The sequence below is a fragment of the Triplophysa dalaica genome, chromosome 11, assembly GCF_015846415.1.
Source record: "Triplophysa dalaica isolate WHDGS20190420 chromosome 11, ASM1584641v1, whole genome shotgun sequence".
NCBI classification, from domain to species: Eukaryota; Metazoa; Chordata; class Actinopteri; order Cypriniformes; family Nemacheilidae; genus Triplophysa; species Triplophysa dalaica.
The window spans coordinates 3,061,818-3,133,906 of NC_079552.1; the positions used below are offsets into that span (position 1 = coordinate 3,061,818).

The 72,089-nt window shown below is 36.5% G+C and overlaps 3 protein-coding genes across 5 annotated transcripts; 2 read left to right on the forward strand and 1 right to left on the reverse strand.

Annotated features, from left to right (window-relative positions):
• Nucleotides 1-1,491: 1,491 nt before the first annotated feature.
• zfyve21 (zinc finger, FYVE domain containing 21) lies at nucleotides 1,492-8,084 on the reverse strand. 3 transcript variants are annotated; one of them, XM_056761429.1, is made up of 8 exons: nucleotides 7,764-8,078; nucleotides 6,668-6,718; nucleotides 6,262-6,430; nucleotides 4,964-5,039; nucleotides 4,802-4,893; nucleotides 3,010-3,060; nucleotides 2,375-2,505; nucleotides 1,492-2,171 (listed from the first exon to the last, which is right to left on the reverse strand). In XM_056761429.1, the coding sequence occupies exons 1-8, from the start codon at nucleotides 7,974-7,976 to the stop codon at nucleotides 2,136-2,138; spliced, it is 819 nt and encodes a 272-aa protein (XP_056617407.1). In that variant the 5' UTR covers nucleotides 7,977-8,078; the 3' UTR covers nucleotides 1,492-2,135. The 3 variants fall into 3 exon arrangements, with proteins under 3 accessions (XP_056617407.1, XP_056617408.1, XP_056617409.1); XM_056761430.1 differs by lacking the exon at nucleotides 3,010-3,060 and having other exon boundaries at nucleotides 7,764-8,069; XM_056761431.1 differs by lacking the exons at nucleotides 1,492-2,171; nucleotides 2,375-2,505; nucleotides 3,010-3,060 and adding an exon at nucleotides 3,067-4,332 and having other exon boundaries at nucleotides 7,764-8,084.
• Nucleotides 8,085-10,952: 2,868 nt separating this feature from the next.
• Nucleotides 10,953-20,397, forward strand: fhip2a (FHF complex subunit HOOK interacting protein 2). Its single transcript, XM_056760042.1, has 17 exons — nucleotides 10,953-11,270; nucleotides 12,356-12,434; nucleotides 12,661-12,830; nucleotides 13,253-13,357; nucleotides 13,491-13,613; nucleotides 13,767-14,006; nucleotides 14,118-14,314; nucleotides 14,527-14,641; nucleotides 14,726-14,802; nucleotides 14,981-15,173; nucleotides 15,309-15,481; nucleotides 16,276-16,419; nucleotides 16,506-16,596; nucleotides 16,868-17,011; nucleotides 17,163-17,303; nucleotides 17,540-17,643; nucleotides 17,953-20,397. The coding sequence occupies exons 1-17, from the start codon at nucleotides 11,226-11,228 to the stop codon at nucleotides 18,068-18,070; spliced, it is 2,259 nt and encodes a 752-aa protein (XP_056616020.1). The 5' UTR covers nucleotides 10,953-11,225; the 3' UTR covers nucleotides 18,071-20,397.
• A 671-nt stretch (nucleotides 20,398-21,068) lies between these two features.
• On the forward strand, nucleotides 21,069-54,876 carry ablim1a (actin binding LIM protein 1a). Its single transcript, XM_056760043.1, is given in 26 exon segments — nucleotides 21,069-21,197; nucleotides 34,947-35,081; nucleotides 39,272-39,455; nucleotides 39,538-39,650; nucleotides 39,837-39,963; nucleotides 40,401-40,494; nucleotides 42,020-42,107; nucleotides 42,972-43,030; nucleotides 43,236-43,280; nucleotides 44,761-44,838; nucleotides 44,983-45,138; nucleotides 45,266-45,310; nucleotides 45,527-45,553; nucleotides 47,716-47,845; nucleotides 48,032-48,115; nucleotides 48,682-48,729; nucleotides 50,409-50,537; nucleotides 51,041-51,126; nucleotides 51,374-51,497; nucleotides 52,044-52,105; nucleotides 52,187-52,247; nucleotides 52,387-52,394; nucleotides 52,963-53,037; nucleotides 53,466-53,484; nucleotides 53,487-53,542; nucleotides 53,641-54,876. Coding segments are annotated over 26 exon segments (2,262 nt in total). The 5' UTR covers nucleotides 21,069-21,082; the 3' UTR covers nucleotides 53,755-54,876.
• The last annotated feature ends 17,213 nt before the right edge of the window (nucleotides 54,877-72,089 follow it).

Consider the following 72,089-nt stretch of genomic DNA (forward strand, 5'->3'; position numbering starts at 1 on the left):
TGGTAGAACGAGGGTAGCTTAAAGTACTGATACTTTGACTAATTATAAAAGCATTAAATGCTGTACATGTAAGCATACACATCAAAATGAAAAAAAGAGAGACAGATGATGTTTACAATCATTAATAAACACTGATCTTGGATTTGGTGTTCCACAACCTAACCAAACCTTGACATTTGATAAAAATGTCAAACTTTCCTCGATTTAAACAACAAAGTTGACTGTCCTTAGTTGTGCTCTAATTCACACATTCATTTTGAAAACGTTACGACTCTGCTTTGAATGTGGGTCGTTGTTTTGTTGTAGTATCTGTATACTTGTTTACTCAAATGTTAATGTAGAAATTAAATTTACAGAGTTTGTTCCAGTTGCTGGAAATGTGACGTTAGGAAAACTGGTAGATATTTGAAGATAAGTGTTTAAATCCATTTTATAGGATAGTTTGTGTGTTTTTTACCATTGAGGTTTGTCTATGTAATCCCTCAATAATCCTCAAGAGGGCGGCAGAGAGACCTAAAACTCTTACTGCGCACTGCTGGATTTTTCATGGAGCTAGACTCTCCTCTACTGTCCATTTTAAAACTGGCAACTGGATTTGAGATAAAAGTTTTAGATAAAAAATAATCTGATGGTACACCATGTTTTATGTCAAGAATACGGTGCAGTACATAGAATGCATAATAAGATTTTAGTTTGCCCTTTATACCTCTGTTAAAGCATTTAATTTTGCAGTTGGTGTGATACATTGGCTGTGTCCTTAATGGAATTCAACTAAACAATGAATGAAGGCAGGACATAATAACAACATATTGAAAGCTCATTTGAAAAACTTCCTTCTCACAGTCTAAAACTTTATATGTTTAAATCAATCCCTCCAAATGGATGACTCTCTTCCCCAATTCTGGTCCTTCGAAGAAATTTCCACACCTACATCTAAATAAAATCCTATTTTACACCCCCAAAACCTCACTGGTGTTAAAATTATCATGGCAAGACTATCTCATAATCAGTGATTTAGTGTTTATATCATGTAGACAAACTCAATAAGCGCGGAGGGGGACCGTAGAGAGTCATAGAATTGACATCCATAAACCGCTCAAATCATCCCAAACTCGAGCATCAAAGCTCCAAAGTATTGTCTGCAATAACAAGCACACCATAATGTTCATCTGTTGGTTCATTTAAAAACTAATACAAAAAACTAAACTGAAATTAAAACATGTTCTTATTTATCAGTATTTTTGTGCATGTATTTGCAGAAAATGTATTACTTTTAATATATTTGGTCTATTTTTTATTAAAGTCTGTTCTGATCGATTTTCTATCTAACTGTCAAACAATTATCAACAAATTAAAGCATTTGAATTCGAAATCTTTAATCAATAGATTTTTGCACTTTAAAAAGTCAATAGGTTTATCAAATACAAATCTAGTATAAGAAATATGCTGGTGTTTCTGAGAACAAATGACTTCAGGCATAAACAGGCAAGATGTGGATTCAATATGTTTATTTGGTGTACATTGAAAAATGAAAAATTAGCAAACATGACCAGATTACCCAGAACGAGATTAAATGCATCCAGGCAATTTGGCTGCCCCTAATTTCAGTTTTCTAAAAAAGGGAAATCTTGCCCTGCAGACTCAGACACGGTACTAACAAATGATAACCTGAAACATCTTTCTGTAGTGTAGGAAACAATTTCAAAAGTGTTTTTAACATGTTAAGAAAACAAAAGCACGACATATTGTAAATACTTGGGCAGTAAAAAGTCGATACACAGCATTTTGTGTTAAAATAAGAATATCTGACAAAATATATTTTGTTTACAAAACTTTGTTACGTGAGACTACACTTAAAGCATCTGTTAAATGGCGCGTTTATATATATTATCATACATGTCCATATTGCACGTGAATCATCGGAAAACTTGGTCCTCCCTTTGGCGCAGACAGTTGTAGTAAATCAGGTCTGTCTTGACCGGGAGCAGAAGCAAAGGATTGAATAGAAATCTAACAAGCATCTTAAGAGTACATGTAAGACTGAATAACACAATACTTGGTTTTGCCATGTTCTCTCCTTCCTTTTGTTCGGTCCGTGCCTCTCTGTGTCCAGCGTTGTGCTTTATCGTGTCATTTCATTGGTCCCTCGACTCATACAACAATTTGGCAGCCTGTGGATGAAAAACGCACAACAAATGAGTAAACGACACATGTGTCATGAAATTCAATACATCGCATCGGAAAGCACAGTGAAGATTAAAACTGGCCAATATTTCAAATTATCTTGAAAATGTATTATTTGTCTTGAAATGAAGCAAATACATTGAAATAATTGGATAAAAATGGCACAATGCACACATTCAATGCAACCTACTTTGTGCATGGCTGCGAGCCAGGCGGACGCGACACGCTTGTCATCAGCCGTCTCCATGTGGAGCTCCTGAGGGTCCTGAGATCCTGGGGGCTTGTACTGTAGTACCATACCGCTGGCACGGAGGGAACCCCCTATAACAGGTCAAAGGTCAGTGGTAGAGTCGCAACATCATAGGATATATTTGGATGGATGGATGGACGGATGGATGAATATCTATTGCGACTATTGAAGTGAACAGACACGATGCTTGATTTTGCAAATGCCAACGTGGATGAGGGGAAATCCACCATGGCTATCCATTCACTCAACCTATCACTCACATTTAAAATTATAAATTTGTCCAATTTACACAAAATAGAGAATCAGGTTTATAGCAAGCACAAACTGCATCGAAGAAAAATATGCAGTTAATGAACAACACAATGTTCTGAACATCAACTGAGGAACCAACTCAACGGCACAACAGGGCACATGCAGCCTTTAATGAGATCGTAAAGTTCACACGGGTAATGAGTGCATGCCGGGTAGCTAACTTCCTATATATGCATGATACTGATAAACAAGGAAAAATACTGAAATGACAAGCACACCGGAAATCGAATGGGAGATACACAGAGAGGAAAAGTGACGCTGACCTTCAGATAAATGACTGTCCAGCAAACTGGTGTAAGAGCATATATCTTTCTCTTAATGCACAAGAAAAGAGTAAGAATAGAGAAGATAAAAATAAGACAGACAGATAAGTGTTCATTTAAAGTTAAGGTGTATGTATTCATAAATGGATGAACAGAGTGGCTTCAAAAACATTTAGGAACAGTTCACCACCGACAATGAAGATTCTGTCATGATTTACTCACCTTCAGTTGTTCCAAATCTGTATAAATATCTTTGTTCTGATGAACACAGAAGAAAATATTGGGAAGAATGCCAAACAGTTCTTGGCCACCATTGAATAGTAGGAAAAATGACTTAATGATTTATTTTTGTTGAACACAAACAGTTCTGGGGCACTTTTGACTACCCTTGTTGTTTTTCCTACAATGCTTGTCAATAGTGACTAGACTAAAAAAATCTGTAAAAATAGGGCACAATATACAATATTAATATGAAGGAATTTTCCATATTTATTTTCCCTGTATTTAAAATTTTGCCCTGCATTAAATTACATTTTAGCATTAACGGAAATGTCTGTAAAATAAAGGGAAATATACTGGTCATTGTATGCCAGTACTTTATCCTTTTTTTACTGGATTTCTTTTGCAGTGCAAGAACTGTTTGCTTACAAGCCTTCGTCCAAATACATATCTATGTGTTCATCTAAACAAAGACATTTATACAGATCTTGAACAACTCGAGGGTGAGTAAATGACAGAATTGTTATTTTGGGGTGAAGCCTTTAATGTCATTGCATTTCATAACAAAATATTCAAGCATGTGCTCAAATACATCTTGAGGCCAGTATTCCAGCTGTATAGAGTCATGTTTGCTCAGTATTAAACTAGAACGTTAACAGCCATCAGAATTGAGTTAAAACAGAAACAAGAAAGAAGAACATCAGAAATATAAACCATCAAACCTCCTCAAGCTTTCAAATAATACACATATTACATCTATCAGATTCATGCTGAATCCTCATATTCTTGTGCAACAAAATGGCAGTAGAAGTCTATTGATCAGTACCACAGGAAGTTACAGCATGGCTTCTTGGATCCATCAGGAGTCCATTATAAGTCATCACATTGTGATAAATGCAGCTTGCCTTATTCACGCAAACGGCCCTCTAATAAGACTTCTCTCAGACGGTTGACTAGTCTGACAGAGCAGTCCATTTGTGTTTGTCTAGATTTTTTTACCAACAGTACTTTATCAGCGATGATTTAAGGGGCATTTGATTACAAATTCCCAAATACTACTTGGTTTTGGACATATGTAGTTTTGCACATTCCCAATACTGCCGTCTGAAAAAAACACAAAACTGTGGTCAGTTTTAAGTGCAAACGTGCCAAGATCACTGCTGGACTTTAAAAGGTTTCAGCTCCTCTAAACATCATAACATTTTGTTAGGCTCTGCCGCACAGTCACAGAAATCAATAGCAATGAAACGTAGCAATGCACGTAGCAATCCGTAGCAAGGAAACATCTAATAAGATCTCTTTACTTAAAGGTCCAGTGTGTCATTTTTGGGATGATCTATTATATAATCTACATAGCTTTCAGAGGTGTATAAAGAGCTTACACAGTATGTTTTTATTACCTTAGAATGAGCTATTTCTATCTACATACACCGCAGGTCCCCTTGCATGTAATTCGCAATGTTGTATCAGCCGTCGTAGTGTTTCGAAAGGGGGGGGGGCTGTGGAGTGAGCGGTTGGTTGCAATTTGCAACCTTGCCGCTTGATTTAACTGACTGGACCTTTAAAGGCTCACCTCCTGAGGTCGGACTGTCGGTCAACACCTGCATGCTGGAAATGCGAGACAGCTCCACCTCGAAATGACTGTCGCCATCTAAGAAGAGATATCTGAGAAAACAAGGGAATGGTGCATTTACGGTACATCACATTCAGCGTCACATCGTGTTTCTTTGCGTACCTTTGATTATTGGACAAGCGACAGACCGTGGTCTCTGATTTCTCAGAGGAATCCACTTTGACCAGGAACGTTCCACCTGCAATGCACCAAAAAAAGCGACAGGAGAGGATTTGAGTTTGGTAACGCTGCTTCGCCCGTGACCCAGATAAGCATTGCCTGGTGTGTCATAGATCATCCCTACAAAGCTTTATTAGTTACTTAATGAAGAACAGAAACTTATGCCGAACAAAATAGTGGAGCATGTGACTCGCAGCGAATCATTTTAGCTGATCCTGCAATACACAAGTGGTTTTAAATCTGATGATAATTGCTTCTTGCTTAAACGCAGAATTTTGCAGAACATAAAATAACACCGTACAATAAGGTTCCATTTGCTCACATTAGACATCAACTAACAACAAACTTCATGTCTAGAACATTTATTTATCTAAATACATGTTATTTATTTAGTTACAAATACATTTTAGTAGTCAATAGTTATGAACTAATGAAGTTACATAAAAAGATGACCAAGTGTATTGCTTTTGAATGGACACTTCACGCCAAAACTGAAAATTCTGTCATCATTCACTCACCTTCGAGTTGTTCCAAAATCTGTATAAATGTCTTTGTTCTGACGAACAAAGAGAAAGATATTTGGAAGAATGCTTGTAACCAGACAGATATTGACTCCCATAGTAGGAAAAAATATAATGGTAGTCAAAAGTGCCCCAGAACTGTTTGCTACATTCTTTAAAATGTCTTCTATTGTGTTTAACAGAACAAAAAATATATACTGTCTTTTTTCCTACTATGGGATTCCATGTGGGGCAAGATCTGTTTGGTTATAAGCATTCTTCCAAATATCTTTCTCTGGGTTTGTCAGAACAAAGAGATGTATACAGATTTGGAACAACTCGATGGTTTTCATTTTTGGATGAAGCATCCCTTTAACCATAATAAATACATAAATGTTTGAAAAATATAAATCCGTCATTGTCAGTTTGTCTAATGTGAATGAGACCTTATTGTAAAGCTTCACTGAACATAGTTACATACAACCTTCCCAAGCACACACACACACACACTCACACAAAGCCGGTCACCACATAATTCTTCAGTAGTAAAGCAGAACCTCAGGTAAAGGTTTATTCATTAAGACAGTGCACGCTGGAGAGGCCTTATATAACACACACAGTCTTCATGGCCTTTATTATCTCAAAGGTTGTATAAGCAACTAACAGTGAGTTAGTGAATGAAATAGAAGGTGTACGTGTGTCAATACACTCAAGTTTCATCACGTGCTTGTCGAACCCTACCGGCAGTGAGCACTTTAAGCTGTTTGTCGTAAAACTCCACCTCTTTCTGCGAGATGAGGCTGCATTCGCTACACTGTCTCACCGGATCCACGAAACACATCCTGGGAAGAGCCACTTTCTGACTGCAGCACTTATCACAGAAACACCGGCCGCAGCGCCGACAGTGATGCTGATGGACAGAGGTAACACTCATGAGTCTCAACTTACATCCACCACATGAGCACAACCACATAAGCGCTTCACACACAGTTCACAGAGAAAGAAGGAGAAGAGGATTAAAAGGAAGCTAAAAGGGAAGTCAAGGGAAATTGCAAAACTTCAACATACTGTTGAAACAGCACAAGACGCAAGCTTCATTTTTTTACACTAATACTACCCGACACATTGGGTAAAGATCTCTGCTTACCTTTCTGGTGATGAAGTCAAACTTGGCATCACACTGCATGCATCTCGGGCACTAGAAAATAAAGGATAAGGAATTGACTTTGAATACCCTTTAAAACACACACATAAGGGCACATAACTGAACAAGTCAATAAAGTTTCATTTAGAAAGTGTGGCAGAACGCCTTAGAGACAAGCCCAGTTTAGATCTCATATCTGGGCTATGCAGCTAAATAATCAAGGCCAAAATGTTTTAAGGACCGACAGTGCCAATAATAGCAAGAGTAACAAAGTTTGAGTTTCAGTTGGGGTCTGAGAACCTGATACATGTTCTCATTAATATTGCCCTGTATGTCATCAGTTTTATAACCTAATACGGTACAGCATCATAAAGATCTTTTCCTCCATATTTACATACGCTATCATTTTGACTCATCTCGCTGTTTGCAAAAAAATTAATAAAAAAAACAAAAATTTAATTTCTGCAATACACTTGGGGCAAGGCACTGCACCAACATAAACATTACAATACACGCTGTTTTAAAATATATTTTCTAGAGGATATGAACGGATAATTGAAGAAAAGTTACATCTAATCGTTCAACTACCTTCATGATCATGTAAAGCATCATTGACACTAACATGCATAGGACCAGAAAAATAACTTTTCTTCTGAATTATTTGTCACAATGCAATGGAAGGAAATACTAAGACACGTACTTTCGTCTTTAGTTTATTACTACTTTAAATGCAAAGTGGTTGAGTTGCATATTTTTGCCTATTTTCTTCATTATGCATGAGAGGGCGTGGCATGGTCATTTGACAGTCACCCAAAAGGATTGGCTGCAAATTATCATTCCCTGGTGAGAAGTTCGTGAAGATCAAGATTTAAACGCAATGTGAACAGCTTTAACTCACATTAAGTGACGTCAACTTAAACATTCACTCTATAAACATGAGCAAAATGCTTTAATTTTTGTATAAGCTTGTTCGCCTTAACAGAAGTTTGATTTAACAACAACTTGAGAAACTCGAAAAGAATTGCTGATGGCTCGAGCAAACAACGCCCAAACATAGAGACCAACCACAGGACCATCATATGCGATACGATTTTATTACCTCTTTATCCGGAACCCACTGCGGCTCGTCCAGGGCAAACGGGCTGTTGAAGGCTCCGTTCTCGGGAACCATGCGGAGTCCGCTCGGGCTCCGAACCAGCTTCTTACCGTCAGGCACCTCGGACATGTTTGTGTTTATGAGTGCGCATCTGCTGCCTGCCAGACCGGAGAGAATCACAGACAGCACAACCAGACACACGGAGAACTTCAACATAAGAGTCCCTCGTTTCGCTATAAGAGTCCATTTAAAGGGGTTCTATGAAACGGCGTAAACGAATATTATCGTTTGTTTTAGATGTAATGCAATGTGTATACATGATTTAAGGTTCAAAAACGCTTTATTTTACACATACCGTGCATGTTTGTATCTTATCTTAGCCCCGCCTCTCTTACAAAGCTCATCGCTGTGCAAAGCGAGGCGTGCTATGATTGGCTAGTTTACCAGTGCGTAGTGATTGATCAAATAATGCAAGCATATGAATAGAATGTAACGCCTCTTTCCATATTTGGAAGATCGTGTTCCAAAGCAATTGTGCTGACAGCTGTAATACACTACAAGACTTTAAATATCTGAACATGTTTTGAAAAAACTAGACATCATACATTTGCAGACTTTTTGAACGTTTGCATAGAAAACGATACATGATAAAATCTGCAGACTGGGGCAAACTTTCTGCAACATCTCCAGACTGAAAATCTGGGCAAAAATCTGAGCAAAAGTCTTGTAGTGTGTTCCAGCCATTACTTGCGTATACATTTGGGCGGTCTTAGTCAAATCATACTACGAACTGACGTAGATTTGTGGGGGTGTGGTTACACGAGGCATTTCAGGCAGGTCTTTGTGAGCATTCGCTTTTGGATAGAATGCATCTTTTGTTCCTACACTTAAATTTTAGCAATTTTATCGTGTCTAATACATGCATGGGCAACTTATAACACACCAAAGACACAGAAGAACACGTATTCGCACCGTATGACCCCTTTAAAATTATTATCGTAATGATATAGTACTATTTTGATTGAGTAAGTGTTATAATCATTTTGATTTTATTTCTCTTTATTTTGTACGCTACCGGTTAAAAGTTTGGAATCACTTGACAAAATTGTTTCTCATGCTCTTAAAAATATTTTAAACTGAAGATGTGTTTCAATGTTTGAAATTACAACTGTGAACAAAAATATAATTCTGTCAACATATAAATTTCTTTCTAGAAAACCATGTTTTTTTTTAAATGGATAACTTGGATCAAAAAGCTGGCTTATAAAATGCCAAGAGATCTATTTTGCAAATTCTAGTCAAAGGGTTACTTTAACTGTGCTAATAGAATGTAGAGTTAATTTCTTATTAATGCTTTAAGTAGAAACATAATTACCACAGGGACAACTGTATCCCATGGTCCTGATGAGTTCACTATTATTCTATAATGTGAAAAAAGTATAAATAAAGAATAAACGAATGAAAAGAATGACCCCCAAACTTTAAAGTCCGCGGAAGTCCCGCATTTGGAATTTCTACAGAGAAACATAGTGGGCGTGGCTTTCGTTTTTCACTGCAATTTAATTTCATGTATAAAAACAGCCATTGCATTTTGAAATGGAACAAGCAGCAGACTGACAGTTAAAGGGGAGCGGTTAACGGATGCTCCGCCCAAGCCGTCTCACATACATCATTTAAGATGGAAAGTCGTCACAGGAAGGAAGTGGAAAATGTATAAAATATGTAAAGGAAAGAATAGAATTTATGAAGGAAGTAAGTAAATCTACTGCACTGTAACTTCAATAACTGCACCAACTTCTCTACTGCACTGTAACTCATCTATTGCATAACTGCATCTATTGCATAACTAACTGCATCTACTCATCTATTGCACTATAACTGCATTAACTCATCTACTGCACTGTGACCTTATTAACCGCATTAACGCATCTACTGCACTGTAACTTCAATAACTGCACTAACTCATCTACTGCACTGTAAATGTATAACTGCATCTACTCATGTATTGCACTATAACTTCAATAACTCATGTACTGCACTGTACCTTTAATAACCGCACCAACTAATCTACTGCACTGTAACTTTAATAGCTAATGTCTGTAACTAATGCACACTCAAGTCACTTGCACTATTGTATAGTCTATATTGTTATCTGTTCATAACCACCTGTACATTAATGTTCACAGTATATAGCCTTCTGTCTATATTGTTCATAGTACATACCGACTGTCACATTTTCATAGTACATGGCCATTGTATAGTATTTTCCTAATATTGTATTCTGTATTTATTCACACTGTATATCCTGCACTTGCTAATTGCACTTCTGGTTAGACCTAAACTACATTTCGTTACACTGTACTTGTATATGTGTAATGACAATAAAGTTGAATCTAATCTAATCTAATCTAAATTGGGTGTTGTATCATTTAATATGGAAACTCTATTGAAAATACATGCAGAACAAGATAAAATATATAGTGTTATTATGAAATATTTTAAAGCTATAGGAGTAGACAGGAGAATTTAAAGTAATAGGTTTAAATAAAATGTTTTGTTTTTTTTCCTCGCATTTAGTGTTTAAGTTGTTAATTTCTAGACGCTTATCAGTACTTCACACTACAGTCCAGTTGGTGGCGGTAATGCACCGAAAGTTGGTTTTCCAACCGCCATTAATCACCATTAGAAGAAGAAGAAGGAAGGAAGTGCAATTTCAGTTTTTTGTTAAAGATTATGAGGGCACACGAATTTTAAAAATAGAATGGCCCACATTGATAAAACTATTTACAACAAAAACTGCAATATTTCATGAAAAAATAGGCATTGTCATTTTTAACTTCACTGAAACTTTAATATACAAGTGTAGGCCATATTAATGCCATTTTTACCGGTTTTTCTTGATGTCAGAGATAAAACAATGTGAAAGCACTATAGCAAATAAATACATTTGAATTGAAAAACACTATTTGCAGTAACTTATGGTAACAATTGCGAAAGAAGAGATTTATTGTCAGCTATTCAAATGCGTCAATGATTTTTTCCTTTTTTAAGCTTTCCCTAAAATCAAGTATTACTACAAGAAATACTTGAAAATTGTCTGCTGGCTTTCAAAACCTTTCTGGAATCTAATGAATGTTGCCGGTAGTGATCATCAGTGATCTCACTGTGAATCACTGCATGTCTAAAGCTCAATGGAAGTGCCACCGTGGCCTTAAAAAGACAAACCTACATCCATCCCACAGTGAAACACTACTTGTTTTATGCGTGGAAACATTACACTGTGTTCTGCACCTTAAATCCACACGATCGCTGTGTGTGTGGGGTATATATGTATTCGAGAGTTTTTTTATCTGGATCAGTATCATATAAGTGTTCAATCTGGATCACCGCAGCAGTAACAGCAGGCGCACCAGAGGGAAGCGCGAGGAGACCTCCAGAAGAAAACTCCTTCTGCCCAAAACCAGCATGTTCTCAAAATTCACATCCATCCTACAGCATGCAGTCGAAGCGGTGAGACTTTAAAATCTATATATCACAATGTGTATACGACTGTGTGCCTTAAAACGGACTTTCAGTCAGTCAGTTTGTGTTGATGGCCCGCTAGCCTAGCACACGAGCTAACAGCTAATGTGTCAGAACATATTAAAAATAAAAACTTTTAAAGTGGTTTACATATATATTAACGTGTTTGTGGTTGTGTGTGTCATTTTGAGTATATTTTATTGTGTTTTTATTAACAGTAGCATCAAAGTGAACCTTTGTTTGCGCTGTTACGTTATTTAGCCAGAAGTGCTAACTGTTGCGCAATTTGATTTATATCACTAACATGTCTTAATGGACGCACACGATTTGGGCTTTTAATGAACATACATATGTATTTGTAGCCTTGTGACGTTTTGTGAGATGTAGTGCCAGGATCGTGTGAAATAAACAGTATGTGGTTTTGTATTAGCCAGTTAGCATGCTAGCAGCTCATTGTAGGATGTAAACAAACCAGCTGTTTCTATGGTACATGCATGCAAATCAGAAATATCAAATCTAACGTCATCTTAACCATAATTGTACATTTAAATAAATAAGTCCCCTTACCACGTCGAAACAGCATATACTTTAAGACATGCATACGATATAAATATAGAATATTGGTATTTCATTACATGTTATGACAGTTGTATATTCGTTTGTTATAGAAGTTCTGCTTGTTTTAAACGTGTGTCTTGTTTTGCCTCATTTGTTGTATATTTATACAGTTGGGTATAATAAAGTATAAAAATACAGTGGGTTTCGAAAGTCTGACATTTTAAATATAGAAAAACACACAAATTATGTCATCGAATCAATTTATGTAATAGATGTGTCAGATTGAGCAGTCATTTCTGGTCACTCATCACATGCTCAGAAATTATTATATTAGATTGTTAATATTAACTTCAGGTCCTTACTGCTTGTTTTCAATTAAAATGCATAGCATCTCTAGTTCATGCTATCATTATTGCGTAATGACATATCAACCAAATATGGATAAATTCTGTACATGTTCATTTTTCAGTTTAACTTTGTCAGAATAAAAAAATATGTATTTGCATTTTTTTAAGCTTGCACCATCACTGCCCTTGCAAGAGGACTTTGTCTATCATTGGAAGGCCATCACACATTACTACATAGAGACATCAGGTAAGAAATCACCTGTATATGGTTGAAGCCTCTTGTTTCCTGGTGCAGTTCTCAATATGTGATGATTTAAAAAGGACTACATAGGAAAGTCTAATGTTTATTGATGCCTTTTAACTTTTTTTCGCAATCCCTATACAGAAACACTGCATAAACCATTTCCAGTGATAAGTGGGCGATCACTGCCTCAAAACGTCACCAATACAATCATTTGTTTGTATCTATGTAGATGACAAAGCCCCAGTGACGGATACCAACATTCCCTCCCACCTGGAGCAGATGCTGGATATTCTGATTCAGGAGGAGAAGGAGAGAGAGTCAGGCGAAACGGGACCATGTATGGAGTATCTTCTTCACCACAAGATCCTTGAGACACTCTTCACCCTGGGCAAAGCGGATGTGAGTTTTTGGTGTTGTTCACTGATTTCCTGTCATTTACAGTATGTACAAATAAAATCTCAGTTAACAACATAGGCAAATGCTTTGTTTCTAAAGAAGCTCAAGCATATTAATCAAATGTTAAGAGTTATCAAAGCCAAATCACTCCTCCATCAAATCTTAAAGCAAAAAAAAATACTGCTAAACTTTTAATGTGAGAGTATAGGGGTCTTAAAACTCTGACCTTTTTCTTTTGGAAGTTAGAGCCATTTTTGTTGTCATCATAAATCTTGTCCCAGTGTACTTTTTGCGATCCATATGAAAGGGTTACTCACAAGTAAGATATATGGCTAAAAGCACTCTAACTAAAGAAAGTATATTCACTAATCATATGCTTCAACATGAGTTTTAATACTGTCTTTATAACTTTTGTGTACTGTTAGTGCCCACCTGGAATGAAACAGCAGGTTCTGACTTTCTACACCAAGTTGCTGGGTCGAATTCGCCAACCTCTCCTGCCTCACATAAATGTGTACAGACCTGTACAGGTGAGCCTAATGACCGTCCTCGACTATGTCTAAAACACTTGCATTGTTTGGTATACACAAAACGTGTATTGTGTGAAAATAAATGTTTTAAAGCTGTATGTTTTATGTAGTCTTGTCTGGTCATTCTCCTCAGAAAATGGTTCGCCTGTGTGGGGAAGTTCTGGCTGCTCCTACAGAGAATGAAGAGATCCAGTTTCTGTGTACAGTCTGTGCCAAACTTAAACAGGACCCCTACCTTGTCAACTTCTTCCTGGAAGTGAGTATTGAGGATGTGTGTGACATGTAGTTTAAACTGCGGCCAAAATAGGGTGTGGTTCTTTAAAATGCTGATTGGTTAGACATCTTGCTAGGTTTTGGAACAGAGCTAATATTTACCTTTGGCACTTTTCCATCTATGTTTGTTTTGCAGAATAAGAATAAAAAGTTGGAGTCTGCTAAAGACGGTGGAGGTGAGGTGGTGAGAAAGGATCCATCTTCTCCAGACACTGGACAGAATCAGAACCAAAATCTCACATCGGTGCAGGAAAACGCAGCGTGTAAAGCCACCAGCCCGTCAGCCGAATCTAGTCCGTCCTCCGGTCACTCTACACTGGCAAACAGTGATAACTATAATCTAGTCGGCTCTCTACTCAACCTCACCAAGAGTCCGGTGAGTGCAACACCGTGACACCACAGTCGCCCCCTGCTGGCTAAATGACATAAGACGAATCTGTGTTTTTGTTGTTCAAGTGTGTGACAACTAAACCTGTCTTTCTTTCAGGATGGTCGTATCGTGGTGAAGGCGTGTGAGGGCCTGATGCTCATAGTCAGTTTACCTGAACCAGCTGCAGCCAAATGCCTGACAGAAAACACAGAGCTCATTCAACTCCTCACAGACCGACTAGGACAGTTCTACCGGGCCCTTCCTCAGTCCATGGACCCCCTTGACATTGAAACTGTGGAGTCTGTAAACTGGGGGTAAAAGAATGACACATCCTAAGACTTGCATTACAAAACCTAAAGTTTAAGTGGCATATCTTTTTTGATAAAACACATCTGAAAGAATACAAAAATTGTCGGGGTGAAGACATGAAATGCTCGATATATTCGAACTGATTGAAATGACATGAATATTGAATTCTTCATGGATCTGTTTTGTTTGTTTATTTTGACTGTATGTGTATGTGCAGGTTGGATGTGTACAATCTAAAGGAAGATGGTGCTGCTTTTGCTGGCAAACGCGCGCTCATCTCCTTCCTGTCGTGGCTGGACTACTGCGATCAGCTTATCAAAGAGGCTCAAAAGGTAAAATTCTGCAGGCGATTCATCTGAAAATGTTCATATAGATGGCGGGACGTGTTTAATCTCTGTGTTTTTGCTTCTTTGTAGACTGCTGCGACAGTTCTGGCCCGGGCCGTGAGGGAACGCTTCTTTGTTGCTGTAATGGAGCCTCAGCTAATGCAAACGTAAGTGGCCTTTCATTCTCTAAATGTGTGTGTTGGCAGGAGAATAAGGGGGGAACCAAGGTCAACATTAAACGTATTTAAGCTCTCTTGGGTTTGTGTACCCTTTTCACTCCCTCTACGCTAGGGCTCCAGTACTCTCCAATACTCTCACTCACTCTGTGTTTCTTTGATACTCCAGGTCAGAGGTTGGTATTCTGACCTCCACGGCTCTGTTAAACCGGATCATCAGACAGGTGACATCAGAGATGTTGTTGCAGGAGATGGTGTATTTTCTGTTGGGCGAGGAGACCGGCCCAGAGACGCTTGGAAGCATGACCAAACATCCCCTGAGATACAGACTTATAGAACACTGTGACCACCTGTCAGATGAGGTCATTCTGCCGTCTGTGACCTCATTGGTTGCCTTATTACTTCAAATCTAAATGAATACGGATCATCTTTGGATATGACAGATTATCAATATACTGTTGCAGTCTTTACATTTTGTGTACTGTGTCCGGTTCTAGATCAGCATCATGACAATAAGGCTGTTCGAGCATCTGCTGCAGAAACCGTGCCAGCACATTCTGCACAACCTGGTGCTGCGCTGCTTAGAGGAGCGTAACTACATGGAGAACAAACAGCCGGAGGAACGAGAAGAGCGAGAGCACATGGAGAACGGCCAGCCGCACGACGCCGTGTAAGAGCTCCCGTCCGCACTGCTGCTAAAGCGCTCAATCTTTCTGATCGACCAACTGCATGATACTAAAACCTGCATCTTCAAGATTTTTTCAATGAATAAACCTAAAATGGAAGTCGATCTAAAGTGATATTTTTGAAATGTGTATTTGTGTTCATACTGGTAGTGAGAGTTGTTTGAAGCCCAAATTAAATCGATATAATTTTTGTGTTAAAGTTTATTTTCATGCCAGAATGCTTGACGTGGCAAGTTTAGTGTTTTGGGTGGAACCATGTTACCATTGTGACAGATTTTTGGAGAACACTTTCTGCCCAGTATCTGTGTAATTTGGTGTCACTAATGGTGCCGCCAATTCACATGGTCTGTATCTGCTTAATAAAGTCTCTGCACATTGTGGTATAATGTTAAGAGACAACTGATAATACTGTATATTCAAATATTAATTACAATTGTGTGTTTCTACACATTCTACTGATGCTCCCACAAATCAAGGTTGAAAGTCATGCATGATGTCAAATAGCATTTTGCTTCGTTCAAACAGCTGTGTACTCCTTTCAAATTTAAAGTTAAAATACAAGCTGTGTGCATTACCTAGCACCTTTTTGCATTGCCATCAAATGTGTGGTTGTATTTGTGCGTTTATCAGGCAGACTTTTTTTCATAAGGATGCATATACAAACATAAGTATTGCACCGCAACAGTTACAGTCATCTTTAACAATTGTGATAGGACTTTGCTATTAATCATGTTATTACGTTGTAGCCTAATTATATTGTCTTGCAATATTTCCACAGAGACCTGGAAGAAGACCCGCTGTTCTCAGACCTATCCCCTGATAACCGACTCTCCAGCTCTGATTGGTTGAGCTGCTCACCGCCACAGAGCACAGAACACACAAAGTCTGATGGGAAGACGGAGGTTCATAAAATAGTTAACAGGTAGCGCAGAATGGTCATGTACATATGACAAAACACCTGCTAGATTCAACATTTGTGCAGATTTCAGTATTTTGTGTTCTCTGTAGTTTCCTATGTTTGGTGCCAGATGAGGCAAAATCATCCTATCAAGTTGAGGGCACAGGCTATGACACCTATCTGAGAGATGCACACAGACAGGTGAGGAATTCATTTCTGCGTGTCGGTGTCAAGCTCATCTTGACAGTAGGGATGTGTGAAATTTGTTTAAAAAATCATCAATTTGATGGTATTAAATCCATCCAAATTGATGCATTTCAACTACATTTTTTTAATCTGAAAAAGATATTTTGAAATTAACAGCCATTGCAGCTACGTAGATTTATTGTTTTATAATTGTATAAGATAAAACACAGCATAAATGCACATAAACAAAGGAAAGGTATGTCCTTAATTCATTGTATGTTGACAGTTTCGGGACTACTGTGGAGTTTGTCAGAAATGGGACTGGAGCAGCACTCCTAAACCCTTCGATAAGTGTAATCTGGATGACAGTTTTTTTGAGGGACACTTTCTCAAAGTTCTGTTTGACCGAATGGGACGAATCCTTGATCAGGTACGTGGACCTTTTGTTAATTTTTTGCTGCTGGATTTAATTTGCAGCTGGATTTAATTCGCAGCTGGATTTAATTCGCAGCATGCACGTTTTTTTTGGTGACATTATTCTCCCAAAAATGATCTTTTTATCTTCCCCTGTCTCCATGTAGCCATATGAAGTGAACCTGCAGGTGACGTCTGTGCTGTCTAAGCTGTCTCTGTTGCCTCACGCTCATCTTCACGAGTATCTTCTGGACCCATACATTAACCTGGCGCCAGGCTGCAGATCTCTCTTCTCAGTCATCGTCAGGGTACGATTGCTTTCTTACTGACTCAATCGATGCTTTAAACACAATAACATGCTTTTAAAATGACCCCAACTCTGCAGTTTCTGAGGAATGACCCCTGTCCATTTCAATTCAGTATGCTTTACTGAAAACTGGCCCGGTTTTACCGTACTTAAATCTTTTAGTGCAACATTGTGCGATGAATCAATATCACAAATGTATTCTTGATTTAAACCTGTTGTTCTGATTGTTTTGATCAGGTGGTTGGAGATCTGATGTTAAGAACACACGGCATCCCTGAGTTCACCCCTAAACTTCTGTTGGTCAGGAAGAGACTTTTGGGTCTTGAACCAGAAGGCATGAGGTAAGAGCTCTCAGATTTTCCTGTTTTTTTTGTACAAAACTCTGTCTATAATGCACTCTGATACCATGTAAATTCATTTAGCAGAAGTTTCCTAAAGAATTTTCTGGTGCCTTGGTGACAGAAGTTCAAAAAAACTTATCTGATTTTAATGCTTGTATTCAACCAATCTTTAAAATAAATTGTTAAAGGGGATACTTGACCCAAAAATGAACATTATGTCATAATTATCATTTTTGGGTGAAGTATGGCATTGATAAATATATATTTTGAAATAATATGTTTGATGAATAGGTCCTGTTTGTTTTCCAGCATTGATCACACCACGTTGCTTGAGGGCGTCATTGTTCTGGAGGAGTTCTGCAAAGAACTAGCAGCGATCGCGTTTGTAAAGTTCCATGCGTCCGCATCCACCTCCACTTCTCCTTGATCCTCTCACCGCTGTACAGGCAACATAGACTGATACTCAACCAGACGATGGTCGTAACGACAAAACTAAACCTCACTCATCCCTCAGCACAGACTCCTGCCCGTCGCAGGACTGCCATTCAAGAACGTTTCACATGTCTTATCTCTGGGAGGTTTCAGTTTGGTGACCGAGCTCGCTGTTCTGAGAGAGATGCAGCAGCGGAGAACTGCTTTTCAAAAAAAGAATGTAATATAATCCTCACAGTACAGTATAGCTAGAGATGGGTGAGAGATTTCTTGAGCATAACGAGAAATTATTTATCTAAAGTAATGTTAAGCCAAAAAATGAAGTCTAGAAGTAAGAAAAAACAAATCTACTTAATTCGATTCTAGTAATGAAAAAAATATGATGTGTTAAATTAAATATTAAATTAATATTATTTGTCGTTAACAGTATCTAAGATACTGTCGTCTCTGTTCTTCTGAGATGAAGTCATTAGTACTGAAACGAGTGTAAAATGCAACCAATTTATTTGTGATGTAAAATGACAATAACTCAGGATTCAAAACTGTTTTTAAACGATTGGAGAATCAGAAAGCGTTTTAAGCTCGTCCTGTCGGTTTCCTTATAGTGTTGATTTCAGCTGTTACTCTTTTAATCCGAATCGAATGCAGTGTTCCCCTCGGAATTCAATTTCGCAGAGAGCTGTTCATCCCTTATGTTTTTGACAGTATTCCTAAACCATTTTTTTTTGTGTGTTTGCCTTGGTCTCAGCTAGACTGTAACTGTGCCCTTCATCCTGTATCATCATGTATTTATTACTACTTTAAAATTATGATTACTTTAAAATGACAAGGACTAGTTCACCAATCTTCACCCTTACGTTTTTTCAAACCTGCATTTCCTTTCTTCTATGAAAGGTGAAAGGTGTTATTCAGAATATACTGGCGATGTTTTACATTCAAGGTCAAGCTTGAAAATAATTGTAATGGTATTTTAAGAGTAGGTCCTAATATGAATCTTCTGAAACTAAACGATTTGAGAACCGGGCTGAAATTTATCATCTTTCCCTACTGTTTTTGAGCTTGACAGTATAAATAATGATTTAGTTATCGCACGGACATTCAGCCTAACTTATTTAAATAAAAAAACACTGGTTTGGAACAGCGTAAGGGGCATTGAAGAAAGACAACATTTTTATTTGTGTGCACTGTTGCTTTAAAAATGTATCTTGCTCCGAGATGGTCAACTGGAGTTTAGCTGCTTTAGCATTACGCATTTACATTATCCGACTGTGTGGAATTATACCAGCAATAGTGTTATTCATCAAGCTGCTCTCTGCACTTTGGAAAGGGACAGACTGTTCTAAATGCACACTGTGTACATTTGGCAAAGACGGGGCACAGCTTGAAATATGTGTTCTTGTGCTCTATTTTTTTAAGAGAGCTGGCTTCCTGGGCCTTCTTAAAATAACTTGACATTGTGGCTTTTACTTAACGCTCTTTACAGGGTTTAAAATGTTTGGTAACATTTTTCTTAAACTTTCAAACATTAGCTTGCATTTTCCATCCACAACTTAAGTGTTTAAAACATGTTATGGTTTGCATTTACAGACGCGGAAGTTGCACAATATTGTATATTAAATTTGTTCATTTTGTTCATGTGCAAAACTTAATGTCTGTCTTTCAGTTTTCTTTATAAACCAAAGGAGGAGAAGCGTGTTTGTTTCAGACAGAGGAAAAAATTCATCTTTTTTATTCTTGATCATGCACATTTTATACCGTGTCCTGAACTGTGTATATACAGATGTACAGTTATAACCGTAGTCATGTCTGGTGTGAAATGCATGCATGAGTTTATTTGTTAATATTCCAAAAGAATATGACAAGTCTTCTTTTGTTGCCTATTTATGGGGATATTTCTAATGCCTTATTTTTAAAGCAGTGAATGGTTGTATGAGCGCTGCGTTTCTTATTTGGAGCTATGTTGTAAGGAAATGTGTTGGGTAAAAAAGATACTGGGCTTTCTCATGTGAAAGTGTCTGTAGTTTAGGTTTCTATGAATTTCATCTGCTTTCATTGTTCTGCTAAACTGATTTCTTCTCTTCACTTGTACAGCTGATGCTCGCTCATTTGTCAGACGTATTGAATTTATGTTCTCTATCACTGCCAGGGTGTCACAACATGACACATTTTAGATGAACAAGGTGACAAACAGGCATCATTTGAGGGATGAGATTTGCCATGTGATATCATTTGCTTGGTTTTTTTGAGACTGTAAACCTCCTCCAAGAGATTTGCTCTGTCCTGTGGCTTTCTCTCCGGTCCTATTAAAACATTTGCATTCTTCAGATTTGTTATGGTGTGGTTTGATTCGGCAGCTGTCTGTTTTGCAAAATTTCAGTGTGTTTAAAATCCCCAAGATATGTTTCCCTTCATATGGAGTCAAACTTTGAAAGCACTTTGGGGGTGATGTTGGGAGATCTGTATTTCAAATGGCTGGAAGCAAGAACAGGAGATGCTCAGGAACGTAAAAATGTGTTTTATAGCACAGGAATATAATCACAATTACAGCATCCAAAGATTTTAACATTTAGGGCCGGATTAGGTATTATGTTATTTTTAACATTTTTATTTTGTCTCATAACATTATTTGTTTTATATACAACTGCACAAAATGCATAATTTATATTTGATTGTCAATGGAATTTAAATCTTTGAAATCAATGTATCGCTTTTAATTTGATAAAATCAAAATACACAGATGTTTAAAAATATCATATATAATGCTATATCTTTGTCGGTATAACTTAGATTTACAACTAAACTAGTATTGCAATACAGTAATAATTACCAGGTTTCTATTTCGTTTTTCAATTAATCCATTCAATAATGTAAAATATATATATATACGTATATACTGAACCCTATAAACTACTATTGTTGATGTTGCTATTAAATATATCCTATTATAGAGCAGTAAGCAGGAACACCCTTCTTCAGGACACGCCCATGTCGAGCATCCTTCAGCTCAATGGATGTTGAATGCGCACTGCTGGACGACACCGGTGAGCGTCATCCTCCCACATCATCACTCAGACACGCAGCATCAGGACCGGACACGCTGTTCTTAGAAATGTCTGTGCGCGGTGAGTGTGACATCATCACATGAACACATGTCATTTCCCGTAACTCATGTCATCGCAATCTTACCTCGTGTTGAATAATTTATCTTCTGCTTTGCAGACACGAATTTTGTTTGTAAGTGCTGTGAAAAGCTATTTCGATTCTCTCATCCATAATACAACATATCGATTAACTTAATAACCTTTACTTCACTTAGTCTCAATTAATCACCATGATTTTTTTATTGATCGGATTCTAAGGGTTTCTTCGGCACAAACGTGAATGAGTTATTGGAGCTTGCTTTGGGTAACCAGCAGATGGCAGCAGAGTAAAGTGCACACCTGAATGAGCAATTAAACATGGAAACAAACATTTTGTTCTGACCTGACTCAAGTCAAATAGCACTACTTTTTATTTGTTGAAATCCCAATTTGTACTTATTTAAAGTTTAATTTGTTTAATAATCTCCTTACTGCCTTTAATATTCTAAAAAAAACTTTATACTGGATGTTGAAACATGGATGTAGGCATTTCTTTCTGGGTTTTTGAGAATCAAGGTTTGTTTTGTCACATTAGAGACAGCATGGTTTGTATAGCGAGACTATTCTCTTGTGATTCTTTAGCAAACTCAAGAGTCGAATTCCAGAGACGTGTAGGAGAGACAGTAGTTTCATATTGAGATTGTCAGTTACTAAAACAAAAAACATTAAATACAGATAAAAAAACATTCATTGTGCGATGTTAAGTGCAGCGCGGGTTTGCAGAATGTCCAGGCGGGTTTCCCACAACTCAGCATTTTCACATGTTTTAATGCTGTTGCTTTTAAGTGAATCAATATATCAGCGGGTTATTGACCAGCGGCCATGTTCTCATGTGCATCATGTGAACTGCTTGAAGGACTAAAACATCAACACAACATCAATAACTTTAACCCCTTAGTATGTTCTATCATGTCTGCATATTATCCAATTTTTGGTTTAATATAAAAAAATGGAGCGGTAAACGATCAATATTGATAAATTGCATCCAGAATAAATGTTTGTGTTCACAATTTTATATTCTTTATGTAAATTTGATGTACCGTGCATATTAATTTTGTTTTTATAGACACAAAACCATACACATACATTTATATATATAGGAAATATTAAGACATATGTATTTATATTTATATACTAATAATTTATAGTTTATTCATTTTTATATATTATATATATATATATATATATATATATATATATATATATATATATATATTCATGCATGCATGTATGTTTGTGTTTATAAACACTAAAGTAATATGCACAATACACAGACCTATGTTATGGCAACACAAACGTTTATTTTGGATGTGATAAATCCAGATCAATTGTTTGACTAGCTAAAAATATCTAATTTTTTATAAGGTTGTTTGTATTGCTTGTTTCCAAGTTAAATGATTTAATCATCTTCATGTTGCATAAATAGCATATATAAATAAAATAAAAATTAAAAATTTTACGCATATTCTTTTCAGTTCCATTAAAATACATTTTATAGAGAACTTTTTGTGGTTTTGCATTGTTGCAAAGCAGCTTTTCATACATTTTAGGGAGTTGTTACTATAGTAAAGAAAAATTAAATATATAAATAAATGACAAAATATGCTATAAAAAAGGTGATATTGCCATACTTTTTTATGCTAATTGCAAAGCTTTATTGCCACAAACTATAAAAAACTGCAAATATTAACCTAAAAGCAACATTCTGTCACCTAACAACTAAGTGTGTTGTAAACCAAGTCAGAAAACAGAATGTCTGATCTTGATATCTTTAAATCTGCATCATTCATTTGCATCATATCAGCCCTTCTTTTATCTAAACATCACATTTGGCCAATAAGACCACGTCATTGTCTGCCAGATTGACAATAAACCAGATAGAATGTCAGGATAAAATAATAGTTATTATCTTTGTGTTTGTTTTTGTCTTTGTGTTCTTGCATCTCTCGGTCCATTAGAGAGACAGTAGCCCTGCTCATCCCGTAACTGCCCCACCCTGCCTCTGCACCAGGGCTGCTCCCCATCTACCTGTTAAGCTGCGGCATCAATGGCCTATCCTTGACAACCGGCACCGCGGTAACCCGAGTCTCCTCCTCCACTTCCGCCCAGCCCGGACACCAGAACGCACACAGCGAGGGCACACTGGCTCAGCAATTTTGCGTAACTGTGCTCAAGGCTGGTGCGTGTGCACGTGGCCACGTGTGAAATATTGATGAGGACACAGCCTCAGTCCGTCCTGCCGGGCCGTCCTGAGAGTGTGTAAGAGTGTGTCGGGTGTGTTTGTCAGCAGTGATGGGAGACAGGAGCGTTGTGCAGCCGCAGAAACAGCCTCCTTACGATGGACTGTGCAACTACGCCCAAAAAATTACTTCCTGCTTCGGGCTGGATGGTAAGCGAGGGCTCAGGCTGCGAGAGATGTGTCTTGTTGTCTTCTTGCGTTTGATTTATGTGTGTATCTCTGGAAGGAGCGTATTTTCTTTGTGCCCGTCTTTAATCTGCATGCGTGTGTCATTGTTTTCCTTTGTGAGGGAGTTGGCTCTTGTTTCGGCACTGGAACCGATCCTGCATCAGTGGTGTGGGGTGAATCGGGGTAATTTGCTTTGCAGCAGAGAGCTTTCTTAGTGTGGCGTGAGTGTTTGTGCTAAGCCAACATAATGTATGCTTCACTTCACAGAGGAATATACTGTATGCATCACTCCATCAGTGGAAAAAACAGGGAATTCAAATGAATATGTGTTAGACAAAAAAGATGAACGTACAGTAGCTGGTGTGGAATGGATATTTTGTCCGAATTATAATTTCCTTGATCATCATGTTTGTCTTGTTGGCCAGTGGAGATCACCTTAAAATGGAGAAATAAAACTTCTGACATTTTCTCGCCCTCATGTTGTTCGAAACCTCCATATGACTGTTCTGTGGAAAACAAAAGAAGATATTTTAAGAAATTCGTCAATGAAAGTTAGTGGGGTCCAGTTTGTCTATAAATGTTTATAAAATGTTTATACATTTTTAGAGACTATGTTAAAGGATATCTCGTTGGCAAACTTTTTTCAATTTGTCTTTTTTAAGCATTTATCTTCAATTTACAACGGAATTTTTTTCTGAAACTTTGAAAAAAAGTAAAAAATAACTCTTACATTTGACATCCATCACTGAAATGCCGTGAACAAACAAACACACCTCAACTTCTCTCACTATCGCAAGAGTAACAAGCTGCAGCTGCAGCTCCACAGCGCAGCCAATCTTGACGCAGCGCAGCCAATTCTGATGGTAAGCAGGGCTCGCTCGTCGGTTGACGTGTGGGCAAGCTATTTTTTTCACCTAGTGGTGGTTTTCTGGCGAAATTGCCCAATAAGGAACTAAGAAAAGTTGTTACAAAACGGATATTCCTGTTCGGAAAAAAACTTGTATATGTACGCTGGGGGGAGTATCGAGCACAAAAATACTACGTCATACTTCCAACTCATTTTTTGTGAAGCATGAGAAGACATCACATTTAACATTAAGAAGTCAGAATTCATGCCACCTTTAAGAAATAGGTTTGTGTTCAATTTCTTAATTTATTTTACTAAAGCAGAAATTTTTTGTTAAAAACTATTTGGAGTAAAACATTTTTTTAAGGTATTCAATATTGTATTTTAGTTGTGGTTAGATGGTTTCAATAAACAGTGCAAAAATACTGGATATGGAATGAATGTTGGATTTTAGTATTTTACTTTAAAACATGAAATGAGAACATTAGTTGATTATTCTGTTGAGATCTTAACTAAGATGTTCTGCTGCGCCTAAGTCAGCGCTAAGATGAAGTCACATTTTCTTGCATTTGCTTTTGTTGCCGTTTTGCAGATAAAATAGAAGTTAGGACAACATGTGTCCCGGTTCGGTGTCCTTAACCCGTTACTCTCTCCTTCCAATCACTTCCTGTCTCTCTCCACTATCCTCTAATCAATAAAACAAAAGGCAAAGAGTCTCAAAAATATATTTAAAAAAATCTGTGTCAACCTGACTATTAAATAACTCCACTGTCCATTGAAAAAGCCACTTAGTATAACCCTCACTTGTACAAAAACCTGAGAGAGGGAGAGAGCATATTATCTATTATTAATCAAACTAAATCAAAGATCACGAACCACGGTGGTCGCTTTAGAAATGCACGTTCATTAGCAGCCTGAAAAATTGCCTTTTCTCTTCACTTGTCAAGGAATAATAACGCAGGGTGTGTCTCAGACCTTCCCTTTCCCTGCCTCCCCCACCTTCAAAATCTAATCTTCAGTCTGCATGTACTCGATTTTGCCAGTTTGAAGATTACACGCATAAACACGAAGACTCATGATATAGTTCATATTTCCTATAATCCTCCTCAGGCTGTTATAAAATCTGTCTGATGTCAGCATCTGCTGTTTGTCTGATAGGAAGAAACTGCTGAGCCAGGGGCTCTCTGATGGAAAATAGACCCTTCAAGGGTTTATAACAGCTAATGTCTGTATAATGTGGTTCTGCGCAATCTGTTATCATTCGGTGAATGGTTTCAGTCAGTGGATGACACTTGCTCGAGACTGTGAAGTGTTTTTTAGGGTGGTTTGTAATGGTTAATGGAAGAAAGGGAAAATATTCAATAAACGTTCAAGCTTTGGATGAAATGTTTTACATGAAACGTTTTTGTGTTACTATTGCATTGCATGAAATACCGTATGCCTGTAGACATGTAGATATTGTGTTACATAATTCTATTTTAGAGGCGATTCTTAATACCCTGAACTACCACCCAGGAGCAAACTGGACAAATGGACACATTTAGACTCGGGTCATTGAGAAGTAATGATGATTTTAGGGGGGTAGATGTAATAGTGTTGCTGATGTTGTGATGGTTTGGTCCCTGTTTTCATTTTATCCTCACAGGAACTTTCTAGCATCAATGTGATGCATGGAGCTTTGAAACTTTATATATTGATTTAATTGTCATGATTTGATACATCTTGTCCTTTAAATTGTAATTTATTATTAATTATACAAGAGCTCATTCAGATTTTAATTCATTAGGGCTGCACAACGATGAGTCACGACTAATCAAATTCAAAATAAATGTTTTGTTTACATAATATATGTGTACTGTTTATAATAGTTATGTATGAATACACAACATGCATGTTTATATTTTAGAAATATTTATGTGCATATATAATATACGTGCATACATTATATATTTATATGTATATACATTTTTATATAATGCATGTGTGTGTATTTATATATACACAATTAATAATGCACAGTACAAACAAATATATTATGTAAACAAAAACTTTTATTTTGCTTTCGATTAGTCGCAAACAATTGTTGTGCCACCCTAAAATGTATATTAAAAGGTGGTGATCATTGCATCTCTCTCTTTAATTTCTATTAGACTCACAATTTTACCGTATTTTGCTACTAAAATATGAATCTTTGTTACATTAGATCTCTCTGAGCTTTCTCTTGTCTGAATAAGAAAATCTCGAGATTAAAAAGAAATTTGTTAGATTTTTACTGATCTAATTCTGCGTATATTTTGTAGGCAAAATATTGCTCTCTGCTAATCTTAGCAAGGAAACCTGTTCCAAGTGCCTTACAGTTGAACTGTATTTAAAGCATCAGACAGATTTAAGGAGTACAAACAAGGCCATGATAATTGTGTAAAGAGACGCCCATTCTTGTTTCGGGTTAAGATCGGAGTATTTTTAGTCTTGTTTAAACATTTCTCACCAAGCTTGAATCATCATCTATCTCCGTCCAGGAGATAAATAGACGTCAGGGTTAATCCTCTTACCAGGAGGAAAGGAGCTCATCGAGTCTTCTTTTTGATTTCCACTATCGCACGGGTTCATCTGTGGTCTTCACCTGAAGCATTCCGGGCCTTGAATGAATGTCTTTGAAAAGTTATCTCTCCTAAAAGAGGAGGAGGTGCTTTCAACCTGGCAACCTCACCATTGCTTCTAAGGACAAGTGAGCATTTGGTTGCAGATTAAAGATTTGTTAATCAGAAGATCGGAGGTTCTCACACCCGCCGGAACTTGTGTGATCTTGGATTTAAAGTTAGTGGCAAGTTGGTGCCATTCATTAGGTGCGGACCCCAGCAATGCCCTCTCTTAACAGCCTGGGGAAACTCTGCGGTTCGGGGCGTAGTCATCAGGTGGACCGCAGTCGCATCAAACGCAGGAGCTCAGGTCAAGCGTATGTCTATTATAGAGGACGGCCATGTGGCAGAAGTTCTGTACCTCATCCCCAAACAGTCGGTGAAGAAACATCTGCCGTTCATCAATCCTGATGACTTCTACCTGACCGAGAGCCTGACAGCGGGTATGGAGGACGGTGGAGGGTTATAATTTAAATCTGTGGATAAATTCAGTCTAAAGGAGGTCTCTAAAATTATCCTGAAATTGATATTTGTTAATTGTTCTCAAACGTATAATATCATATGTGTCATAATGTGATATGCACATCCTTATAGACATCTTCTTAAATTGAAATGTCTTTGCATGTGTCAAACACATCTTCTAAATCTAATCTCTATAGAACATGAGGTTGGTTTTGTTTGATTTTACAATATTAATGTTGATTAATGTTGTGTACCTGCACCGAGTTGTGCATTACCTTGTCATGATGTTAGCTTAGGTATTTATATACATGGATACAGATTTGATGGTAGTGAAATCCAGCTATATAGGGAGTACAAATTATTTTACTTGCGAATAAGAAAACAAGTCTTTAATCGATAATTAACACTTTATATTCGGTATGAATAAAATAATAAAGGATGTGAATGAAGAATTCATCTGCAATAACAGAGAACTGTGTTTTTTATTGTGATCTGTATTTTTGAGTTATTATTACTTATTCAAATCAACCCAAATGCAGTTTGGTTGATATACTTCTAATGCACAATAAATAAATAAAAACATGTTATCTGTTTTTGCAAATGAACTCTTCATATTAATGAAGAGGTGCTGAACGTGTGTTGAACGCGTGTGAGTGTGTGTATGAGAGAGCAAATAGAGTTATGGAATTTGTATTCTCTACACACATTAACTTTTAAAATTGAGAAAATGAGTTTAGGCTGATTTATCATTTTATATAAGTGCAAACTTTTAAAAGAGGTGCTTAAAGCTTTACTGTAGTATTACATAGATCCGTGAGACAAATCAAGCATGTTTGATTGCCTCCATCTACAGTCTATAAACTTGGACATGTTCTTCAGATTATCTGGGATTTGCTTGTGAACTCTTGATAATCCCAGACCGAAATTTGTGGAAATGAAACGTTATTTGGTTTAAGTGCTGAAGGACATTTTTGACATGTGTTCCTATTATTCATAAAGATATCTCTATAGACCACAGATATCTATTGACAGGTGCATAGTTGTCTCAGTGGTTTTGTGTCCATACAATGGAAGTCAATGGTGTTGTGTTGTTCGGCTACCGACATTCTTCAAAATATCTTATTCTGTATTCTGCAGTCTTGCAAAGTCATGCATGTTTGGAATTACATGAGGGTGAACAAATTAATTTTCCTTTTTGGATGAAGTAACAGATTGTGGGTTTTTTTGAAAGGGGGGCTTCTTTTATTTCAAATAGAGCTCCACAGGGATTTTTTTTCTCCTTTATAAGCAAATTAGAATTAGATTACATCAGTTGATTCAACTCAACATCCATAGCGTTCATTTTTGTTTAGCTGTTTTTGAATGCAACAACATGTGTCGTGTGAATGGCCGGTAAACGGCAGGTTGAAGGATTTATTTACAAATTTCATTTACCAGACCTTGCATTGATTCCAGTATAGATCCGCCTGTCCAATCAGAGGAGTTGATTTGCCAACCAATGCAACTTTTACAGGGTTATCTGAGAAGGGCAGAGATACAGTGAACGTGGAGTCATGCAGCGGTTGTAATGGAGAAATTAACCGGAGGACAAATCAATGGAGGAGCATTTATGTAAATAATCTCTCATTATAGTCATAATTATTTGAATCTAGAGTATTCTGTACTCTTTCACAGTGACTCAAATGAGTTTTTAATGGAGCAGTGTGATACAGGTCAAGTTACAGCACAAGGACCTCCAGGACCCTGACCACTGACCCCTGGGTTTTAGATTCATACCCTGTAGTGTTGATCCCTAAATTTGCCATTTTTGTGGGTCTTATAGATAGTAATATGATTTCCAATAATTGTTTTCTTGTATATTATTTGTATTAAATTCATTTAAAAGTACTCAACAGTAATTGATTCTTTGCGGAAGGTCTACCGGAAATGAAGTTTGGGCCACATAACGTTTGGTTATGTAGTTGATGCTAAAACAGTCTATAGGGGCAGTTTAAGATACAATTTTAATATAATGCATGTGACAGATGCTTGTATCTTAAAGAACTTCGAGTGCATTAATTAAAGTGAATTAAACCCATCATTTTGATATTGTGAGCATCATGTTCTCCCAGATGAGCCATAGAAACACAATATAACTTTAATATACAGTACTTTATTACTTGCGGATAAGGTTGTCTGTTCTTGACCCATCTGGATGTGATGCATCCCAGGGTCAAGCTATCATCTTAGTTTCACTCTCATGTTACCTCAGGTCTAGTCTTCACCTCAGACCGCTGTCTCTTGGCACAAGCTGGCTGTTAATGCTAGTTGTAATCTGATTGGATGGAACTACTTTACTTCCGGGAGTTTAGTTTGTTACCGTGATGTCTGTCTGGAAACAGTTGTGTTTATAAGGTACAGGGTTGGTAGATTGAGGAAGAATGACTGGAATTGACAAGATCTAAGGAGAATTACATTTTTCAAGGATGTTTGGAGGTTTGTTTGAGCTTCACTAAGTAAACCGGAAATTGACAAGCAGAACTGTATTTTCCTTTTATGTCTGAGGAATTTGATCACAAAGTCAGGATGCGTTTCTGCAATTTCTTCTTTGTTTTTTTACAGAGTTTTTTTCAAATATTTTTGAAATCCAGTTGAAAACCGTCAGATTACAAAAAGACTACAATTTAACAATAAAAAAATGAAAGCATTTAATTTACGACGAAAAGTAGGCCTATTCAGGGGAATCTGGGCCTATCTGGGAATTGCAGTTTAAAATGTGCTCTGTTGTTGTCTTTATACGGTGAGAATTTTTAAAATTTAAATACAAATTAAAAAAATCGTGCATAGTATAAAAATTGGAAAATAACACTAATATTTAATATTATTATTAATTTTTCATTTTTTAAACTTGCTTTTCATATACATCATCAGACATTTTTATTTAATATTTAATAATAATAAGTACAATCATAATTATAATCAGGCGATATCTCCATACACCTTGACTTTATCTCAGAGAGGCTTTCTCATCCAAGTGCACAATGGCTTTGTTACAAAACCTTGTTAGCTGCCCACCTAGGGAGTACTTTAGGCTCCTGTGGGTTCAGCAAACCCCTAGAAACTCAGCAATTATCCACGGGCCATTAGTTTTGCATGAGAAGACACCTCTGATGTTTGTTTTAAAAACTGTAGCATCCATGTTTGAGTTTTTTTTTTTTGAGTCACAGGCATTAGTGGGCTTCAGAGTGCAGGGGAAGATGGGAGAAACCACAGAGAGCTTGGAGAGAAAAGGGGGATGGGACCAGAGGGGTGGGGGTGAGTCTGGGGTGGTACAGGAGGAGGAGACAGTGATTCAGGGGAGCAGGCACACTCCGGACTGTTTCTGTCGTCACAGGAGACGAGCTCTGGTTTCTTCGGACTTATTCACTGGATTTGACGTCTGGCTTTTTGAATGCAGCAGTTCTCGCCTCACTGGATACGACATCAGTGGTGATTGTTTGGTGATTCATCCTCATTTATCACTAATGGTCATGGTCAAGAAGAAAGGTAATTGATTGTGTGTTGTAGTCAGAGTTGTTGACTCGTGTTTATTGAATCATCCTCAGATCTATGTGTGGTCACATTTAACACCTTTAAGAGTAAATTGTATATCACTATTTTATATAAATGAATAAGTGCATCACAACATTGTGTTGTTTTTAATTTAAACACTTAAACAGAAGACTTGCTTACCACAATGTAAAGAGAGAGCAAATTAAACGAAAGGTTTGTTCATGACATGCTGCACTGACTTTACTCCCAGAAAGCATTCTGTGTTTTATCTGCAGAGATGCTGGTTTGATCTCATATTTTCTCTATGCTGTTAGACACGAGTGTCTAGTGTTTGGATTCAGTCACTGTGTGTGATGTATGTGATTCGTTATGTAAGAAAGATAAACCTAAAGATCCGTTTATTTTACCTCTCAGGTCCACCAGTTACACAGCTATCAGTTTGTTTTTGATCGATTAAGTCGGGTTAAAGTTAAGTCTCCTGGCAATGTTGTTGTGTGACCGTCTGGCAGTTTTAAATGGGGCGCAAACCCATGAGGTAAACACGGGAAGCCCGCAGCCGTGACCATAGCAACACTGGAAGGAAGGTAGAGTCCATTGTTGGGGCTCATCTGCAGTGGCAGATGAGTGCAGTGTTTTGTTAAGCATCACGTTCCCGCCGCAGAAGCTTTTCAAAGATACAGAGTTCATTCTTGCACTGTAGTGAATGTAAAGGGGGGATTTATTAGGGTCTTTGTCTACTATGAACAAAAGAATACTGGATGAATGTTTAGGCACATTACTTTTTATATGCTTTACTTTTAACAAACATTTGGGTGGAGTTGGAATGGAAAGGTGGGTGTGTCACAATATCCTTCTAAAATATTTAACATTGTGGATTTGAGCATATGGTTCGCTTTGTCTGCTTTACTTGATTTGTACATTAAAGTAGCCTTTTAACTTTTTTAAATGAAATTCCAAATTAAAGGCCAAAGAGTGAATGAGTGATAAGTTCAGTGGGAGAAATGTCAACCATTAAAATATTTTTGTTTTGCTTTAATTTGTTTTGTTTGTTTTGGTTATTTTATATATATATATATATTTATTGTATTATTTATTCTATTCTAGAATAAATCTATTCTATTCTATTTTATTGTTTTTTATTGTATTTTATTTTATTATTTCATTTGTTCATTTCTTTATCATTTGTTATGCCTTTTATGTTTATTCTTATTAGTGTATTTTGTTTTTGTTAAGTTTAGGAGGCAGTGTATACAGTAGTAAAGGAGCTCAGCATGCTGTCGCCCAGAGTCACCCTGGTCTCAGTGATGTAATACTTGGCTCTGAAAGCTAGAGGTCAACTGTTCTTACCGACTCACTTAATCTTGTTGCGACACTTCAGGACTTAATCAGCATAAATGAGTGTTTGTGTAGAGAAAGTGTCTGCAAAAGAGATTTGAAAGGCTCCAGCAACAATCCTAAAGTTCTACTTTTCTGTATATTGGAGTCATACATACAGCAAAGTGTGAATGAGAAGTGTATTTAAAGGGATAGTTCACCCAAAAATGTAAATTATTTCATCATTTACTCAACCTCATTGGGTGAACTATCCCTTTAAGACACTGTCACAACTATTGTAGACCAGAGAGAGAACTGGATTCTTTTCAGTCTGTTCACTTTCAGGTCAAAGCTTCTTTGATTCAAGTTGGAACATTTTTGAATGCAACTTGTTCTTTTGGCACGAGAGTGTGGACAAAACCTCAGTTCGGAGGAAAGTTCGTGTTTTTCTCACTTGTTTAAAAGTCAAAGCTGATTCTTAAGTTATTTTACGCGTTTAATGTCCAAGCAGTGGTGTGATTTCAAATGTTTACCCTACTGTACATGAGTCAGCAGCTTTAATGGTCTTTGTTAAATGAGGTCTTTGTAATTCATCCCTGTGAATCCATCCTGATGTGAGACCAGAAAGAAGCAAAACTGTATTGAGTGTCTGTCTGTTCTGCAGGACGATCACATCCCGACCTGCGGTAAACAGTTTACTGTCAGTGAGATTGAGATGCGTCAGATGTGTTTTTAGCTTCTATCTTTATTTATGTTATATGGTTGATCTATTCTTATTATTTACTATTCTTATAATTCTTATGAAATTACTCATTTCAGACTTAAGAAAATGTCACATTGTTTTTAATCATGCAACTTGCAAGGGAGGACATGATTTATTTGGGTTGGTTTTGATATTCTATTTTTGGTTGAATATGGAGGATAGTGATGCTTTAGTTCTGGATCTGCTATGATCTGTTTTTAGTGCTTTGTTTTGGCTGGGACAGGACGGGGGATTGAAGGGAGGAGTGAGTGTGGAAAGGGGGCAGGGAAAGAGTCTGCTCATTAATATTTATGAATGTCAGCTTTAAAAAAAGGCTGCACCCCATGAGGCGCGTATAATCCAATACACACACATACACTGACACACACAACACATGCAGACAGTCGTCCTTTGATGGTGACTCAAGAATGCAGGATTACACTGGAGTGTTTGATATTCCACACTCAGTGACAGAATGATGTATTCCTACTGTATTAGAGTAGACATAGTAAAAAAGAGACAGTGATGGATTGGGGTTGAGCGGCAACCTTCCGTGAAACCAACACGGAAGTGACTTAATCTGCAATCATTGACAGGCCGCTAGAGACTGGATCCAAAACAGAGCAGAATCTCATTGGGCCCGTGTTTAAATGCCCAATTTTGCACCTGTTTACAGCGTGGTTCACACATTATTTTTGTCTATATCGCTAATTTTGCCCTTCATGACAACTGTTAAGGTGTGTTTTTTTTTACAACTCCTCTATTTAAATCCAGTACCTCAGAGATGACGTATTTTTGTAGACTAAATGCGCACTGGGTCCCTCGATGCAAAAGCCTATGGATTTTTCCCACAGACTTTTGGAAGATCGCAAAAAATAAGCTCTCTGATTAACAAAGGTTTATTATGTTTACACATTTTGTCTATCAAGGTAATCTATACAAATTAAAGGGGTCATATGGGGCGAATACGCATTTTTCTGTGTCTTTGGTGTGTTATAAGTTGCTCATGCATGTATTAGACACATAAAATTGTACAAATTTAAGTGTTGGAACAAAAAGATGCATTCTATTCAAAAGAGAAATTTCACCCTGACCCGCCTGAAACGCCTTGTGTAATCACACCACCACAAATCTACATCAGTCTGCTGTATGATTTGACTAAGACCGCCCAAATGTAAATGCAAGTAAGGTGGGCATTCCTGTCAGTACAATTGCTTTGGATCCTGATGTTCCAAATATGGTGAGAGGCGTTACATTTCAGTCACACGCTTGCAGTATTCGACCAATCATTATGCACTGGTTAGCTGGCCAATCATAACACACCTCACTTTTCAAAGCGATGAGCTTTGTAAAAAATCTGCGCATTTCAGAGAGACGGGCAAAGAGGAGATACAAACATGCACGGTATGTGGAAAACACAGCGTTTTTAACCTTAAATCGTGTAGACACATTGCATTACATCTAAAACAAATTATTATATTCATATTCACCGTTTCATTTGACCCCTTTAACACAACATTTGTGACCTTTGAAGCCTGAATATAATCTTGCGGGAATAAAAATCTAACTGGATGCTACAAACAGACGGAAGTCCTAAAAGGCTTAATGTTCTTGGTGCCTTAATGTTAATCTGGTTTTTAGACATCTAATCTGTGGTGATATTTCTTAAAAGGGGACATATAGGTTCAGTCCCAAAGAGATTCATTTGGTTTTCTTTGTTGTGCAGATTTGTCCTGAATTGATTTAAACAAGGTCATCAAACTTAACTTTCTTTCTTTTCCCTGTACAGTGGGCCACACACAAGAAACTCATCATCAGACGGAGAAGCCTTTAATACGGTGTGCTAAATGTGGAGATGTGTGTAAAGGAGAGGTGTTACGAGTGCAGGCCAAACATTTCCATATCAAGTGCTTCACATGCAAAGGTGAGCAAATAAATATTGTCCATGTTTGTTTATAAACCATGAAGCCCATAGTTTAACCCTAACCTTACTTTAAAATCAGCCTGGTTCAAATCTTTTTCCTATAAACGTTTATGAAGCCGCATGTTCAAAACCTCATGACTCATCTTTTCTGCTGGGATTCAGGTTGACTGTGTATGTTAAGGTTGTTAAAGATGAGATCCTGCTTGACCTATTTAGCTTGTGTTTCTTACAATCAAGAGCTAAAATTAATCTTAAAATGAAACCCCTCTCAGCTGTATTTGTTGTGTGTCTATAGCATAACTCTATAGCGGCAGGTGAGGATACCGGCAACATGCGGTCACTGTTTAACTCACTGGGTATTTGACATGAAGGGCTTGGTCATGCATTACTTCTGGCACGATGCAACGCCAAGCTATTGTTTCTTGCTAGTTTCAGCCCCAAATTGTTTAAATAGCAAAAGCCCTTTTCTGTTTGCCCATGGGCATCCTGGTCTGAAAATGAGGTGCGTTCATGCGCATTGTGGGTGCGATGCTTTTTAAAGCAAATTGAAAACCAAAGTCAATCGCACAGTTTTTTTTATTTATTTAAAAGACGTGTTAGTAATATGCTCATATAGGCACGTACACTTTGCTATTACACACAGAGGTATGCACAGAACAACACAAACATGCCGAATATTAAAAATGAAAGTATGAACTCTGATTGGTTTAGTTTGCGCGTTACTCCCAAAACACACACACACGACTTATTAAGAGAGTAGGTACAACACTTTTGGAACATGCGGCTGGCGTGTTTACCTTTTTTCTCGTCTTTCAATGACCAGAAGAGGATCTGTTCACCTAAAAGTGCACCTGCGCTTCAGAGAGCACGTTAAGTTTATATTGCATACGTTTCAGGTGTGGTGTGACATGCTGTAATTTATCTTCAAATATTTTAAACCACATTGCAGCTGAATATTCACTTCAACTAATAGCACAAAGCAATCTCAACTCAGTTGACTGAATTATATTATAACAGGATTTACAAATAATTATATAGATTATACTATAGTTTGATCATACCATAATAATAGTTTATGTTTAGCATCTCTAGTTTGCATGCCTCAATCAGTTGGTAGCGAAGCCAATGATGCATGTTCTATTACAGTTTTTCTCAATTGCTTTAAATGATGGCTCCTTTTCTCGAAACGCTAAACACAAATCCATAACCCTCATCATCATATTTTCGGGTCAAAATGAAGCTCTCCACTCAAAACCATTCAAACTTGCTGAAAAAACAATATTTTCTCCCCAAACATGACAAACAAACCCTCCGAAACACTCGCACTACCACATAGTCTAAGACATTGGTCAGATCAATTCAAAACGGTGTTACTAAAAGCTCTTATTGATTCAAGAGTAATTTGACAGCCCGTGTCTATTACAATATACAACATAAATGACTGCAGATAGAACATAATGCAACAATGAAATTTAGGAAAAAATTACACTACTGTTACTGTAAGTAATCTTAGACGAAAGTCGATAAAAGACAAGAAAAAAATCGAATACCAAAGAACAATATAAACTGGGTATGTAACACAATACAGAATTCAATCGATAAATATATATATAAACATCGCATAATGTGCCCCCCATTGACTACCATAGTAGGAAAAACACATTGGTAGTCAAAAGTGCCCCAGAACTGTTTGCTGTCCTACATTCTTCAAAATGTTTTCTTTTGTGTTCAACAGAACAAAAAATGAGATGAAGTAATTTTTCTTACTATGGGAGTCAATGGGGGGCAAAATTTGTTTGGTTATGAGCATTCTTGCAAATATCGTTTCATCATATTCACCAGAACAAATAAATGTACACAGATTTGGAAAATGAGAGACAGATCCCTTCTCGTTTAAAAACTAAATACATTAAAATTGTGTAATCATTACTGTTTTATAATCTGCATGGCATGTCTTATCTTTTAATAATACAAACAACATTTAGGAATGTACCTGATGCATATTGTTCTCCTGTATTTCTTACTCAGGTCTTAATGTCTTCTTTAAGAGATTTGAAACCGTTCCTTAATTTTAATAATATAAAATTGTGACAGATATTACAAAAGAATTTGAACACAACCTTTGTCGACCTGAGCAGATAATCATGTAAGAGCTACTGTGAGCACCCTTAAGGAAATGTGTAAGAATAATCACCTTATCTCATTATAGTACTGCCAAAAAGATCAGTGTTCTTTTTATATACAGCCATGAAAAATATTTAAATTAAGAGACAATTTCAAAGACCAATTTCAGTTATTCTCAATTAACTATTTATAAATAGGTGTTTGAGTAAATGTTTTGCATACAGTAAAGGTCATTGCACATTGATTCCGAAATTTGCGCCCGAAATTTACGCACAATAAAAAATAAATGTGACCTCACATTTACACACTGCCTCCAATTTTCGATTGTCATAAAACGTTCTGGACTGGGTTCAATTTTCTGCATTTTTCGAATCCGTAGAGATCATTTTGAGAGGCGTTTTGACTATTCAGAGACACCGTACAAACAAGCGCCAAATACGAAAAAACGCAAAGTTAAAAGTTCAGTTTTAAAACAAGACCCAGAATGAAAGTCCTCGAACTGAATCCTGAAGATAACTAATTATTTTGTGTCTGGGTTGTTCAGAGATCAAAGTCAGTTTGCAAGAAATGTATCGTAGGACATTGTTACCAAGTCGATTACTTATTCATTTATGCAGCAGACAAAATTATTCAGTGCTAATTTTCGCATTTTCAAAAGAAAAACTCACGTGCATGCCATGCTGTATTTGTGTTGATGTTCCCTTGTGGTGGAGTGGGGAAAACTACATTTCTTTAAAGAACAATTATTTTAAGCATATAGTGCATTTTGAGTCCACATTTTATTTAGTAAACCTACAATCTTTGTGTTGCAAGTACAGTCCCGTAAATGGTCTGTACCTCAGAGAATGAGTCCACCAACGATATATGGGGACCAACGATATTCAGTTACCAGCACTGTTCAAGATTTCTTCTTTTGTGTCATACATAGCAGAAAGTACGTCATACAGATTTAAAATGACATGAGAGTGAATAAATGATGACAGATGTTTTTGGGTGAACTACCCCTTTAAGAGCTTAAAATGAAACACAGTGGACACTAAATGTGGTTCAGAAAAGCTTTTGTTTCAGAGAGCTGAGATAAGACACCTCAAGGTTTCTGAACATTATGTTTTCTCCGGATCATTCTTGAGTCATTGTCCTCCACAAGGGTTTATATTTAACTCTTACTATTTCTAGTACATCAATAATGTTACATTATCCTGCTACAATGGCAAAAGTACAAGTAAGCTGTTATTTTCTATAGTCATTTCCAGTATTGAGCTGTTTTGATTTACAGAATATAGTATTTAAAACTATTTTTAAGAAAGCACTAAAATGTGACGGTCAGTCTAAACATCTGACGGTTTTCTGTGTGTGTTCACTCTTAAAAAAGGTGCTTCAAAGGGTTCTTCGATGCCATAGAAGAACCTTTTGGTTCCATAAAGAACATTCAACATCTGAAGAACCTTTCTGTTTCACAAAAGGTTCTTTGTGGCGTAAAAAGGCCATCTTCGGATTATAGAAATGTAAGAAAGAGATGGTTCTTTAAGAAACCCTGAATGGATCTTTGTGGAACCAAAAATGTTTCTTCTATGGCATCGCTGTGAAGAACCTTTTAAGGACCTTTATTTTTAAGAGTGTAATAAGTGAATCAATTAACCCCTCTAGCAATGACGTCACGCTTGCATCACAGCATTAGCTGGAGGCACAACAAAAGGAAAACTGGACGTGGCCAATACAAACCAGAAAAGACTCGGCACATAAGGAGTTTAAAATATCATCTTGTTGTGTTGTTTAATGACACATCGACAGATATGGTCTTCAATTTCATATTTTAACACATAGGTATACCTGCTGTCATTGCCAAACAAAAACATGGACACGACGATCAAAAATGCTTGAGTTTCACGTCATAACACTTAAGAACAAAAAAACATGTCACAATGTTTCCTGACAGAAAAGGCGTCTATAGATCAATGTATTTATTACTTGCATGTCATTTACAGGATATGTGTGAGAACACATTCAAGTAAAATACCCACCCCTGAATTTACTGAAACGGTACGGGTGTGTGTTTGTTGTTGTAGTATGCGGCTGCGATCTGGCTCAGGGAGGTTTCTTCATGAAGAATGGAGAATACATGTGCACTCTCGACTATCAGCGCATCCACGGCACCCGCTGTAACATCTGCGGAGAGTTCGTGGAGGGGGAGGTGGTGACCGCACTCGGAAAGACCTACCACCCAGCATGCTTTGTGTGCACGATCTGCAAGTAAGAGCTCAAGGGCACGCTGTCATTGACATAGGGGTTTACGGTACGTTTTAAAGATGGATGTTTTTTTTATGACCCACAGGAGGCCATTCCCTGCTGGAGACAGAGTGACATTCAATGGCAAGGACTGTTTGTGTCAGTACTGTGCTCAGTCCACGTCTCCAGGCCCCACCAAAGACATCACAGGCCCCAGCAGTGAGTCAAGCCACTCGTTCCTCTGAACTACTATAGATGGACATATGCCGTCACATGACACTGATCAAGTTGATGTTATTGTTTCAAAGTTAATGGATTTTAATAGTGCTTCCGAGTATGAATGTTGTTTTATCGCATCAGTTTTTCTCACGTTGATCTGTTTTTGCTTCTGCGTGATTGTTTTAGACTGTGCGGGCTGTGGCAGGGATATTAAGAACGGTCAGGCTCTGTTGGCTCTGGAGCGTCAGTGGCACTTGGGCTGTTTTAAATGTAAAGCTTGTGCCAAAGTACTGACTGGAGAGTACATCAGCAAGTAAGACACTCGCACACTTTCCAACGCACATCACACACCACAGCAGATACATTCACAACATAAGATACATGTACATGAACCAAAGGCTCGTACATGCTTAAACATAGCGACGAATGTTTAGGGAATCACAGGAATATAAAGAATATTAAAGTCTTTTCAAAATTTTAAGATAGCATGACAGTCACTTACAATATGTGGATGAATGTAAAAATGCAACGCTAGACGGTAGCTTAAAAAAATAATAGAAACCATCACAGCAATTCAAATGATTTCCAATAAAATACCTTTACGAAGCTTCTGCTTTTTCTATTAAAACCATTGCAACATTTAATTTTTTAGAGTGTTTGATGGTTACTGGACTTTATATATTCCTTCATATTCTAGATAAATTGCAGTAAAGTAACATTGATTGCAGTGACTCTCTCATTTGTGTACAGGGATGGCGCCCCCTACTGTGAGCGAGATTACCAGACACTGTTTGGAGTACAGTGTGAGGCATGCCAGGAGTTCATCACTGGTAAAGTGTTGGAGGTACAAAAACAAACAAACATAAGTTTACTTATCGGTCTAGATGAGGACCTTCCATGGACTTGAATTGTTTTTGGTTACACTTTAATTTACAGTGCCCGTGTTACATTGTAGTTATACATTCAAGTACTGAGCAATAAAAATAAACGACATGTACTTACTATAAGGTTAGGATTAGGGATTGGTTCAGGGTCGGTTACATGTAATTATGCATAATTTATAATAAATACTATAAGTAAATACATGTGAAATGTGTAACAAGGGCACTGTAAAATAAAGTGTTACCTTGTTTTTTTACACAGCTGGTCATAAATACTATAACCGGACCCTTGCCTATCCCCAACCAAATGAGGATGCCCCCCAAAAAAGGTTTTGTCAGGTTTTACTCACGTTTGGGTACACATTTGTCCCCGATATATAGTTAAGTGATACACACAATTTTTTTGATACATTGTAAAAAAACGCTACTACTTTCAAACAGCTCAACTTCCTGTTTCAGCAGCAACCCAGGAAATTGAATTAAACAATCTATTTTATTGACTCTGTCTAAAAGCATTCTGTAAAATGGAGGACACCTGAGTTGGTGATAATGTAGGCAGCAAGATGTACACATCATCATGTTCCAAACCCAAAACTGAACCCATAAACTGAATCCAAACTGTTTGTGTAACGGTTACAAACATCAGATTTCATACAGATAACTCTTCAGAGTTTCTCAACAGACCCACAACAGTTTTGCAACAAGAGGATATTCAGGAAGTTTCATCAAGCGGTTTGATTCTGATTGGTTAAAAGAAGGGTTGCTGTTTCTCTGTCTGTTATGAAGGGGTGTTTATGTATCATCTGCTCTGGACTATAATCAACCTCAAGAACTGTAGTTTAGGGACAACACGAAGTCTGATGTTTTGTAAGTATTTTAAAAATATGCATGTAAAATAAAGAAACTGAAAGAATATAGTTTAGTTAACTTAAAAATGCAATTTTGCTGTACTTATTTGTTAAAGTTCTGTCTACTTCATTTCATAAAAAGGATCACTTAAATATTTAAGTGGCACTTGCTAAGATTTGGTAAGAACGTTAACTTAACATTAATCAAAATTTGAAAGTTCTGCTTACTTAAACCAAGAACCTCTAAGACTCAAACATTTTATGCAACTTTAACTTATCCGGGGTTACAGTGACCGAAGATATTAGGTGAAGTCATGTGTCACACAGAAGTGACATTATAAAGCCTTTTCTTTTTTGCTGCTGAAAGTGTTTTGGAAATGCATGTTAATGCAAAATAGTTCTGAAAAGCTTTTAAATGTCTTCAGCTCTGTAAAGAGAAACTCTGAACACAGAATATTTCCGTATGAAGCATCTGATAAACTCAGTCTTTATGGTTATTTGAATAAAAGATGTCGTCTTACATGAGACACATGCAAAACATGGAACTATCAGTTTCTTTATAATAAGCTGTTTGTGCTCTCTATACGTTATTGTAGAGTTGAACTTAGACATAAAATAAATGTATGTGTTTGGTCGGCAGGCAGGGGACAAGCACTATCACCCCAGCTGTGCCCGCTGCAGCAGGTGTAACCAGATGTTTACAGAAGGAGAGGAGATGTATCTTCAAGGTGAGTCTTACAGTTGTAACTATTTTAACCATATCATTTTAACTCTCTCTTTTAAAAAAAAAACGTAATGTTCAGCAGATTTAAAATATGGAATTTAGATACATAGACAAAGTTTTAAGTGTCTCTGATCTCCTTAAGAGCGAATCGATTAAAACAATGCTTTGTCATTTGCGTTTACTAATGGCCGGAGCAATTCCTCTTTCTGTAATACATTTTAAACAATATGCGTTATGTATATAACAATAAACATAATGTATAACGAAAACGATGGGATTAAGTATTATTTTTGTGTAACAATTTACTTTAAAGTAACCTTTATGAAGCATTTATAAATGTGTTCATTAACGTTTAATAAGTCATTTACAAATGCATTATAACCGCATGAATAAAAAGAGGGATTCTAACGAAATACCTGGCACAAAGTGAGCCATTTTTAACTCGCATGTTATATAAATGCTTAATAAATGTATTTATTCATTATTCATTTAACTCGAAAGAAGATTCATTTTTATCTTGATGTTGTTTGCAATATAGGCTATCAGACTGGACACTAGGGTGTATTTTTTTTTTTCTTGTACCTGCTCACTACTCAGCAGGTATTTCGTTAAATTTCCCCTTTTTATTCATACTGTTATAACTGCTTTATAATGCATTAGTAAATAACTTATTAACCATTAATGAACACATTTATAAATGCTTCATAAAGGGTACCTTATGTAAAGGGTTCACTATTTTGGGTAATATAACCTACAGTAAAATGATGTTAGAACGCTTTTGGAAACTGACCATAATGTATTTTTTTATTCTGCTCCTGATACCTGGGTTAACTTGGATGCTGTGCCATCTCGCTCAATGTTTCCACAGGGTCGACTGTTTGGCATCCAAGCTGTAAGCACTCACCTAGAGCCGAGGATAGACGGAGGGTAAGATGCTTTGTTTCCCTTTCATGTTCAATGTTTAAATGTTTGTCCTGTGTTGTTGTCCCGTAGTTCCCTTTTCTAAAAGAAAACATAATGTCTCATTGTCAACATCGCCAGTGCATTTTATAATTGAAAGTTGAAAATCATGAACACACTACAGGATATTCCTTTTTCATGTCCAACCCGATTCATGTGTCTTCTTCCACAGCTATTGCCCACATCTCTAGCTTTCATCAGCAAAACAGAAAGGCAGGTACTGTACTCGCTGTTAGTCGAGCCATGGCATCTCATGACCATGTGCTGCCCCCTGCAGGCAGCAGACCGCAGTACTCCCTCACTGACAGTATACTGCAGTGTTCAGACCAGGGGCCTCATTTATAAAATGTTGCGTAGAAGCCGTCCTAAATTTTATTTTATGATAATTTCTCAAAGTGCGTATGTGTGATTCATAGAACAACTGTACGCTCAGGAAAAACGTGTTAGTCTTTTTGATTTGAACTCCTTGTCATAACTGAAGGAAAATCAATTTTTTTGCTTTGTTTTGTACCCTGGGGGTATCAACACAATGGTCTCAAATCAAGCCAAGTATCTGATCACGCTTGTTGCACGCCAGCATTTCAATACGCTGTGTGATATCAGACTTTCATTAACTTACATTATGATATGTAACACTTCCTATCGTTTGAAACATACAATTCCCATGTCAAGTCTCATTCATTGTGTGGGAGGCAAATGAATGATTTCATGGTGGAACGTGATTTTAGATCATTCAGTCTGTGTCCGTTATTGTTTACAGGTCTATGTTGTTTCAGCGGCAACAACATAAACAAACATGAAACCATCTCTCTCTCTCTCTCTCTCTCTCTCTCTCTCTCTCTCTCTATATATATATATATATATATATATATATCGATTTTTGTAGATTTATCTTTGTGGATATATTGTTGTTTATAATGCCACTTATTTGATGAATCACAGCACTGATCAGCTTACTGACTTTCGGAGCTGTGATTGGCTGACCTCTTTGCCAGCAGACATGATGTTTATTTTAATTTACAAAACATGATGTAGACATGTGGTATTACATAACACTATACTGAATGTCGCAATAATAACATGCAAGATACTGTTTTTGTGCACACTTTAAAATTCAGTGAATAATCAGAATTACCTATTAAGAAATTTAAAGAAAGCATATCAAAGCCCAAGAACACAAGAGTGTGAATGAAAATGCTTCTTGCTATGAATGTAAATAAAATAGACATTACTTGACTCAACATAATATAAACACATGCATTCTATTATAGAAAAACAGTGAAATGTGCATTTTTATCTAGACTAAAACATGCCAGAAAATACTGGTTGAAAATGTAATGATTCTTTATTGTTGTGTTCATTTGAATCTGTTTGAAACAGTTACTTTTACATTTTAAGGGCTTTTTGGAAAAATTATTGTCAACCTTGTTATTAATAGGACTGCAGTTTTTTTTATTTTGTAATTACTTTTTGTAAAAAAAAATCAATAGCGTGATAACACAGTGTACCGCTATAAAGGTTATATAAACTATCATTATTTGAAAAATGTATATTCTGCGATTATGTTTCTATTTTGTATTATTTTCTAATTAGATATTTTGCAACTTTTATTTAAATGTTTTCCTGAACTTGCCTTTTTCTTAAATGCTGCCTACAGGTGAATATCCGTCGGTTCTAAATTTCTGCTTGTTTCACAGCCGACACGCTTATCGTCTGAGAGTATATGTTCCAGACCTGGCTCAAGCCTACCTAGCTCACCAGGTCACACCATATACGTAAGTACACCAACATAAAAACATTCCCACATGAGCGCATGTTTGACAGCTTGTTTACATTTCTGTTATTTCCTATAGAAAGTCCTCAGCTGAGGTTCTGTGTTTTAGCCGTGTAAGCTCCTTTCTGTGTTTGTTTCCCGCTAGGCAAAAGTAGACAATGAGATCCTTGATTACAGAGATTTAGCAGCCATTCCCAAAGTCAAAGCCATTTATGACATTGAGCGTCCAGATCTAATCAACTATGAGCCTCTTTATACCACATCACTGGATGAGTCGGAGGAGAGAGAGAGTGTGGGAGAGGTAACAGGAAGTCAAATATAAGCTCTGTTCCAAACCCTAGTGAGCTGTCTATGTAGACGACATCTTTAGGCATCACACTGTAGGAGCGGAACGTTATTTTTATTTTCACGACATCTTCTGTTGACAGCTCCAGAGCACCAGGAGAGAATGTTCACCCATGCCAGATGACAGAGTGAGTTAGTCACATGACCTCTCACCTGTGCATTGATAGGCTTGTTCAGTCGTTTGTTCCGCCCATGTGTTTTTTTCTCAGTGTGTATTCTCATTAAATTGTTTTTGGAATACAATTATTCTTGGTATTGAAACTTAACATGATTTATTTCCTTTTGGTTGAGTGGTGGGCATGACCACGATTTGTGAATAATATATTTTTCTCTCGTTGTTTCAGACCAGGTCTCCTACACCAACCACTGAGGTAAGTCCAATTTCAAGTTCAGTGTTAAGTCGGCAATGTCTTACACAAAATAAGCAGTTTAAAAAAGACTTAATTGTTAATAAGTTTTACTAAAGAGATATGAATTTGAAGTTTCATTTATTTTATTGATACAAATAAAGAATCGGTTACAGAACAGCCGTTTGACACTTTATTTTGTGTTAAAAACATATATTCAACATATGTACGGATAGGTTGAATTGTCAAATGTGTTAAAGCTTTGAGTGTATGAAATTGCTTTGACAGTACAACACATATCGCAAATGTCAACATGTTTAAGATACTGCTGTTAATAATATAAAACAAAATGTAGGTATTAATATATGAAGAGTTTATTAATTATTAATTTTTATACATAAAAAACATGTGTTTTTATTTTGCATTCCAATTAATATAAATCAAACTGCAGTTGGGTTGTTCGATTAAATAATAATAACTCAAACAATACAGGTAACTAACACAACAAAAACATGATAACATAATAATAATACGTAACAATGCATAATGATAACATACAAAATACAATTTGTTTTGTTTATACAAATACATTCTTCATATGTACAAATATACATGCAATATATTTATATTTATATACAATTATGTTAGTTTGTACACATACATTTGTTTACAATATATATATATATATTAGTGGTGGGCATAGATTAATTTTTTTAATCTAGATTAATCTAGATTAAAATGGCTCATTTGAATTCTGCCGAAGGCATTCAGAATATGTGTGCTACCCAAATAATGACTAAAAGTAAGTCTTTGAGAACGGGTTTCTCAAGCCAGGTGGCGCATTAGACCAGGGGCTCATCTCCTGTTTCCAAAATGCATCACAAACTGCTTGAGAAAGCTGTTCTACTATGATAATTGGTTATGAAAATTAAATTATGTTCAATAAAATGAACTTGTGTTTAATTCCGCATTAGCTAAGGGATGATTTGCGTTTAGATGGTACTTGAGACTGGAAGAGCTCCTACAGTACATCTACATTTAGTCATTTAGCAGACGCTTTTATCCAAAACGACTTACAAAGAGTGAGGGAGCAACAAGCGATATGTCATACAGGAGCCATAATACATTAGATCTCAATACAAAGTTACTGGTTTCAGCTAAAGCTAGACCACTACCTGTTGAGAGAAAGTTTTTTTTAAACCAATTCCGCATTGCACAAGGTGCAAACAACCTTAGTCTTGTCGATGTTTCTATTGGGAAGCTTCTTAAAAATTAATATTCCCTGAAGCAAACCCGGCGGCTTCATAGCTGCATCCATGTTAGCACGTCACGTTTGATGTGGTCATTTCACAGTAACGTTATGTTGTGATCAGACCAAACGCGAATGGCGTGTCAAGCGCGAGTGATTTATATGTTAATGCAAAGAGCCAATAGACCTACTTGCTGCGCGAATCGCGCGAATGAAGCCCTGGTTATGAGATGATGAGGCGGCTTCTGCTTCCGCGAATTACGCGAATCACGCGAGTTGAAAAATCTCGTTCTCGCCCCGTACAGTGCAGTTAAGCTGGTATACATCCGCGCTAAAATATCAAGGTGAAAGTCATCATAGCTTGCGTAGTATAGACCCAGCTCCCAACCCAACTTTGAGAATAGATTAACGGCGACATTTTTTTTATCGCGCGATAAGAGTCTCACCGCGTTAACGGCGTTAACGCCGTTAACGGCCCACCACTAATATATATCTTTCATTGTATATAAAATGAAATTAAATGAAATGAAAAATACATTTGAAATATTTTTCTTTGCATATATAAATATCCTATAAAATGAAAATGAAACAAAATATAGGATAACATTTATATTTCATTTTATTTAATATGCAGGTTATATATGTGTGTATATGTATGTATGTATGTGAATATATCTACAGTATGTATAATTTTTTAATATATATATATTTATATTACAAAATTATACATAGATACACATACATACATATACATATATAATTATAACTTTTATCCTAAGATAAAATATTTGTTTTGTCTTACTATGTAGAAAGGTGAGATTTTACAGATTATTAAGAATGTGATGTTTGCGTACGTGTGCTTTCGATTTAAATTTTAATAAATTGTGGTACGAAAGTTTTAGTGAATCACATTTTCTGTGTTTTCTTTTACATTCAGGGTTATTATGACATGAGAGAACGCATTCTTCAGAGATCTACGAGTCAGGGCTCCATCGGCTCACCCATTTACAGCCGCTACAATTACACACCAACCCTGTTACGCTCACCACAACACTTCCACAGACCTGGTGAGCTATGATCAAACACCACTGAAGTTTTTCTGACTGGTCTGTCTGATGAGTACAAAAGGATACGTTTTATCCGATCGGTTCTCCAGTTCTTCCAGATTTAGTTTCAGAAAGCCTATCCCAAATCCTCAGCGGGCAAAAGCATTTGAACTCCTCACTAACCTCTGACCCTGTTTCTGATTGGAGGCACTGAGCCGTCCAGCGGTCGGAGTTCTCCAGGGGCCAGCACCCCTCCTCTCCCCCTGACCCCTAAACATTTTCACCTGCCAGGTATTGTCGGAGTCTTCTGGCGGCCGAGTCAGTGTCACACTTTGTGTCGATCCCAGCATGCTCCCGTCTCGAAGCACATTTTCACATAACTCTCTCTCTCTATGTCTGTTTGTCTTCTCCACAGTGTCTCTGTCTGGAATAGCTCAACCTAAAATAAAATGATATCATCGTTTAGTTTTCAAATCACTTAGACATCAAACCTGATGTGATGCATCTGAAAGTTGTTTGCAGTCTCAGTGGTTTCATGATGGTCCTCACAGCAGAATATGTCTTTTTATTTCACTTTTACGCCTAGTGTTAAAAAAGTGAAAACGATTGTGTTCTATCATTTGAGTGAAGTTTGTGTCTCTAGTTTGTACATGTTTTGGTACTCTTTTGTTTCAATGGATGAATTATGTGTTTCATGTCTTTATGAATGTTGAGAACTTTTAAGTATCATCAGTTTGCTATTTATTATCTAATCCAGCTATTCGTTTTCTATGTTTGTGGGTTGATTATTTGAAACATGTATTTTTTACCAATGTAACTCGATGTACAGTAACTGAAAACTTGTTTCTTTCATCTAGATCAAGGGTTGAACATCTACAGAAAACTACCCATCTACAAACAGCATGGTACATTGATTCAGACCAGAGTTATTATAGTTCTGATTTTAGTTTTATTCATATTTTAAATTAGTTTTTATTTTTAGATTTTTACTTTTATGTTAATTTTGGTATATGCTTTTGTCATTTTATAATTTATTGGTTTATTTTAATGTTTCTATATAAGATTAATTCATTTTAACCCTAAAAAATTTAAAGTGTTTGTTTAATATTATCATTTTAATGCTTTAAACTTACTTCAGTTCATTTTTCTGGAAACATTTACATTTTTCCTTGAGTTAAGTTTTTCCCAAAATTTTCAGGTCAATATTTTTTTTGACTTCAATGAACAGGAACGTTTTCAAAGTTTTAATTCTAGTAAAATTATATTACCTTGATTCAGACTCAATACTTTGACATTTACATTAATGAATGCTTACATTACATTTTGAGACATCTGTGCACATTTTGTTTTCACTTGAGTGCTTAAATACTTGCCTATATTTATTACAGAAACAACCTGCATACATCTTTTATTAATGGATCGGGTTTAAATGACAAAGCAAATTTGCAACCGTTAAACCTACTTTAATGCACTATTTTGCTCCTTTCTTTAATGCTGTAAGTCACTTACTATAAATGTATATTCTGCAGATGCATGATATTTATATAATCAACATTATATATCTCAATATAGAAGTAAAATTGATAGCAAACAGTATATTATGCAAAGGATGCATGATAGAAGAGTTTTTTATTTAAAAACAATTTCACTCCATGACTATGTATAGTATGAGATGGTGGTCTAGTGGGTTAAACCACTGAACTGGTAAATCAAAAGGTTGCTGGTTCGATCCCAGCAGCCACCACCAGTAGGTCCTGGAGCAAGACACTTTACTCCATGTTGCTCCAGTGGGATTGTCCCTGTAATAAGTGCAATGTAAGTTGCTTTGGATAAAAGCGTCTGCCAAATGACTAATGTAAATGTTAAATGTATGTCACCATATTTCTGTTTTGTTTGTTTGTTTTTATTTGGAAACTGTGAGTCGCTCCACTTCACTTTAATATCTGCTTGTGTGCTATTGAACCACGTCAATGTAAACATGTAAGTACTGTTTGAAGTCTTCTCAACTGAGCTCATTTCACTTTACAAATGAATCGATCTTCATTAATGCTCTTTGACGAGCTCCAACCCATAATCACCAATAATATCAAAACTTGCAAATACTTGTTGCAAGATCGACCTCTTCATATCTGCATCTTACATACTTAAAGACTTAAAAATCTGGGAACTTACGTCTTTGACAGTTTTTAAACATACATTTGCCCAATGTGCATCCTCAATATTTCATCTTCTAGACGTCTGTAGATAGATTCAGCCAGACAGATCACATCTGTTTTAAAGCCGTTGATGGTTTGTGACATTGCATGGCTTATTTCGGCTAAGATGAGGAATCAGATTTGGCTGTGCATGTGTACCAGCATCCAGGGAAAAATTATAACCTCCGCTTACCCTAAATTTATTGTATATTTATGTGTAATTTACAGTAAAATATAGATGTGGGGTGGGTGGTTTGATCAAACTCATGATCATTTGCTACATATGGTACTTTGTAGAAGCATTTCTGTTGGTTAGATGTTGGTCTGACCGCAAAGCTCTGATGGTCCGGATCCCCCGTTTATTGATGTAGATTCAGCCGCTTTTGCAGCCCAGAGCAAGTCGGCTGATGACATCATCAAATCAGCCAAATTCCCCTCCGCGAACGCCCCCGGTCCAGACAACCCAGCAAAGACAGAGACCGACAGCTGGTCATCCACAGTCTCCCATGCTTTCCTAGGTACCGTGGTCACCCATGATACATGTTTTCTTAAAGAAACAGTTCACCTAAAAATAAAGCTTGGCTCATCATTTTAATGATTTTTGGGATAACTTCTCTTAAACCAAACCTAGACAAAACAGACAGACATGTGAGTGTAAGCAGTTATGTTTAGATTATACTTGGTATACGAGTGATATTCCCCAATTGCCTTTTAGTTTATTTACTTCTACAAACAAAACTAGAGTTAGGATAACAGTATAATACGAAATGAAAAGTTTTGAACCACAAACTGAGATTGACTTCAAACATTTGTGTTGTCTTTATGTCTTTATGTGAATGTTTGTCTGAGCTTTCTGTAATACACAAACTGCCTGCATGTTTGTTTCAGACAGTAAATGTGTTTTAGACTCAAACTTTCAGAAGAACTTGAATTCAGCCTTTTCCCAGAATAGACGTGGCTTTAATTGCCATCTGTTGTGTTTGAACGTGTCCTACTCATGTGGTTTTGTTGTTCTGCTCAGTGACGGACGGGAGAAGAAGATCACGAGAAGAGGATGAGGTCGAGCAGCAGAAGCGAAGACAACTTCAGGAAGAACATCTCAACAGGGTTAATAACTTTTCATAAAAACAGATGTTCAATAACATTGTTTAATACTATAGTTATCAGAAAATGTGACAATAAGTATTCCTTCCACCAAATAACACTGTTATCATCGTAATTGTGGTTGCCGAGCAACTTGTCATACCAATATAGAGCATCTGATCTTAATGTGTAGTTTACAATGGCTTTGAATGCATTTGAGAAAACCTAGCTGTGCAACAAAAACTATTCTTAAAATGTTCTGTGCTTGTAGATCCAGTCTGGTTTAGGCAAGATGATTCTGAAGGAGGAAATGGAAAAGGAGCAGATCCGTGAGCGTCACGCACGGAGCCTGTCAGCACCACGTTCTGATCCGGATCATTCCGGTGCTAATGCAGGTCAACTGGACTTCAGACATTCCACATGTTCATCATGACAGGCTAATCATGGCAGATGAGGACCAATTGAAGAGTTTGGTTCCAAAATGAAATAACTCAGTTTAATATTATTTGATCATGTTTGTATTCTTTTGAGTATTTTTTGAATTACTGGGGCTTAAATCAAAACAAACCAACTGCAGATTGTTTGATATTAACTGGATTGCACAAAAAAAAGGTAAAAACGTAATTATCTCGTTTTGGAACCAACCTCATCAATTCAAGTTTTAACTCCGTTTGAGTTGCAAGCTAGGTGCAGAATTTTAGTTGTATATTTTATGCATAACTAAAATGCAATTAGATTTTTTTTAAATAAATTGTTTCTTAGAGTTGTCCTCTTCATTGCATTCCTGTTCAAACTGAACATCCTGTAAATCCGGCCAAATCTGCACATGAATCTGAAGACAGTTTTGCACCCTTTTGATGGATCACCTGCACCCTGTTTTTTCCATCTGCTTCTGTCTTCTAACATAGTAAATTATGTGTGTGGTGTTGTAAACATTGCAGATCAAAGCTCACCTTCTAAAATGGGATCATTGCCTGGATATGGACGAAATTCACTTCATCGGGTGAGACAGTGGTGTTTGAAACTTGTTTCGTTTTCATTAATATTAGCACTTGTTTAATATTATCTGGTTATTCTGTTGCAGCCTCAGTCCACTGACTTCACTCAGTATTACAGCTATGGGGATGTTTGTGGTGGAATAAGGGGTACGTCTGTTATTCTACATTGTAATCGATACGAAATCTTTGTAATGATAGCTGATATCAATTACATGTATGCCAATGGAAACGATAAATAAATCATCATTGTTTGTTTTTCTTGTTTGTTTGTTTTTCTTCTTTGCAGAATTTCAGGTATGTATCTGTATACAATACACAATGTACCATCCTCTTTGAAACGCTTTATGTGCGTTTAATCTATTTACCTAATTAAAGTCAATCAAAATAAAGCCAAATACTATAATGCAATAAACACTCTCATGAACATTCTCTGTTCCACGATAGTGAAATGATCTGCCGGTTGCTACAAGATCAGCAGATTCTGACGCATTCTTTAAGAATCGGCTAAAAACACATCTTTTCCGTCAACACATGACCCTTTACAGACTTTCCTTTTTCTACTTCTTTTCTACCCTAAAAAAAGTTTGTATACTGTGGGCAAACTGAGACCGGTTTTATTGCATAGTTGTCCTTATTTTGTTTTCTAATTGCATCTACTCTTTACCTCATTTGTAAGTCGCTTTGGATAAAAGCTTCTGCTAAATGACTTAATGTAAACATAAATGTTGTGTTCTTGAGTTCTCAAATTTTTATCATGACTTTTTACATGACGTTATTATATCTAATATGTTCTTTGTGGAACAATTTACATCTCTCACAGGATGCTATAGTGTAATGTTCTCTCTGTGTTTTTGGTTTCCAGAACATACAGGATGGCCATCGCTCAGCCTTCAGAATGGACAGAGGAGTTTCTATGCCTAACATGCTGGAACCAAAAGTAAGTATCTCTTACATGTGAGTCTACTGTACCATTTAAAAAGATATCGATCTTTCCATAAGACTAACAACCACACATGCTCACATGTTTTGCTTATTTTACTTTATTAACTGTGTTTTATTACAAATACGCCCCTGGGATCAAGCCATCCCTATATATTTTGACTCAAAAATAGACACATTTTTTATATCTATAAATAGCCTACATTATGACTTTACATTACATTATTAAATCAACATTAAGACTTTACAAACCTGACATGTGTTAAAGACTCTGGCTGTTAAATGTCTAGTGAATTTGGATGTATATAGTTTCATTCTTATTGACCAGACTGGTTTTACTCCAGGCTGTGTTTCGATGAAGGTGCTTTTTCAGATCACGTAATGTTCGTAGTGGACTTTATTATGATTGACATGTGTTCTTTGAAGGTGTATCCATACGAAATGCTCTGGTAAGCCGCAGCCGCTCAAAGCTTCCCAGAGATGTGGACAGAACTCGACTAGAGGTAACAGCATTTCATGTGGACAGCGTTTTTCCAGCGCTCCTATATTTTCCAGATTCCTGTGGTCTTTAGATTTAGTTTGACCTTGTTTAACTTTCTAGCGTCATCTGGCTCCAGAAAAGTTCTTCGAAAGCTTTGGGATGGAAATCAAGGAATTCGACCGCTTACCTCTCTGGAAACGTAATGAACTGAAGAAGAAAGCCAAACTCTTCTAAACAGGAACTAACATGTCTACATGTGCTCACGTTATATATCATACCGCTTTATTCTCCTGTTTTTGATTTTCAATTGCTCCTAATGGAGGTCAAAGCTGTATTGCAAAACTGTAGCCATAAGATTCCTTCATTCTTCAGTCTCATCATAGGACGTCTTTTTTCTTTAATACGAGGTTCCATATATTTACTCACCACCTCTCGACTCTCTACTTTAATCTCTGTATGCTTTTGTTTCATTTTCTTTCTCTAAAAGCAAGTTTTCCTTGTTCTTGTAAATTTTGCTCATGCTGATAAGAATGTTATCTTTGTAAGTTGTATCTGTTTAATTCACACTCCCACTAAAGAATCTTCACTTTGCTTCATTTTTCGTTCAGGGAAGGATTGTAGAAGTCTCACTATGTGTGTGCCTGTGTCTTTTTCTTCCTGTTCATGTAAAACACTTCAGAAACGTTTCAATTTAATCCATATCGACACGTATCCATATATTTACCCTTTACTCCTGTACCAGCCTCTTAATATATTAAAGAATAGTCCACACCGAAATTAAAAATCTGTCATTTTTATTTACCCTCATGTTGTTTTAAACGGACACGCGAGGGTGAATAAATGACACAGATTTCTATGTGAACCTTTGCTTTAATTAAAGGTGCGTTGTGCAATTTCAACACCACTAGTTTCATTCTGATGCCACTGGAGGTGCAGACGTTACACACTTCATCTAAACTGTCAGATCAATGCTGATGTTCACTCTCTAGTATACTGTATATTAAAAAAGTAGAATACAAAGGTAAAAATGTAAAATATGAACTGCGTGACTTTTATATAGAGTTGATACTCATACTGCCAATTGTATTTCTGAGAAACGGGAAATGTTTCAAATCGATAAAACCAAAAGGTGAAAATCTTCAGTCTCCAGCCGTTTTTAAATTCATCCACATGAATCACATCAGACTGATGACTCCATTATGTTATCTTGTTCATGCACACTACACAGGACTAACTGGAATCACGGGCATTGATACTTCAGCAGGACCAAATCAAAACAGAAACTCGAGTGAAAACATTCCCATTGAACACAATCAAGTACAGCTACAGGTCTGAATAAAAGAAATACATCTACTTCATCTGACTCACTCCATCTTTCTCACACAAATGTAAAGCGAATGCATTTCCTAGGTCTCCGATTTCACTTTCCACCCTGAAGGCCTCTTGTAATGTTCCTAACATCATCCTAGATAATTTTGCTGAAAAAAACCCTGAGTATCATTCATACATAGTTTCTATGAAAGGGAGATACTGTATTTCCTCACTAGAGGGCAGTGTGTCTTTGTCACGCAAAGTTGTCTAATCATTTTTTACAAAGATCAATCTCTGTCTTTTGGGTGTACCACCATAAAACCCTTCTGCTCTCAGTGTTTGTTTTAAAGGGACAGTTCACCTTACAATGAAAACTTGCATCTATTACTCGCCATCGTGTTGTTGTGGATTAACAGACTTTCTTCTGTTAAAAACAGAAGATATTTTGAGATCTATTTGGTTTTGTGTCCAAAAAAAGGCTAATGGTTTTTATACTCTTATATACAAAATATCTTCCTTTGTCTATCTGCAGACAAAAAACAATAAAGGGATGGAATGACGTGAGGCTTAGTTAATCATTTTAGGTGAAGTATGCCTTTAAATTAGTGCATCTCCCTATGACCTCTTGCTCCCTTTCTGTTGGCCTTGGATTAAAATACAAACATTTCAATAACACATAAATGGTGGTAAATCACAACTCATAAAACTGCCATTAAGGTCAGGATAAACATTCCAGTAAATTAGAAAAAATGCCATCCATAAATCATCATTAACCAGTCAGAACCTAAAAAACACAATTAATAGTCTTGGGAAATTTAATGGTTAGTTTAGATGGTTTGTTCCCGATAATATAACTTCAAAAGATTTGTGTGAATGTAAGTTTGTTGGATGATTTCATGGTTATTTTTGGTCACTGTGATGTTGGAAAAAGGATGAATAAAAAGTCAGGTGTAGAACATGGCTGATGGACTTGTAGGGGTCAACAATATCTTTGAGGATATTTCTCTTATACAGTGCAATGTCACGGATGCAAACCGATATGTATTGTTGATATACAAACAATTTAACAAGCAAAGCTTTATGTGATTTTGGCTGATTTGCTTTGGCCTCCTCTCCTATCGGTTTTCCATACACACGTCAAACAGATGTCATAAGTGTGTGGAGTGGGTGTGTGTGCTGCCAGACGGTGATCAATTCTGTGACTCCTGTGTGTCGCTGCAGGTTGTGTTATTAACATTCTCGTGCTGACACAACGCTAATGTTATATGAGTCACATTTTACATCTTTTAGTCCGTTTCGGTTTTCTTGACACTAAACTATGAATGCATATTTGAAAACAACTTACATTTACATTAAATTTACATTTATGCATTTGGCAGACGCTTTTATCCAAAGCGACTTACATTGCACTTTCCTATACATTTATACATAGGTATTTGCAATCCCCTGGGATATAACCCACAACCTTGCGTTGTAAACGCAATGCTCTTACCACTGAGCTACAGAAAAGCTGAGAGGGGCTAAATTACAATTTTCTCATTTTGGGGTTAAACTATTTCTTTAAAGATCGGGTGAAACACGCAGTTTCTGCCAATCTCATAATAATCTTGAGTACCTATACCCTAATCCCTTTGTGTTGTGTACATTATGCACATACACACAGATTGCCGACAAAACACAGACATATGACTAAGTTCGACTAACTGCGTGCAGTTCATGTCCGCCATCTTTTAACATTGAAACCGCACCATCTATCAGTTTCAAACAATCTCCAAATCCAGCGTTATGTCCACTGTTTATATAACATCCCTCACTGAAATGCCGTGAACAAACAACCACACAATTTCTCTCACTATCGTAAGAGTAACAAGCTGAAGCTCAGGCGCACAGCACAGCCAATTTTGACGTATCGCAGCCAATCTACATAAGCGGGTCTTTCTATCGCTAGTCGGTTGGCGTGTGGGCAGCCTAATTCTTTCGCCTCGCCGTGGGCATGCTTTTTAGGTAGAGTTGCCCAATAAAAGGAATAGGATCCCTCTTACAGACAGGGATCCAGACTAATAAAAACTTCTGAAACAAGTTGGAGTGTTGGGGGAGTGTATCAAGCATTGAAATACTACGTCATACTTCCAACTCTTTTTTTAATGGTTTGCCCATCTTAACCATGAGAAGCCAGCACGTTTAACAGTGTAAAGAAGTCAGAATGCATGAAATAGCATGTTACCCGATCTTTAATAAAGATCAAAGAAAGGTTGTTTGTGTTTGTCTCTTTCTCTTAACTACTGTCAGGTATGAATGTCTTGTCTATTATCTGACGGATGTTAATCTAACAGCATCACTTAAGCAAACATGTCATAAACAACCTTAAAGAAGGGGACAGGGGGGTCGTATCCAGAACAAACCAATTTAACAGAAACAATTCACTCTTTATCTGTCTTCATGTGCAGTCTGTTCTGCTTTTCTGTATCTCTCGCCCCCCCACATATAGATAATCTCCTGTAATGTAGTGAAATTCTCTTGAATTTACTAAATAAACTGTTTTTCTCTCTCGTTGAGTCTGTCGAGCATAATAATATGTAGAAGGGTTTAGCATGTCGAATCAGACCGTGTCCAAACTTCAGAATCGTGTATTCTTATTTATCTCTGAGAGGCGAAATGTAAAATTAATATGCAAATGTTCTTTATGCACAAGATATCTAAATAACCTGCTTCATTTGTATCAAAATTTACTCTTCTAGTTTACATCGCGTGTATTCGACTGTATGTATTTAAGCTAGCCAAAACATCATTAGAGTTTAAAAAACGCTTCCGATTTACGCAACCCTACAAATCCACATAATTCATACACGGACACAGTGTTATTCTAAATGTCAGATTGATTTCATGATCTTTTGACAGTCAATGAGACGGAAAGAAAGATTGTATTAACTGAGCCCGTCAGTTCCTTGGAGTCAAAACACCCCGATCACAACCCATGTGTCCCCAACGCCTTTCACAACCGACCCACTCAAACCATTCCATTTACAGAACTATGAATGTGAAGTCTGGGAGCAGATAAAGAGTCTTAATTCACTGAATGGCTCACAAACCACAAATGATTCCTCTATTATGTGTTTTAGCATACATGTGTTATGTAACAGACTCTCTTTTGACAGTTGAGCTCCTGTTCATACCTGTTGACTTGTTTTGTTATTGCAGTACTACGACAACAGACAAGCGATTGATTGTGTATGTTTGTTATGTTAGTAAATGTCCCAATTTGTATTTAGAATAATGTATTAAATGGTTATTAAGTGGTATTAAAGATCTCTAAAGATATTTATTAAAGATCTTCAAAGATACTTATTAAAGAAGAATGCATGTTTTTAAGCACTTAAACATCTCATAATTTACATACATATACATTACTTATATGTAAACAAAATCTAAATTGTACATTCATTTGTTAATTTAGCACAATTATCAGTGACATTTATAGTGATAGTGATATAAAAAAATATTAAATAGAAAAAGGATTTATCAAGTTTATCATATTGGCTGCAATGGACAGAAAAAGCTGCAAAATATATTGAATATAAGCAGATGCACGACTTAATGAGCAGTCAATCTAATAACAGCAAGTGGTTAAAGAATAATAAAAGACTGTCTTAAGGAGAGAACGGATGCGCTATTGATACTCCCATTGATTTATCTGATGTGCTTGAACATTTATTGGTGTTTCAATTAGTACAAGAGGAACAAGGGGTCTAGAAAATACGAGGCTTATAGTCTGACATTGGAGAGGATAACCCAAACATGGTTAATCCTCAGAGTCATCACATAACTAAAACAGATGACAATGATATATTTCCTTCAGTCAGATCGAGGTCATGTCTCCGGCTTCATTCTTCAAACCTAGTCTTTGGCCCTTGGCATCATGGGATAGTTGCCTGCTATAAAAACAGCACTAGCCTGCACAAGCCTGCCTTTATAATATAACTGTGGAAATAATGATGAGACCATTCCAGATTTTCATTCAATCATCATTTCAACATTGTGGTCATTCCTGTCCAGTGTCTGTTGAATCTCAACATAATCGAACCTCAAGAGAGACAAAGTCATCCAACAGCAACGTGAAAGACTGACAGCACGACAAGACACTGGACTGTGATGAAAATCCAGGTTATCACAAAATATATATTTTTAATACATGTAGAAATATTACTGTGGTATTGCTTAAAGGTGAATAAAAACTTGTTTGCAGTGTTTGAGGTCTGAAAAAATACAGAGCATCTTTCCTCCGGTTGTTATTTTCTGCAAATAAATGCAAATCTTTTTATTAGAAATTTGGGAGAAATATTGTCAGAATGAAACAGAAAATGTCATTTTACATGAAAAGCAAAAAATATCTTTGAAATGGTCTCTTTATTTTTTTTCACCGTTGAATGTAAATGTAATGTACATTTTTAATGTAAAGTTTTCTTACTTAACAATATGCAAAGACATACTTTGCTTTCGCAAAAACATATTAAAGCGGTCATTGGAAATGAGCTGCCTTATTTAGACAGGTTACAATGTGTGAACTGCCACAACATGCCCTTTCACCAGTGACTGGACACTTGAGCTGTTTACAATCATCTCTGTTTACACATCTTATCTACAACAAAGAGACCCAGTAAGCACCCAGTTTATACCCCGGTGAGAGGAATTTATGCAAACCCGAGCCGTGTATGATTTAATGAGTGTTTTCACCTACGCGTACAACACTGACCCCATGTTTTCAGACAGATCTCATTAAAGGTGTGTGTATGGTATTGCTAAATGTTCCTGACACGTCGGGCCGCAGGACATCACACCTTAAGCTTTTCAGAGCGTAACTGCAACAAATACTTTGATTGAGATCAGATTAAACAGAATTGTTTTAGTCAAATTGGAAAAGCATACTTCCCAAATCCACTAAAAGCTTGTGACTCATTTTTTGAGCGCTTGTGTGCTATTATTCTGAGCTATGATTAAGTATGTTGACCTTACATTAACTCAACATGTCTTACGTTAACCTTGTTTAACATTTCATGTCATGATCATTCTGAAAATAATAGCAATAATTATAAATTCCCATACAAGAATAGTGTGCCATTAGCTTATTCTTTTGAACAACAATATAAATTGTATTAATAGAAATATACTTCAAATTGCACTCAATAAGTATAGATTTCAAACCGAAATGCAATATAGTAGCATACTTAGTGCAAAAATAATGTATACATAAAACGATATGTTCTGAAAACTTACCTGCAGCATAAAAACTTGACCGGTTAGTATACTTCAAAGTTTACTTTTATAAACAAAAAAAAATGCATACTTAACTATAGCGAACCGTATCCGTATGTGTAAGTTCACATGTATCATAGTTTTACTACATATGAAAAATGTTGCTGTGTACTCAAATTTATTATTGGTACAATTTAAGTATACTTAAAAGTGGGCCACATGAGTCCCAACTATATTGAAGTAAACAACCAGTAGATAACATTGCCCATAAAGAATGCTTAAAATATACTTTTTATAAGGTATACCTATCTCTATTTCCCGAATTGTAAATAGTTGCATGATGGGATGTAACAAGATGTCCGCCGAGTGAACTGTCGTAGACTGTAGTTTCCTCTGTAAAAAGGTTCCATTGTGGGTTGCCGTGGAGAATTTGCCTTATGGTGCAGGAAGTGAAGCGGATTTGGGCTTTTAGTGTTTGGACGGGGGTCCCTGCTGTGGGGACAAGCTGTGATGCCAAACACCTTCAAAATGAAAGCTTCAATACACCAACAAGAGTACAATGAGAATAGTCTGTAACATGTAAATGCACGGCCTAGAATTTGTGAAAAACAAAGTTCTTTGTTCAGCGCAACAAACTCCCTGTGACCTTTACGTTTGCCGGTTCATGTTGAATAAGTTCGTGACAGCAACACTTTCTATCAATAAAGATTTCTACAGAAGCCAGATTAACAAGATCTTGGCATTATTCCCTGTAAAACAATTTCTTTTTTTAACCCTTCTCGACTCATTAAATCTGTCATAGAAGATTGACAGAGAGGGAGTGACATTGCGATGTTTCCTTTATGCACCAAAATAAAGCAGATCTGATTGTAAAAACAGAAGGTGAGCTGACATGTTCCTTCTCTGCTCCGTCTTTACATGATCCACTAATGACTTTCACAGAAAGAAACATGTTTACATTGCTGCTTTCTACCTCGTGCAACTGTCGCAATATATTTACACTACCTTTGTTTCTATTTGTGACATAAAAAGTATGAGATTAGGAAGAGACAAACATACGCAGGTGTTCCTGTAGCTCACTGTGTAGATTGTAGCATGTTATTGCTGCTGTGCTTTTAAAACCTTGTATCTCTATGGGCTATTTGTGATGTTTATTGTTATTATTATCAATCTTTTATGTTTGCCACTGGATTTTGCAAATATTTATCCAATGAAAAGTAGTGAAAAGTGCTTTGACAACACAGTATTTAATAATTTAAAAAGTACAGTGTTTTTCCATTTCCTGAAAACAGAGAATTTGGACTTGCAAGGTTTCAGAAGGACAGTGACAATATTATAACCAGGGTATATGTACATACTTATAAAATATTTGTTTAATTCACTTTAAATGCGCTCTAAATTGATTTGGATAACAAAATCTGGATTACAAAATACTGGATCTTTGTAAATCCAGTAAATTTCACTATAGTACTATGTGTTTCAGTATACTAATACATTAATGATCTTTGTTAAATGAAGAATATTGTCTGAAAATTAAGAACATTTTCTCACAATCGAGACCTTTAATATAATACATTGATTTTCCATATTGGTTTTTACACGGTTTTGTTCTTATGTCTGCAGTTTAAACTTCACATATATAAAATATCAAATCGAACAATTCTCATGAAAACCAAACAATCTTCTATATATTCTATTATTATTATTGGACACATCTGAGATGATCATCAGCTTTAAACTGTAAAAACTTGTAAGTCTTTTAAGCTCCAAAGATCAACATCTGAGTAATGAAAATTGTCCACTGTGTTTTGGCAGATCCACAGATCATGTTTGTTACTGAACCATAAATGTTGGCAGAACGCGTGAGTGCTTGTGTCCACATGTACGTGTGACAGCCTGTGACCTTACAATGAAAACACATGATGGGTAAAACTGCAGGAAGTTGATTAATGAGAGCTCTCCCCTCTCGACCCCGTGACCTGAACCTTGCACCACCCTGCAGGTACACAGGCTCAGGTCATCAGAGCAGTTTACAGCCTAACCCCGCCCTGTGAGGTCAGCGTTCTTTACCGGTGACTAAATTCACTCCCGCAGGGCAGGTGTACGTGTCTGAAACTTAAGCATTTTATTCGTAAACAATACGGATTTGCATCCTTGACACAGGATGCATAATTCCAGAAAATATTAAGATTGGTTTCATTGAATATATATGGATTCAAGTCACTTGAGATAAATATATCTCGCTTTATATGTTTTGATATTTTTACTAGAAAAAAAGACGAAACAATAAAATAATAAAATAATTTATGCTTTGATGATTGAATGTATTGTAATTTAAATGATTGTGATCAGGCTGTCTTCATCTCCCAATAGGCTATATTTTTATTCAATATGACAGGCTTTCTTCACTGACCTGACATGCATTGACAATGAAAATGAATGAGAATTTCATTTAGACTGACCAGAAGCTGTAACTCAGAACTCCGATGGGTCCTCGGGCCTGAGGATGTGCCTCAGTTTTGACCTCTGTCTGGTTATATTACTCTGAGGTCATTGACCTTACAAATGAGTCACCTGCTGTCTGGACCTCAGTCTGAGAATGACCACTAACAGACGGGGGGTTACAGGTGAGAACAGGAAATGTAACAATTCTGAAGAGGAAATCATTGCCATACCAAATGACAAAATTAAACAGATTTTGCAAGCTTTGTTTTCAAATTTGATAACTTTTTTATAGTGTTCTAATATTGTTCGAAAGAAGATCTCCTCTAAAGATGTTAAAATGTTTGAATACCTAGTCTTTTGTCAGAAACTTTGATTCGTAAATTGTTGAAACCATAACAACAAAAGAAATGTGTTTACTAATGTGAAATGTGTTAAAATGATAATAATTGATATGAAACAAAAATATTTTTTGGACAATCCTTTGACAAATGTGTTTGAAAGTTTGTTATGAAAATAAAATGCATGTATGTTTATTTCCTCATGACATGCAAAGTAAAATTTCTAAATTGTGTTGCTTGTCATCTGATATAGACCAAAGCAACTATATGATTAACTTAATTTTTATATGTAAATTTGCAAGTTTTGCACAGATTTTTTAAATAAAATTGTCTTTAACATCTTACCACAGTTTTTAAAGTAAAATTTACAAAAAAATCTTACAAGTTTTTTTTAAAGTGTGAATGATTTATAACTTGAATTGATTTTACTGAGAGCTTCCAAAGAGAAGACCGTCATGAGGTCACATCAATGCTGAGAAGATTTCCATCCACTGATAACCAGCTCGTAATAATGACAGATAGTGGACCACATTTCAGCGAAAATTGTTCATGCTCATCCTATTGATCACACCCGTTTATGTTTATTTAAGGTTAAGTTCCCCAGCAGACTGGCACCAATGTTTAGTGGAGGCCACTGGCCTGATGCCAGCGGGCGCCGGGGGTCTGTGCAGGAGAGACGCTCTGACGCCATCCCGCTGTGATCCTGTATTACTGTTTACATTGAGCTCCCTGGGAAACGTCTGTCATACCAGAGCTGTAAGTCATACGCACACGCTATAATCCTCGAGCCATTAACCGCTGCGTGTGATGACGGATACACTGCATCAAATGAAGCAAAATTAACTCCAGATGTGTGACGCACTGGATGTGTTTACTAATTATTTACAGAACCAACAATCCACTCAAATTAACATTATAACCCCTGGTGTTGTTTACGCAGAATGTATAATTGCATTTACACTCATGATCACAATGTGTCAAATACATAACCCAAATTCATAATAACTACAGAATTGTCATTATATGGAATAAAGATGTTGTGAAATGATCTTTACAGTAGAGTTTTCCCCATTGCACAATGTTTGAGGTAGATCGATTTTCTTACCTCAAACTACAAGAATACGTTGTTCTTCCTAAATGTACTATTCATTGGAACATTCCCCAATCATTTATTGACTAAACCAGTTTCGCTTCTGTTTATAAGGTACATTGTTCAATCTGCATTGGCAAATCTCTTCTCCGATGCAAGCAAACACTCAGAAAAACGGAGTATTTGCATAGCAACACCATAGCAACCGTCTCAGCATCACATTGGTAAGTTTTGCCCAGGTAAGTACCACTTTAAGAATCTTGCGTAATCTTGCAAAAGTGTCTTGAAATCAACGTTACTGAAGATTATTCGATCAATCCTGTCTGAGCTGGTTTTACGTGTAGCAGCGAATGTTTTGCATAACAGTAATGAGGCTTTTATTATTCAGAAATTCCCACCCAGGCAGTTCCGACTACAGACTGTCTATATATGTAAACAATAGAACAATGACAGATGATGACTTATCTGCTTGTAAGTGTGTGGATTGTGTAACCCGCTTACTCTTTCTCTTGTTCTGTCCTTGTTTTGTGTTGCAGTCCATCATGCCTTTAAGCTCTATCAATCACTGTCGCATGCCGCAGGTCAACACTGTGCTAATGGCAATGTGTTACGGGATTTGAGCAGAGCAAGCATCCAGAAAATGTTATCTCTTCAGGTATTTATGAGACATTATGAAAAAGTCGAAAACAAATATTAAGATCCGTCTTCAAACACTCAACTAGTGCAAAATGAAAACCAAAGATGAAGAGATAGTGAAGGATAAAAACACTCACATGCTTATTGAGGTTACCTGTCGTACCTGGAGCGCCAGTCCTATTGAGTGTATGTGTTTGAAGACCCCTGAGGAACATATTGATTTAGTTTAGCCCCCCAAAAAACTAAGAGTCAATGACATGCTGTGAAGTAGAGAATGTATTATAAAAAGATATTAGATTTTTCAAAATATGAAAGACCTTAATGTAATATACAACACAGTATAAACTGTGTATACACGATACAAGCTAATTTATTTGGACAAAACTGTTTGAAAACTATAGCACAAGGAATATGTTCTTTTATTCAGATATACAGAAAAAGTGTGCAGAAAAAACACAGTAAATTGTGAATACTTCTACAATAAGATATTTAAATAAAGAATGAAGACTTAGATTTTCCAAATTAGACAATATTTTGGCCACTACATATACAATAACGACGATTTTGTGAACTTTTTAAGGTACACTAGCATACAGAAGGCATCATTGTTAATTTGATGCAATATATCATCTTCCTCCTAGCTCCAAAAAAAACATAATTCCTTAATTACCCACAATAAAGGTTTTTCTATTCTATACCTCTCAACGCAAACATTCACATGAGGTAGTTTAACTGTAATGAACAATTTTTGAGCTCTTTTTATATTTTTTCAGATGGGCACGTGATACTCATGGGAGATCTGTCATCTCAGCATCGGGTTACACTGGAGCAGGAACAGAACGGATCGGTCCTCCAGGCCACACAGAGGGTCAGATACGATGACCTCTGACCTCCGCAGGTGACCTCAAATTCAGGACACAGCGGGCAGCTGGCGGCTGGTGACGAGTGTATATTGTTGCTAGTTTGAGCCATAACATTAGAGTTACAGTTGTGTTTCTACAATGAAAACACTCTTTCCTTTAGTTCAATTGAGGAACTTATATTTAAGTTTACTTAACGTGTTGCCTACGTATATATTTAATTACCACGTCGATTTAACATTATTAACTATTGACACACAGTATTAAAGCAATTCATGACCTCTCTGTCAACCACTGAATAGCCTCGATTGTCTACAGAAATAGATGTAAAAATGCATTTTTGTAACATATCTAATTATTGTTGAAAGAAAGGGGTTCGAACAGGATCCATGCATACTAAAGCAAACTAAAATTATCGTGATGACTTTACAGAAAAGTATTTTTGCAATATCGATAGTGCAAAAATTAGTTTAAACCTCTATGACCTTTTATTAACATATTCAATTCAGAATCTGCTCTTTTTCTTTGATCAATCATATCGAAAACATTCAGGTGCAAGGGCTGATGGGTATTTTTCATTGTATTTCGTACTGATCATTTTAAGTTCATTGCACTCAAATTTTTAATTGTATGACTTTGAAAGATTTATATGAATTTAATCAATTAATTTGAAAAGAATTGAAGAATGAATGGGTCCAAAACCCAATTTTTTTGTCTAATGTATTAGCGCTCGCAGTTTACAGTAGTTACACAAAAACAAATGACTTCATTGGTTAAACTCAACAATTTGTTGAAGACAATTCACACTGTGAAATTCATTTTGCTTCCATTTTAATGAATGAGCCCCTATGTAAACATCTTGCTGCTATATTTAACACATGAATGGTAAGTTGTTACGGAGGGTATTGTTTGTGAGACTTTCTTTTTAAAACTCAGATGTCTTTCCTCTCTCGCTCTTGGCACTATTCTAAGTCTAAATCAGTTTTTGGGAGTTGAGTTCATGACAAAAGGAAAATCCTAAAATGAAAGTCCAAAATGCAGGGCATGTACCAACACGTTCTAATTTTGGCTAAGGAGGTACAAGCAATTCTAGAGAGACGCTTCTGGCCCTAAGGACGTGATGTTTTCTTCTATAACAAGCATTAAAACACAGAACCCCAGGACTAAAATTTAATTGGATATTCCCTAAAGTTTGAGCAATGGGCTGGTAGGTCAAGCTGTTTTGGCTCATGTATTTCTCAAAGGTGAAAAATTAAATCTGCTATATTTCCATTTGAGCATACAGTACAATGATGCTCTGTGGTGACTTGAGGTGAAGAACTCGAACTGAGACATAAATGAAAAGTACATGCTATCAAATGTGACCATAGATTTGATTTAAACATAATAGACACTTTTTGACAAACACGTTTAAAATTGCTGGTAGTGAGAAAAATGTGACCCTGTATAACACAATAACATTTTGAAGTTTCCTTAAGACATCTTTTTTTTTGGTTAAAATAAATGCCATTTTGCTTAATAAACACTACCACAAGTAAATTAAGCAAGCAGTCTCATAAGTGGAAGAGAAGGTACTTAAATGCAACTTGTCAACACCTTAATTTTATACTTTATTGTCCCGTGAGATGTGTGACAAGCGCCATTAGAACTCGTGTTCAAGAGTCTGTGGCTTTCAAGCGGTCATCACAACAGCACCTCCGATGGTTTTATGACCTCTGGCCGGGCAAAAGCTCTCACACGTGCAGAAGGAGATGCAGGAAGAGAAGAGAGAGAGGTGTCTGACTGGAATAGATCTCCTCTGGGGAGATGAAAGTCACCTCCTGCTGACTCTGAGCTCATTGTCTGGTGAAGTGTTATGGATGTATCCAGGAGTGTTGAAGCTTCAATAAAAAAAACAGTGTGTTTTTTTGTCAGGGAATGACTCACAAGATAAAGTGTTCAGCCTCGGCAAGCAACAACGAAAACTGTTTCGTCTGTTTGTTTATAAGAAAACACATTTTTCACTGTGTTTTGTAACACGTCGAGATCTTTATACGTAGTTGGAATGACTTGAGAGGAAAACGTTCCTCCTCATTTTACCGTATTGCCTCAGAGACACAGCACGAATTCATCAGCTTGTGTGAGAGAGAATGATGTCGGCTCTCTGAGGGATAGTCTTCATTTCCTTCATTTCCTCTGAGGCTGACATTATCCTGATGTCTTGTGTGGTGTGGAAGACCGGACAGGAAGACCATCTGCTGCTCTGTCAGGTCTTTGATGTGGTGACACCGACCATAAACCTCATCTGAGCAGTTTAGGAGCAAAGCCTTATCTGTTTCCCATTAAAAAAACAGCGAAACAAGACAGGATGCTAACACTTGTTAGTGTTGGTCGAGTTCCCGTATTTAAGGTTCCCCTTACAAGAAATAATTGTCTATCCGTCTAAAAAAAAATGTTGTTGTTCATTGTCTCCTTTAATCCTCCTAGTAGCATGGCCTTATAAACTAACTGTACTGCTATGCGTGTTGACAAAATGTTTATATGCTCTCCTACTTGAAAGTCACTTTGGATAAAAGTGTTTGCCAAATGAATAAATGTAAATCAAGGTATATTTCAACAATTAATGAACATAGTACAACAAGTAAATATGAATATAGTACTTTGAAAAATGCAAAGAACATGCATAAATGATAAACTTAGTATGGTGTTAGCTTAACTAAAAAACAACTATAATAGAATCGTTTAAAAAAAATTGTACGGAAATGTGTTCTTGCAGATGTAAATTTTAATCTCTAGATGATTTAAGATTCCAGCCCATATATTAATTCATTTAGAAAGAGCCATACGTTGTTTATTTTTCATATAGATGTCATATAGAATTATTTAGCCGACATTCATAGCAATTTACAAATTAGATGAACAATGGAAGCAATCAATTCAACAAAAATGTCAAATGAAGTGAAAGTTGTGCAATATAATGAAAAACTTTACAATTGAAGCTCCAATAATGTCATTTAATTATAGTGATGTAACTGCCTGCAACACTCTTTTAACAAAATCTACGATACAGTTTGTCGAACAGAAGTTTTTATTTAAATTTGTTATTCAATGTTTTTGTAAATACGTCAATATTGGTTGCTCTTCAAATTGAAATCATGTCCTTATAGCACACACAAAAACAAATACGAGAATTGGATAGATTACCACCTTTATTTCTGCTTTTATTTTTCAATCCTACATATGCTATGGATACTCGACCAGACAATTCCCAGAGAGTGAGCTGGGATTATGTCTGATCCTGGGAAGTAATCTGTCCATTAAACAGAGCATTGACATGAGAATAGAACTGCTGGTTAGTTAATCCATTTCCTGCTATTCTTAAAAGGGTTTAAAGGAAGTTGCAGAACAACATCTGGAGGTTGTTAGAGCTTCTTCCAGAGGGTTAGGAGCCTCTGATGGGATGTGGTCGGGGGGAGACACGCCACCTGTCTGGAGCTGTCGACAACAGAGCAACCGTAGACGTGCTCCGACATAATACACCGCTTCCTCTCATACCAAACTCAACATTTACGGGCAAGTCTTACAATCACGAGGGCACAATTAAGCGTTGTTAAAACTTTACATCTGTATTTTAACAATGTGTGTTTGTGGTTAATGTGAACTCTTGAACTATTCTCTCCTTGGCCACTGATGTGAAGGAATGTTTCAGGTTCAATAAGATCTTGTGAAAGTGTTTGTGGCATAATGTTAAAATATACACAAACATTATTTTGACTCATTCCTCAGATAATAAAAACATAAATTATTATAAGAGCAGTAGTATTCATATTTACCAAACAGCTGTTCATATAACTTAACTCTATTCATTTGGCAGCGAGATAAACAGATATATATAGTTTAGATTTTAATTTACAAAATATTCAAACTATTCTGAAATACTATTTATGTTTATTGTACGTCTTTTAATGTAACTGCAGTTGCATTTTTGTTACAAACACTTCTGTATGTTCTTACATACGCATCTCGTGATAAGCTTATTTACTTTGTACATCTCAACGTGCTGATTGTTTTAATAATGTTGACCGAACCTCATGCCCCTTCATTCCTCTGTGATACACACAATAGGGGGGAAGGGTGTACATAGCCTTTGTCCTTCTGCTAACTGTACATATGAATAGACGCTGGCAGAGACAGGAACCCCTGAACTCATGCATATCAATGGAGCGAGGACACGGGCCTGACCAGCAGGTCTTGCTGTTTATTGGGAGAAAAAACTGTGTGTTTGTAAGTCTGTGTGGCACTTGGATTTACAGCCATACAAACAGCCACTCAATAGTTTGGACACATTTGACTATATTTGTGATTTTTTTAGACACATTTAAATAATGAAATGTTCAATAATTAAAATTATTGTCATTATTTTATTTTTCATTATTTTAATTGTGTGCGACAAACAGTCAGCAAGTTCCCAACATACATGGGGACCCCCTCAAAATTGCATCCCAAAATGCACCTCATGAAGATTGTCGCGATGATTCGTTTCTTTTGAGAAAGCAAAAAGATTAGCATTTCCTTTGTCTATTTCTACATTCTTTTTTTATTTCTATTGGTCTTCTTTGTTTTCATGACTTTTACTATTATGTTAAATGTGGGAAATATAGTGATCATTTATACAGATACCATCTGATTTTTTTTCAGATTTTCTAAATGTACTATTTATATGAATGTTTTAGGTGAAATTATCATTTTTGTTTAATTCTGTGAACTACTTACAATATTTCTGCCAAATTTCAAAGAAATATAAAAAAATTATTTGAATTTATTTGCAGAAAAGTAACAGCTCACACATCACATACTGTAAAGACAATACGTTTCTATTCACTTTTACTGTAAGCAATACAACAGTAATATTTGTAGATGAATTAAATTATTTGTAGATTAATTAATGTCATAACCTTCATTTGTATCACAGTTTTCATGTGTCTTGTCATTCTGTCAGTCTTTCACATTGCTGGTGGATGACTTCATGTCAATCCCGAGGTGGATAGTGAACTGGAATGACCACAACACATTGGAAATTGCTGGACATTGGAATGGTCTCTTAATTTTGCCTTTGGCTGTATTGCGTTAATCCTTCAAATTTTAAAGTTTACGTTATATGGGTTCTTGTTTTCATTCACAAAGTGTTTCATCGTCACACGAATCCATTGTTTGTTTGGCTAAATTACTAGGTTTTTAAACATAACACAATAGATCGAGCAGTTCCTGCATGTGTGTGTTCGTTGGTTTTTGGAGAGATCAGCTCAAGCTGTTCTCATCGTGGTGGTAATGACGTCTTTCAGCCTCTGCTTGTCAACACGTGCAAGCATCACAACCCCCTCTCTCGACACGCATCAACACAGATTTCTATGAATTCCTGTATTAAAATGTCTCCTTGTTAAGCTTCGCGGTAATACAACAATAGCTGGGTTTCATACAGAATTTACAGGGAATGAAAGAGGCAGAGAGAGACTTGTAGCATTGCTTGAGGGGACATCTGTTAAACAGGGGAACTCGGTGAATAGTGACACAGATGACAGTGGGCAGCCATGTGTTTGGAATAGGGATTACCTCATCACTAAAAGAAAGCACCGAACCCCCCGTGATTCCCCCCCTTTCTTCATCCTTGTTTTAATTATCACCTGTCTGTTGGATGGTCACTGTTCCACTGTTGATTCCTCAACCCCCCTGAAAATCCCTGTTTTTCTGGTCTGTATTAGAGATGTGACATTGGTTTTAAAATTGTGCTAGTAAGTATAGTATAAGGATAGTAGTAGTAAGGATAAGGACTAGTAAGGATAGTATCAGCACATTGCCCTGGTGAATCCACTTGGAATTTAACTTTTAAGAATCAAATGTTTTTTCTTATATAGAGATGCACCGATACTAAATCTCCGCAGATACCAAAAGCCAATTATCTATTTAAAATTGCATTCCGGTAGCTCAGTACCTAAAGCATGGTACCAGCGACGCCAAGGGATTGCACATACTCCGATACAAATGTATAATAGAATGCAATGTAAGTCTGTCAAATGCATAAATGTAAAATCTGCCGATAACAATAGTTTGGTGGTTATATTAACGTGCATTAACTAAATTCTAAACGTTGAATTTATATTTCTTAACTTTCTGAATGTTATGATTTCAAAGAACATCAGTGTTTCAAACATTCCATATTGCCTACACAGAGCACAAATTCATTGCATTTCACATCGTCTTTTGATTGACAGGATAAATCGGCCCTAATCACTGGCTGTTCCGCTGACAGCCAATAGTGTGGAAAATCACTTTTATCATCAGATACCGATTGTTGGCCGATATATCGATGCTTATATATTATGCTTTGTTTTTTTGTGCTTATGCAACATATTATTCAACATAAAGCATATCTGAAAACAATAAAAAAAAATGATCTGTTTACAGTTTGGTGCAAATACACAAAGTGGATGTAAAGATGAGTATGAAAGTCACCTCTGAGGAATCATTTTGCATGACCAAACCTTTGAATCATCCATGTATATAAATCTTTCAAAGCTTGTCCAGGTCATTGGAGGATGGATTGGTCCCAGTGGGTGTTGTCTTGAGATATAATGAGATCACTAATAAGAGCAACGGTCCAGC

Coding starts and splice junctions, on each gene's coding strand:
- zfyve21 (XM_056761429.1), bottom strand. CDS start 7,976: ATGTTGAAGTTCTCCGTGTGTCTGGTTGTGCTGTCTGTGATTCTCTCC. Junction 6,719..7,763: donor AGTGGGTTCCGGATAAAGAG/GTAATAAAATCG, acceptor TTTATTTTCTAG/TGCCCGAGATGCATGCAGTG. Junction 3,061..4,801: donor CGACAGTCCGACCTCAGGAG/GTGAGCCTTTAA, acceptor TTGTGCATTAAG/AGAAAGATATATGCTCTTAC.
- fhip2a (XM_056760042.1), top strand. CDS start 11,226: ATGTTCTCAAAATTCACATCCATCCTACAGCATGCAGTCGAAGCG. Junction 15,174..15,308: donor GTGACCACCTGTCAGATGAG/GTCATTCTGCCG, acceptor GTCCGGTTCTAG/ATCAGCATCATGACAATAAG. Junction 17,304..17,539: donor TCTTCTCAGTCATCGTCAGG/GTACGATTGCTT, acceptor TGTTTTGATCAG/GTGGTTGGAGATCTGATGTT.